We start from the raw sequence: 72,089 nt of genomic DNA, 5'->3' as shown, positions 1-72,089 counted from the left end.
CTTTTCACAATAAGTACCAACAAGTCATATTATTTTTAAATTGTTGTTGTTGTTTATCTTTAAGTGCCCACTGGGGTTTTCAAGGATTGAAGAAAGTTTACATGGTCCTCGTACTCTGAAAAACCCAGGGAATTCTGCATGTCTTCTGTGTGCCAGGCACTGTGCTTGCTCCTCGACATAAATTACCCCAGTTATCCCATACAACATACCTGTGATGTAGAGTATTAGCAACTGCATTTACTAAATGAGGTCTTGGGTAACAGTCACTGAATGAAAAGATTGATATTGTAACCCAGGTCCTAATGATGTTATAGTCAATGTTATTGCCTTTAACATCAGAGCTGTTTTTGAAAAGAACCCCTGAAGTAAGATCAATAAAAATATGAAAATTGACTCCATAAGTTCTATGTCCTATAAGCTTAAATGTCTACTATGGCACTATATTAATAGAGGAAGATCTATGGAGACACAGTGTTTTATAAATTATAAGGGTTCCACAAATGAGAAATATAGTTTGAATATGTGTTGAAAAAACAGTTGGAAAAAAAAGGTTGAGTGTATTGGCTATGTTTTTATGATCCTGGTGCTCTTAGGTGGATCACACACTCGTCTTGGGATCAGTGTCTTGATCAACGACAACTTCATTGCATAGGTTTATGTTCTCATGGGAATGGAGCCTATATGGAAGAGCAGTCCTGGTTTGCATTTTAAATTCTAGTGTTGGTGAGGAAGGACAGAAATGTATCTCATTACTTCATTGCTACTGGAATGGAGAAACAGGCCTCAGTTGAAAGAAGGAAGACATCATATATAATCTAGGAGGGAAGCTGGCAGCTCTTAAGGCAATGGACACATGTTGTTCAATGGGGAATTGTGTGGACTCTCACTGGATTCAATGCTAAACTGGATTCCATTTTTGTAGCAAAATGATAAATAATAACTTTAATTCAGGGTACGTTAAAGCACTTTCACATCTTTTTCATAAAGCTGGAACCTCCTACCCAGGGCTACTGAACTCAAGGCCTCTGCTCTTGTTAGTAATTGACCCCCATCTGTCTGTTGATGCCACCATGCTTTAATATCATGAGCCAGAAGGCAATTAATTAAAATAATTCATCTAATCTTCACATTCTTCTCCTGCATTTTCCTGGATGTTTGAGAAGCATGGCAGGTGAAATTCAAGCTGATAGGTGAGGTAAAGAAGAGAGGTGAAGGGATTTATGCAAGGTTATTATAGAATTACTGGGTTAAATCTGGTACCAGGACCCAGAGAGGTCTCCTGAATTTACTACAGTGGCCTCTCTAGCAACCAAACTACTGGCTTTATTCCTTGCTAAGTGGTATCTCATCTTTCAAGGAATCAATTCAAGGAATCAATTTCTCTCTCTCTCTCTCTCCCCCCGTATGTGTGTGTGGAGAGACAGACAGATGGACATACATATCACATTGTTTTCAAGATTCAGTGGTTATAGGATGAAGAAAAAAATAATAGCTTTATCATTTTCCTTTATGTTCATGTATTTTCTTAACTCTTGATTTTATTGTATAGTATGATTTAAGAGAAAATTTCCCAATGAGCCCCAAAATGAAAAGATGGTACAGAGGGACAGAGCATAATAGTGGTACTGCTAGACAGAGAAATAAATTCAGGAGACCCATCCTATTGGGCCCATGCATAACTTACATCCTTTCCATTAATGGTTACTCCCTCAAGTGACCATTTTGCTGGCACTATAATAATGGGAACTGATTGAGGTCAATTGGCTGGATTGTTCTGTCTACCTGATTGTTTAGTACCTTTTTCCATGCTCTCTACTGGGCGTTAACATGCATACGAAGGTGTTCACTTTTTGCCTACTCCCAAGAGTCCATCCACATGCCTCCTCACAGACATTTTTGTACTGGATTTTCTCATCTTTCACCTTTCAGGACCCTGAACAAACTGACAAGCCATTTTCCACTGCCTGTGAATTCATATATATCCTCACCTTGGGCCAGTTTTCTTTGAACCAAGGTGAATGAACAGATGCTATGCACACTGGGAAGCTTTACCCTCAAAATGGGTGTCTTTCAGCCATGGACAGACATTTCTCCAAACAAGACATACAGGTGGCCAACAGACACATAAAAAGATGCTCACCGTCACTTATCATCAGGGAAATGCAAATCAAAACTACAATGAGATATTACACCTGTCATAATGGCTGAAATTAACAACAGAAGAAACAACAGGTGTTGGTGAGAATGTGGAGAAAAAGGAACACTCGTGCACTGTTGGTGGAAATGTGAACTGGTGTAGCCACTCTGGAAAACAGTATGGAGGTTCCTCAAAAAGTTAAAAATAGAACCACCTTATGATCTAGTAATTGCACTACTGGGTAGTTACCCAAAGAGTGCAAGATGGACTCGTGAGCCCTGATGTTTATAGCAGCATTACTTACAATAGCCAAATTATGGAAACAGCCCAAGTGTCCACTGATTGATGAATGGGTAAAGATGTGGTTTATATATACAATGGAATATTATTCAGCCATAAAAAAGAAGGAAATCTTGCCCTTTGAAACATGGATGGAGCTAGAGAGCATAATGCTAAGTGAAATAAGTCAGAGAAGGACAAATACCATATGATTTCACTCATATGTGGAATTTAGGAAACAAAACAAACAAGCAAAGGGAAAAAATGAGAGACAAACCAAGAAAGAGACTCTTAATTATAGAGAACAATCTGATGATTACCAGAGGAGAGGAGAGAGGGGAATGGGTTAAGTAGGTGATGGGGATTAAGGAGTGCACTTGTCCAGATGAGCACTGGGTGTTGTATAGAAGTGCTGAATCACTGTATTGTACACCTGAAACTAATATAACAGTATATGTTAAATAACAAATTAAAATAGATTTTTTTTTAAAAAAAAGCATTCTTCTGGCTCTTTGTTGAGACTACACTGAAAGAAGGCAAGTATAAAAGTAGGTAAATTATATAAAGCTATCGGAATAATATAGACAAAAGACTTAGGTCTCTCATGTCAGCATGGTAGCATTAGAGGCCATGATAAATGAATGAATTCTGAACAACTTAACAAGTCGCAATTCATTTAAACAGATTTAAATCATACAAAGACCTTTCTCTGACCACAGTGTAATTAAATTAGAAATCAATAACAAAAAGATAACTGAAAACTCTCCAAATATTTGGAAACTCAGTAACAAATTTAAAAATAACCCATAGACTGAAGAAGAAATAAAAAAGTGAAACTATAAAGATTTTAGGATGGAATTAAAATAAAAATAAAACATACCAAACATGTGGCATGCAGCTAAAGCAGTAAAGGGGGGGGGGGAGAAGGAAAACAGAAACAGACTCATAAATACAGACAAGAAACTGGTGGTAGTTGGAGGGCAAAGGATTAGAAGGATGGGAAAACTAAAGGAATAGGATTAAGAGGTAAAAACTTCCAGTTATAAAATAAGTAAGTATTAAGGATGAAAATTATAGCACAAAGAATACAGTTCATGATATTTTAATATTGTTTATAGTGACAGATGTTAACTACATTTATCATGGTGAACAATGAGTAATGAACTGTTCAATCACTAATCTTGTACACCTAAAGCTAACACTGTATGTCAACTATAATGCAATAATAAAACTTAAAAAAATATAGCAATAGATGCTTATGTTAAAGATTTTATTTATTTATTTGGCAGAGAGAGACACAGCGAGAGAGGGAACACAAGAAAGGGTAGTAGGAGAGGGAGAAGCAGACTTGCCACTGAGCAGAGAGCCTGATGTGGGCTGGATCCCAGGACCCTGGGATCATAACCTGAGCCAAAGGCAAACGCTTAACGACTGAGCCACCCAGGCACCGATCCTTATGTTAAAGAAAAAGAATGACCTCAGGGGATGGGTGAGTAAGTGGAGATTAAGAAAAAAAAATGGATATCTTTCAGGGCTACCTCTGAATGAGGCTTATTGCAGCAGCATTCCATTTTCAACTTGCACCCACATACTGGGCCAACCCATCCACGAATGAGGCTCAGGCCATTTCTTTTTCAATCAGCTGCTCATAAGGGATCTCTCATGGCCATAAATGTGAGTTGAGACCTGACTGTGATGTAAAAGATTTTTTTTTCTTTTTTAAGGATTTTATTTATTTGTCAGAGAGAGAGAGAGGAAGAAAGAAAGAGAGAGCATGTGAGTGTACAAGCAGGGGGAGCTGCAGGCAGAGGGAGAAGCAGGCTTCCCACTGAGCAAGGAGCCCGATGTGGAACTTGATCCCAGGACCCTGGGATCATGACCTGAGCTGATGGCAGACGCTTAACCAACTGAGCCACCCAGGCGCCCCTAAAAGTTTTGATAATTGGGCTACCCACTCCAATAGTTTAATTGTGCTTTCTGGACATGCCCATGCCAAAACTCAGCCATGTTGCTTCTTATTTAGTTAGTTATTTAGTTATTTATTTTTATTATGTTCTTCTAATTTACAATGAATTGTTGCTGGGTCCAATCAAACTCATGATTTTGTGGGTCTGACAGTATCCAGCTCATGATGGGAAACTCTGGCTATATGTTCGCTTGGTGTTGAAGGATCAGGTTCTCTGTCTCTGTCAAGGCCCAATAACATGCCAGGGGCTCTTTTTTGAATGGTGTCTAATTCTTCATTTTAAATGGTATGGCCTTCTTCCAGAATATCAGAGAGTATGTTGTAAATCTCCTATTGATGCTTGCTATTAATTCTACATTTAATCTATTCTTCTACATGTACCTCTGATACCATAAGATCTGTTAGGTCATATGGCCCAAGCGGAGGGCTGCTTATATCCCACTGGACCTGCTGCAGGGCATTTTCCTACTCAGGCCACACTCAAAGTTGTTACCTTTGCATACCACTTGGTAAATGGGTCAAAACAGTATTCCCAAGTATTCCCAGTATTCCCAATTTGGAATATGCTGCCTCCACAGTCTGTCAGATTTGTCATCTACCCCACCTGATGGAAGGATGAAAATGCTGTAATGTGTCCTGTGTTTTCATAAGGTTGTCTCACTATGCCCAAGCCACTAGACCCCTAAAAACTTCACTGATATGAATTTGTAATGGTTTTATCTCCCACTCTGGAGCATATATGTTTTACTAAAGACTTGAATGTACTTTGAGTTCTTTCTCATCTGATCCAATTAACATCATGCCATCTATATAGCAAACCAAAAGGATGTTCTGCAGAATGTCCACATGTTCCACATCTCTTGAGACTATATTGTAACAGAATTTGAGTATTAACATATCCCTGGGACAAAGCCACAAATTAATATGTTGTTTAAATCATGGGAATGTAAACTGCACCTGGACATTCTTCATGTTAGGATGGAAAAGAACATATTTGTTAGATTAGTGGCCACATAGCATGTACTTGAAGCCATGTTAATTTGCTCTAGCAAAGATATCACTTTCAACACAGCAGATGCAATTGGAGCTAATACTTGTTTGAGTTTGTGATAATTTACTCTCTTCTTTCATAATCCCTCTGGTCCAGACTGATGAATTAAATGGGAAAATGATGGGCATCATTATTTAAGTCCTGCATCCGTTAAGTCTTTAAGGGTGGCAACAAATTTCTACCAATCCCCAGCGGATTTCATATTCTTTCTTTTTTTTTAGTGTCTTGACTAAAGTGTAGAGCTTCAGAGGATTCCACTTGGATTTCCCCAGAATGATAATGTTTTCCTCACAGGCTAAGGAACCAATGTGGAGGTTCTGCCGCCTATCATGTATATCCATTCTAATTATATATTTGTGGATCAGGGAGATGACAAGCAGATGATTTCATGGACTCATTAGAACAACAATCAGCCAGACATGGACAAATTCATTAGAATCACAGTGAGTCAGCCTGGGCTAATTCATATGCTCCCTCTCCAACAGAAGACCATGAATATGTTTCAGGTCTTCAGGCATCAATGTCAACAAGAGTCCTATGTCCAAGAACAAAAAATGCTCCCAGTGTACAATTAGCTAAGGACATGTCCAAAGGTCCCTTTGGAAAAAGACTAAGAACCATTAATATATAAACTTGCTATAGAATTGCAACATCCTTCTTTCTGTGTACCTGATAACTGTGTTGTCCCTTTATGCTGACAAGACAATATATTCAGGGGAGTAGGTCTGTTGGATTAAGTGCTAAAGTGAGAGTCAGCAGGCATGTGTCCCATAATCTGACCCATCAGTCTTTGTAGCATATGAGGTAGACCATATCCTCTCTCACCATGTTCAGTGCCTAGTAAGTGCCAACTCTTATTTTATAATGAACTAAATGTCCTGTGGTGCTTTTGAGTAATTTTGGAATACAAGGTCCTACAAAAATATTCAGACCCACATCCAAACATTCTAGAATGGAGTTTTTTATTTTATTTTTTACAAAAATGTTTATTTCTTTTAATTTTAATGCCAATATAGCTGACAAACAGTATATTAGTTTCAGGTGTACAATACAATGATTCAACAATTCAATGCATGACCCGGTGCTTATCACAACAAGTGCACTCCTTAATCCCCATCACCTAGTTAACCCATCCCTCCATGCACTTCCCCTCTGGTAAACATCAGTTTGTTTTCTATAGTCAAGAGTACATTTCTGGGTTTGTCTTTCTCTCTCTCTTTTTTTTCCTTTGCTCATTTGTTATGTGTCTTAAATTCCACATATGAACAAAATTTTGTGGTATTTGTTTCTCTGTGACCGACTTATTTCACTTAGCATTATACTCTCTAGCTCCATGTATGTTGTTGCAAATGGCTAGATTTCATTCTTTTTATGGCTGAAAAATTTTCCATTATATAGACATAGATGATATATAGATATAGAGATATAGATAAGTATAGATATAGATTATAGATAGATGATAGATAGATAGATAGAGATCTGTCTATTGCCTTTTCTTTATCTATTCATCTATCAATAGACACATGGGCTGTTTCCATAATTTGGCTGTTATAGATAATGCTGCTATAAACATCTGGATTCATGTATCCCCTTGAATTACTATCTTTGTATTTTTTGCATAAATATCTACTAGTGCAATTGCTGGATCATAGGGTAGTTCTATTTTTAAATTTTGAGGAACCCCTATACTGTTTTCCACAGTGGCTGCACCAGTTTGCATTCCCACCAACAGTGCATGAGGGTTTCTTTTCCTCCGTATCCTTGACAACACTTGTTGTTTCTTGTGTTTTTGGTTTTAGCCATTCTTAGGTAGTATCTCGTAGTTTTGGTTTGCATTTCCCTGATGCTGAGGGTTGTTGACCACTTTTAATGTTTCTGTTGAACATCTGGATGTCTTCTTTTGAGAAATGTCCATTCAAGCCTTCTGCCCATTTTTAACTGGATTGTTTTTTGGGTGTTGAGTTGTATACATTTTTTTTATATTTTGAATACTAACCCTTTATTGATATGTCATTGCAAATATCTTCACCCATTCTGTAGGTTGCCTTTTAGTTTTGTTGATTGTTTCCTTTGATGTGCAGAGCTTTTTATTTTGATGTAGTCTCAATAGTTTATTTTTGCTTTTATTTCCCTTGCCTCAAGAGATATATGTAGAAAAATGATGCTACAGACAATATAAGAGACATTACTGCCTGTGCTCTCTTCTAGGATTTTTATGGTTTCAGGTCTCACATTTAGGTTTTTCTTCCATTTTGAATTTATTTTTGTGGATGGTATAAGAAACTGATTTTTTTTCATTCTTTTGCATGTAGCTGACCAGTTTCCCCAACACCATTTGTTAAAGAGGCTGTCTTTTTCCCATTGGATTTTCTTTCCTGCTTTGCCAAAGATTAATTGGCCATGTAATTGTGAGTTTATTTTTGAGTTTTCTATTCTGTTCCATTGATCTGTGTGTCTATTTTTATGCCAGTACTTCACTGTTTTGATTACTATAACTTTGTAATAAAACTTGAAGTCTGGAGTTGTGATAACTCCAACTTTGTTTTTCTTTCTTTCTTTTTTTTTTTTTACTCCCAGGCTTTATTTTATTTACTTTTGCATTTAAATGGGGGTTTTTTTTAGTTTTTTATTGTTATGTTAATCACCATACATTACATCATTAGTTTTAGATGTAGTGTTCCATGATTCATTATTTGCATATAACACCCAGTGCTCCATGCAGAACATGCCCTCTTTAATACCCATCACCAGACTAACCCATCCTCCCACCCCCCTCCCCTCTAGAACCGTCAGTTTGTTTTTCAGAGTCCATCATCTCTCATGGTTCGTCTCCCCCTCTGATTTCCCCCACTTCATTCTTCCCCTCCTGCTATCTTCTTCTTCTTTTTTTTTTCTTAACATATATTGCATTATTTGTTTCAGAGGTACAGATCTGAGATTCAACAGTCTTGCACAATTCACAGTGCTTACCAGAGCACATACCCTCCCCAGTGTCTATCACCCAGTCACCCCATCCCTCCCACCTCATGCCCCACTCCAGCAACCCTCAGCTTGTTTCCTGAGATTAAGAATTCTTCATATCAGTGAGGTCATATGATACATGTCTTTCTCTGACTTATTTCGCTCAGCATAATACCCTCCAGTTCCATCCACGTCGTTGCAAAGGGCAAGATCTCATTCCTTTTGATGGCTGCATATATATATATATATATATATATATATATATATATATATATATATATATATATATCACATCTTCTTTATCCATTCATCTGTCAATGGACATCTTGGCTCTTTCCACAGTTTGGCTATTGTGGACATTGCTGCTATAAACATCGGGGTGCACATATCCCTTTGGATCCCCACATTTGTATCTTTGGGATAAATACCCAGCAGTGCAATTGCTGGATCATATGGTAGCTCTATTTTCAACTTTTTGAGGAACCTCCATACTGTTTTCCAGAGTGGCTGCACCAACTTGCATTCCCACCAACAGTGTAGGAGGGTTCCCCTTTCTCCACATCCCCGCCAACATCTGTCATTTCCTGACTTGTTAATTTTAGCCATTCTAGCTGGTGTGAGGTGGTATCTCATTGAGGTTTGATTTGGATTTCTCTGATACTGAGCGATGTTGAGCACTTTTTCATGTGTCTGTTGGCCATTTGGATGTCTTCTTTGGAAAAGTGTCTGTTCATGTCTTCTGCCCATTTCTTGATTGGATTCTTTGTTCTTTGGGTGTTGAGTTTAAGAAGTTCTTTATAGATTTTGGATACTAGCCCTTTATCTGATATGTCTTTGCAAATATCTTCTCCCATTCTGTCGGTTGTCTTTTGGTTTTGTTGACTGTTTCCTTTGCTGTGCAAAAGCTTTTTATCTTAATGAAGTTGCAATAGTTCATTTTTGCCCTTGCTTCCCTTGCCTTTGGCAATGTTTCTAGGAAGAAGTTGCTGCGGCTGAGGTCGAAGAGGTTGCTGCCTGTGTTCTCCTTTAGGATTTTGATGGACTCCTGTCTCACATTGAGGTCTTTCAACCATTTGGAGTCTATTTGTGTGTGTGGTATAAGGAAATGGTCCAGTTTCATTCTTCTGCATGTGGCTGTCCAATTTTCCCAACACCATTTGTTGAAGAGACTGTCTTTTTTTCCATTAGACATTCTTTCCTGCTTTGTCAAAGATGAGTTAACCATAGAGTTGAGGGTCCATTTCTGGGCTCTCTATTCTGTTCCATTGATCTCTGTGTCTGTTTTTGTGCCAGTACCATACTGTCTTGATGATGACAGCTTTGTAATAGAGCTGGAAGTCCAGAATTGTGATGCTGCCAGCTTTGCTTTTTTTTTTTTCAACATCCCTCTGGCTATTCAGGGTCTTTTCTGGTTCCATACAAATTTTAGGATTATTTGTTCCATTTCTTTGAAAAAAGTGGATGGTATTTTGATGGGGATTGCATTGAATGTGTAGATTGCTCTAGGTAGCTTTGACATCTTCACAATATTTGTTCTTCCAATCCATGAGCATGGAACGTTTTTCCATTTCTTTGTGTCTTCCTCAATTTCTTTCATGAGTATTTTATAGTTTTCTGAGTACAGATTCTTTGCCTCTTTGGTTAGATTTATTCCTAGGTATCTTATGGTTTGGGGTGCAATTGTCAATAGGATCGACTCCTTAATTTCTCTTTCTTCTGTCTTGTTGGTGTATAGGAATGCCACTGATTTCTGTGCATTGATTTTATATCCTGCCACTTTACTGAATTCCTGTATGAGTTCTAGCAGTTTTGGGGTGGAGACTTTTGGGTTTTCCACATAAAGTATCATATCATCTGTAAACAGTGAGAGTTTGACTTCTTCTTTGCCAATTTGGATGCCTTTGATTTCTTTTTGTTGTCTGATTGCTGTGGCTAGGACTTCTAATACTATGTTGAATATCAGCAATGATAGTGGATATCCCTGCCGCGTTCCTGACCTTAGGGGGAAAGTTCTCAGTTTTTCCCAATTGAGAATGATACTTGCTGTAGGTTTTTCATAGATGGCTTTTATGATATTGAGGTATGTACCCTCTATGCCTATACTCTGAAGAGTTTTGGTCAAGAAAGGATGCTGTACTTTGTCAAATGCTTTTTCTGCATCTATTGAGAGGATCATGGATACAAAAATTCTCACCAAAATACTAGCCAATAGGATCCAACAGAACATTAAAAGGATTATTCACCATGACCAGGTGGGATTTATCCCTGGGCTGCAAGGTTGGTTCAACATCCGCAAATCAATCAACGTGATACAATGCATTAACAAAAGAAAGAACAAGAATCATATGATCCTCTCAATAGATGTTTTCCTTTTTCAACATTGCATTGGGTATTCAGTCTTTTGTGCTCCCATACAAATTTGAGAATTGTTTGCTTTATATGTGTGAAAAATGCTGTTGGTATTTTGATAGGGATTACATTGAAGGTGGAGATTGCTTTGGGTGGTATAGATATTTTAACACTATTTGTTCTTCCAATCCATGAGCATGGTTGTCTTTCCATTTCTTTGTGTCATTTTCAATCTCTTTCATAAGCATTCTATACTTTTCACAGTACAGGTCTTTGGTTAAGTTTATTCCTAGGTACCTTATTATTTTTGATGCAATTACAAATAGGATTGTTTTCTTAATTTCTCTTTCTACTGCTTCATTTTTAATGTATAGAAATGCAACAGATTTCTGCACATTTATTTTGTGTCCTATGACTTTGCTGAATTCATTTATCAGTTCTGGTAGTTTTTTGGTGGAATCTCTCAGGTTTTCTATATATAGTATCATGTCATCTGAAAATAGTGAGAGTTTGACTTTTTCCTTATCATTGGGGATGACTTTTATTCCTTTTTGTTGTCTGCTTGCTGTAGGTAAGACTTCTGGTACTATGTTGAATAAAAGAGGTGAGAGTGAACATCCTTGTCTTGTTCTGACCTTGGATGGAAAGCTCTGTTTTTCCTCATTGAATATGACATTCACTGTGGGTTTTTCATATATGGCCTTTATTATGTTGAGGTATGTTCCCTCTAAACCTACTTTCTTGAGGGTTTTTATCATGAATGGATGCTGTACTTTTTCCAATACTTTTTCTGCATCTATTGAAATGATCGTATGTTTTTTGTCCTTTCTCTTATTGATGTGATGTATCACGTTGATTGATTTGTGAATACTGAACCACCCTTGCATACTGGGAGTAAATCCTACTTGAGCATGGTGAATGTTTTTTTAAATGTAATGTTCAATTCAGTTTGCTAATATTCTGTTGAGAATTTTTGCATCTATGTTCATCAGAGATACTGGCCTGTAGTTCTCTTTTCTTGTGACATCTTTATCTGCTTTTGGTATCAGGTTAACACCAGCCTCATAGAAGGAATTTGAAAGTTTTCCTTATTCTTCAATTTTTTGGAATAGTTTGAGAAGATTAACTATTAACTCTCCTTTAAGTGTTTGGTAGAATTCCCCTTTGAAGCTGACTGGTCTTGGACCTTTGCTTATTGGGATTTTTTTGATTACTGATTCAATCTCTTTGCTGATAATGAATCTGTTCAAATTTTCTATTTCTTCCTGCTTCAGTTTTGGTAGGTTATATGTTTCTAGAAATTTATCCATTTCTTCTAGGTTGTCTAATTTGTTGGCATATAGTTTTTCATATTTCTGTGGTGATGATTACTATTTCTCCTCTTTCATTTGTGATTTTATTATTTGAGTCCTTTCTCTTTTTTTGAGGACTCTGGTTAGAGTTTTATCAATTTTGTTGATCTTTTCAAAGAAACCACTCCTGGTTTCATTGATCTGTTCTACTGGTTTTTTAGTTTCTATATCATTTATTTCTGCTCTAATCTTTATTATTTCCTTCCTTCTGCTTGTTTTGGTTTTTTTGCTCTTTTCCTAGCTCCTTTAGGTATATGTTTATGTAATTTACTTGAAATTTTTCTTGCTTCTTGAAGTAGGCCTGTACTGCTATAAACTTCCCTCTTAAAACCACTTTTGCCTCATCCCAAAGGTTTTGGACTGTTGTGTTTTCATTTTTGCTTGTTTTTGTGTACCTCTTGATTTCTTCTTTGATTTCTTGGTTGACCCATTCATTGTTTAGTAGCATGTGTTTTAACCCCCATGTATTTGTGGCCTTTCCAGATTTTTTCTTGTGGTTGATTTCTAGTTTCATAGCATTGTAGTCACAAAAGATGCATGGTATTGGTATGTATTCATTCTTTTTTAATTTGTTGAGGTTTGTTTTGTGGCCTCATGTGTGAACTACTCTGGAGTATGTTCCATGTGCACATGATAATAATGTGTATTCTGCTGTTTTAGAATGGAATGTTTTGAATATATCAGTTAAATCCATCTTATCCAGTGTACTGTATAAAGCCACTGTTTCCTCGTTGATTTTCTCTTTGCATGATCTGTCCATTAACATAAGTGGGGTGTTAATGTCCCCTACTATTATTGTATTACTATTGATTAGATCCCTTATCTTTGTTATTTTTTTAATTTATTTAATTTTATTATGTTATGTTAGTCACCATACATCATTAGTTTTTGATGTAGTGATCCACGATTCATTGTTTTCATATAACACCCAGTGCTCCATGCAGTACGTGCCCTCCTTAATAACGATCACCAGGCTAATCGATCCCCCACCCCCCTCCCCTCTAAAACCCTCAGTTTGTTCCTCAGAGTACATAGTCTCTCATGGTTTGTCTCTCCCTCCGATTTCCCCCTCCTTCATTTTTCCCTTCCTTCTCCTAATGTCCTCTATGCTATTCCTTATGTTCCACAAATAAGTGAAACCATATAATTGACTTTCTCTGCTTGACTTATTTCGCTTAGCATAATCTCCTCCAGTCCCATCCATGTTGATGTAAAAGTTGGGTATTCATCCTTTCTGATGGCTGAAACATCTTCCATTGTATATATGGACCACATCTTCTTTATCTATTCATCTGTTGAAGGCCATCTTGGCTCTTTCCACAGTTTGGGTATTGTGGACACTGCTACTCTGAACATTGGGGTGCATATGGCCCTTCTTTTCACTACGTCTGTGTCTTTGGGGTAAATACCCAGGAATGCAATTGCTGGGTCATAGGGTAGCTCTATTTATAACTTTTTGAGGCACCTCCACACTGTTTTCCAAAGTGGCTGTACCAACTTGCATTCCCACCAACAGTGTAAGAGGGTTCCCCTTTCTCCACAACCTCTCCAACATTTATTCTTTTTTGCCTTGTCAATTTTTGCCATTCTAACTGGTATAAGGTGGTATCTCAGTGTGGTTTTGATTTGAATTTCCCTGATGGTTAATGATGATGAACATTTTTTCATGTGTCTGTTAGCCATTTGTATGTCTTCTTTGGAGAAGTGTCTGTTCATGTCTTCTAACACATTTTTTGACTTGATTATTTGTTTTTTGGGTGTTGAGTTTGAGAAGTTCTTTATAGATCTTGGAAATCAGCACTTTGTCTGTAGTGTCATTTGCAAATATCTTCTCCCATTCTGTGGGTTGCTTCTTTGTTTTGTTGACTGTTTCCTTTGCTGTGCAGAAGCTTTTTATCTTGATGAATTCCCAAAAGTTCATTTTTGCTTTTGTTTCACTAGCCTTTGGAAATGTATGTTGAAAGACATTGCTGTGGCCGATGTTGAAGAGGTTACTGCCTATGTTCTCCTCTAGGATTTTGATGGATTCCTGTCTCACATTGAGGTCTTTCATCCATTTTGAGCTTATCTTTGTGTATGCTGTTAGAGAATGGTCGAGTTTCATTCTTCTGTATATAGCTGTCCAATTTTCCCAGCATCATTTATCGAAGAGACTGTCTTTTTTCCATTGCATATTTTTTCCTGCTTTGTCAAAGATTATTTGACCATAGTGTGGAGGGTTCATATCTGGGCTCTCCATTCTGTTCCATTGGTCTATATGTCTGTTTTTGTGCCAGTACCATGCTGTCTTGGTGATCACTGCTTTGTAATATAGCTTGAAATCTGGCAAAGTGATGCCCCCAGCTTTGTTTTTCTTTTTCAACATTCCTTTGGTGATTTGGGGTCTTTTCTGATTCCAAACAAATTTTAGGATTGTTTGTTTCAGCACTTTGAAAAATGTCATTGGAACTTTGATCAGGATGGCATTGAAGGTATAGATTGCTCTGGGTAGCATAGACATTTAAACAGTGTTTGTTCTTCGGATCCATGAGCATGGAATGTTTTTCCATCTTTTTTGTCATCTTCAATTTCTTTCATGAGTGTTCTGTAGTTCCTAGAGTATAGATCCTTTACCTCTTTGGTTAGGTTTATTCCGAGGTATCTTATGGTTTTTGGTGCTATTGTAAATGGAATCGTTTCTCTGATTTCTCTTTCTACAGTTGCGTTGTTAGTGTATAAGAAAGCAACTGATTTCTGTGCATTGATTTTGTATCCTGCCACATTACTGAATTGCTATATGAGTTCTAGTAATTTGGGGGTGGAGTCTTTTGGATTTTCCACATAAAGTATCATGTCATCTGCGAAGAGAGAGAGTTTGACTTCTTCTTTGCCAATTTGAATACGTTTTATTTCTTTTTGTTGTCTGGTTGCTATTGCCAGGATTTCTAGTACTATGTTGAACAACAGTGGTGAGAGTGGGCATCCTTGTCATATTCCTGATCTTAAGGGAAAGGCTCTCAGCTTTCCCCCATTGAGGATGATATTTGCTGTGGGTTTTTCAATAGATGGATTTTATGAACTTGAGGATTGTTCCTTCTATCCCTATACTCCGAAGAGTTTTAATCAAGAAAGGATGTTGTATTTTGTCAAATGCTTTTTCTGCATCAATTGAGAGGACCATATGGTTCTTCTCTCTCCTCTTATTAATGTGTTCTATCACATTGATTGATTTGCGAGTGTTGAACCATCCTTGCATTCCGGGGATAAATCCCACTTGGTCGTGGTGGATGATCCTTTTAATGTATTGTTGGATCCTATTAGCTAGGATTTTGTTGAGGATTTTGGAATCCATATTCATCAGGGATATCGGTCTGAAATTCTCCTTTTTGATGGGGTCTTTGCCTGGTTTGGGGATTAAGGTAATCCTGGCCTCATAGAATGAGTCTGGAAACTTTCCTTCTCTTTCTATTTTTAAGAAACAGCTTCAGGGGGCGCCTGGGTGCCTCAGTTGGTTAAACGACTGCCTTCGGCTCAGGTCATGATCCTGGAGTCCTGGAATCGAGTCCCACATGGGGCTCCCTGCTCAGCGGGGGGTCTGCTTCTCCTTCTGACCCTCTTCCCTCTCGTGCTCTCTGTCTCTCATTAAAAAAAAAAAAAGAAAGAAAGAAACAGCTTCAGGAGAATAGGTATTATTACTTCTTTGAATGTTTGGTAGAATTCCCCGGGGAATCCATCAGGCCTTGGACTCTTGTTTTTTGGGAGGTTTTTGATCACTGCTTCAATCTCATTACTGGTTATTAGCCTATTCAAGTTGTCAATTTCTTCCTGTTTCAGTCTTGGGAGTTTATAGGTTTCCCGGAAGGCATCCATTTCTTCCAGGTTGTTTAATTTATTGGCATATAGTTGTTGATAATAATTTCTAATAATTGTTTCTATTTCCTAAGTGTTAGTCATGATCTCTCCCCTTTCATTCATAATTTTATTAATTTGGGTCCTTTCTCTTTTCTTTTGGATAAGTTGGCCAGTGGTTTATCAATCTTATTAATTCTTTCAAAGAACCAGCTTCTAGTTTTGTTGATCTGATCTACCATGTTTCTGGTTTCTAATTCATTGATCTCTGCTCTAATCTTAATTATTTCTCTTCTAATGCATGCCTTAGGCATCATTTGTTGCTTTTTGTCTAGTACTTTAAGGTGTAAAGTTAGTTGGTGAATTCGGGATTTTTCTATTTTTTTGAGTGAGGCTTGGATGGCTATGTATTTCCCCCTTAGGACTGCCTATACAGTATCCCATAGGTTTTGGACTGATGTGTTTTCGTTCTCATTGGTTTCCATCAATTGTTTAAGTTCTTCTTTCCTGGTTGACCCAAACATTCTTGAGCAGAGTGGTCTTTAGCTTCCAAGTGTTTGAATTTCTGCTAAATTTTTTCTTGTGATTGAGTTCCAGTTTTAAAGCATTATGGTCTGAGAATGTGCAGGGAATAATTTCAGTCTTTTGGTATCAGTTGAGAACTGATTTGTGACCCAGTATGTGGTCTATTCTGGAGAAAGTTCCATGTGTGCTTGAGAAGAATGAGTATTCTGTTGTTTTAGGGTGGAATGTTCTGTATATATCTATGAGGTCCATCTGGACCAGTGTGTCATACAAAGCTCTTGTTTCTTTGTTGATTTTCTGCTTAGATGATCTGTCTATTGTTGAGAGTGGAGTATTGAGGTCTCCTACAATTAATGTATTGTTATCAATATGACTCTTTATTTTGGTTAACAGTTGGCTTATGTAGATGGCTGCTCCCATGCTGGGGGCATAGATATTTACAATTGTTAGATCTTCTTGTTGGATAGACCCTTTAAGAATGATATAGTGTCCTTCTGTGTCTCTAACTACAGTCTTTAGCTTAAAATCTAATTTGTGTGATATAAGAATTGCTACCCCAGCTTTCTTTTGAGTCAGCTGGCGTGGAAGATGGATCTCCATCCCTTCCCTCTCAGTCTGGATGTATCTTCAGGTTCAAAATGAGTCTCTTGTAAACAGCATATGGATGGGGCCTGTCTTTTTATCCAATCTGCAACCCTGTGCCGTTTTATGGGAGCACTTAAGCCATTCATGTTGAGAGTGATTATTGAAAGATATGAATTTATTTTCATCATGTTGCCTGTGAAGACCCTGTTTCTATAGATTGTCTATGTAAATTTCTGTCCTATATCACTCTTGGGGTCTTTCTCCTTTTATAGAACCCCCCTTCATATTTCTTGCAGGGCCGGCTTAGTGGTCACATATTCTTTCAGTTTCTGTCAGTCCTGGAAACTCTGCATCTCTCCATCCATTCTAAATGACAGCCTTGCCAGATAAAGTATCCTTGGCTGCATGTTCTTCTAGTTTATTACCCTGAATATGTCTTGCCAGCCCTTTCTGGCTTGCCAGGTCTCTGTGGATAGGTCTTACATTATTCTGATGTTCCTCCCTCTGTATGTAAGGAATCTCTGTATAATCTCCTTTTCACACATATATATATATCATGTCAATAAAATATATTTTTATTGACAACTTTTCATGTCAATAAAAATATACTTCCAAAACATCAGTTGCCAGTCAGATACATCCTATGCTATCATACTTTTATCTATAACTATTACTGCTTAAATAATGGAGAAATATATAAATCATCTTATATTTTCATCATAACCCTGATTTGCCATATGCTCTCTACTCTTAGTATTTTTTAATAAATTCTCCAGATATATTTTATGTGTGTTTGAATATAATTTAAATGCTATATATTCATATGTAAATATGTTTATTTAAAACTAAGTAACATTAGGGGCACCTGGGTGGCTCAGTCAGTTAAGCATCCAACTCCCCTTTTTTTGGCTCAGGTCATGATCTCAGGGTCATGAGCTTGAGCCCTGCATCAGGCTCCAGACTCCATGGGGAGTCTGCTTCTCTTTCTCTCTCTCTCCCTCTCCCTCTGCCCCTCCTGCCACTCGTGCTTTCTCTCTAATAAATAAATAAATCCTTTAAAAAATAAATAAAACTAAGTAACATTATATATACTACTTTATGCATTTCTTATTTGTATATCACAATCTATTTGCTTTTCTTTAACTTCATTGTTGTTGAACAACTTTGGATGTTTGATTGCCATTGTTTTTCACCTTTGATTTATTTGTTAATAAAATTGAACATCACTGTTCTACTTAGATTCGTTTTTATGTCAGTTATATTACTTATATGCCACTAAATTATGTTTTAATTATTTCTTTCATTTTCTGATGGCTTTAAGTGTATTGTGTTTGGTGATATTAAAATTTTAATTTCCCCATATTATTCCAAACAAAGTACATCATATTTCACTGTAAAAATAGTGAAAGGAGCACTGGTATACCTTTTTTTTTTTTTACTGCTTTCTCAAATATGCAGATATATTCCTTCATTTCTTTTTGGTATCTCTGACCTCCACCTTAACCTTTTACACATGCCCTTACCTGCATTTTCTTTCTATGATTTGGCGAGTTCGTAATTAAAGCTTAGTTGAGGCAATACAGTGTCCTCCCTGTAGCCCAGTGATGTAAACAGATTATTTCAATCACTAAATTAAAATCCAGGGAATAGTTAGTGACATCAACAAGGTTCAGTTTACATTCTTTAAATGGGATTAATGAGCCCGATATAACATCACTGTTGTGAGAAGACAAAAATTATGGAAAACGTCTAGCCCATGGCAGGGTTTTGTCAATTGTTACTTTCTGTCACATCCCACTTCCTCTCTCCTGTGAAAGAAATTACTTTGGCATTCACTTAGTAGCATTACTGTCATAGAAGCAATGATAAGTGGAAAAGGAAGAAAGGAAAGTATGTGCTCATTATCATAATGTATGACTGAGATTTGGTGGCATTTTTTTGTGTTATGACACATCACCAAATGGAGCTGTGGAATGCAGAGAAAATTAACTACTTTCTTTTATTTCATGCATTATCCTCTTCCCCTTTTTACTGTTTGATTGAACAGCAGGCACATAATTTTCCATGGAGCTTAAGAGGGCAGAATTAATTCCATAATTTAACAAATATTTGTTGGTGCACTGTTGGGGAGAATGCAAACTGGTGCAGACACTGTGGAAAACAGTATGAAGGTTCCCCAGAAAGTTAAAAATAGAACTACCTTATGATCCAGCAATCGCACTACTGGGTATTTACCCAAAGAATACAAGAATACTAATTTAAAGGGATACATGCACCCTTATATTTATAGCAGCATTATTTACAATATCCAAATATGGAAGGACCCCCAAGTGTCCACTGATGGAGGAATGGATAGAGAATATGTAGCATATATACAATGGAATACTTGGCCATAAAAAAATAATGAAATCTTGCCATCTGCAATGACATGGATAGAGCTAGAGAGTATAATGCTAAGCAAAATAAGTCCTTCAGAGAAAGACAAATACCATATGAATTCACTCATATGTGGAATTTAAGACACAAAACAAAACAAGCAAAGGGAAAAAAATAAGAAAGAGAGAGAGAGGCAAATCAAGAAAAAGACTCTTAACTATATAGAAGAAACTGATGATTACCAAAGGGGAGGTGGGTGGGGAGATGGGTTAAATAGGTGATGGGAATTAAGGAGTACACTTGTTGTGATGAGCACAGAAAGTGTTAAATCACTATATTGTACATCTAAAACTAATATAACACTGTATGATAAGTAACTAGAATAACAATAAAAACTTAATATTTATTGAATGCTATAGTCCAAAGACAGGAAATTATAACTACCACACAGAGGTCAGGGGACTGCAGAAAACTATTGTTAATCTTATATGTCCTCCAGAGCCTTTGGGTATAAGACTTGTGGAAGAATGCTAAAGTCACCACAAAAATTCATGTTTTATATCTTTTGGAATCCATATAAAGAATGGCTTTTATCCCCATTCTATTTTAAAATGTCATACAAATGTATATCATCAGTAGGACCTAAACCATATTCAGAATCCTGCTGGCCAAGAAATCTGAGAAATGTAATTCATAGGCTTCCAGCTTCTGCAATACAGGGGAGTGCATAGAAGGGGTACAAAGGCTTCCCAGTGCTGGCTGACAATATCTGAAAAAGTCCTCTGAGTTTTATTCCTCTAACATTTCTGATGATTTTTTAACATACCAGATTTCCTATATTAAATATTTTCTGTTTAAAATACCTAGTGCAACTGGGTATTTACCCCAAAGATACAAATGTAGGGATCCGAAGGGGTACATGCACCCCGATGTTTATAGCAGCAATGTCCACAATAGCCAAACTGTGGAAAGAGCCAAGATGTCCATCGACAGATGAATGGATAAAGAAGATGTGGTATATATATATGTATATGTGTGTGTGTGTGTATATATATATATATATATATAGGAATATTATGCAGCCATCAAAAAGAATGAGATCTTGCCATTTGCAACGACGTGGATGGAACAGGGGGGTGTTATGCCAAGCGAAATAAGTCAATCAGAGAAAGACATGTATCATATGACCTCACTGATATGAGGAATTCTTAATCTCAGGAAACAAACTGATGGTTGCTGGAGTGGTGGGAGGTGGGAGGGATGGGGTGGCTGGGTAATAGAGATTGGGGAGGGTATGTGCTATGGTGAGCACTGTGAATTGTGCAAGACTGTTGAAACAAATAATACATTATATGAAACAAATAATACATTATATGTTAAAAAAAGAAGAAGATAGCAAAAGGGGAAGAATGAAAGGGGGGAAATCGGAGGGGGAGACGAACCATGAGAGACGATGGACTCTGAAAAACCAACTGAGGGTTCTAGAGGGGAGGGGGGGGAGGATGGGTTAGGCTGGTGATGGGTATTAAAGAGGGCACGTTCTGCATGGAGCACTAGGTGTTACATGCAAATAATGAATCATGGAACACTACATCAAAAAAGTAATGATGTAATGTATGGTGATTAACATAACATAATAAAAAAATATAAATAAATAAAAAATAAAATAAAATACCTAGTGCAGTTTCTCTTCTGTTGACTAAACCCTGAGTGATGTACACTCCCCAAAGATTTTGATTGAATAGTTTTTATACAAGAGGATGGTGATTCATATTTTGAGAAGCATTGTTTTTGAGGGATTTCCTCCCCCCTACACACAATATTGGAAGGGATAAAATTACATTCCCTCTTTAGGCTTACCTTGTCCTATTGGCTATTTCAGTGGAATATTTCTTGTGTGTGATCTATCCAGTAATTTCTTTGATGAGTAAACATTGCACTAATTTCCAGAAGGACAGGATAGAAAATTAGAGAAACCATTCAACACCTCAGGTAATCTTGGGTAAATTACTGAACCACAAAACGGAAAAGACATGTTCCTGAGAGTCCAGCATTCCAAGTCTTCAGATTTGGTAGTCAGAAATGCACAGCCAATATTGCCAAATTTTCAGTGCTTTTAAGAAACTTTTTCTTGGCATGAAATGACCCTTTCAAATATTGACAAGGAAGTAATAAACAATTTTACTGTTAATCAAAACATATCTGTGTGCCAGACCTAGGGACTTAGGGACCTAGCCCTAGGAACCACTGGTTCATGACCTTGGCTCTAGGACTTTACTGTGCTGGAGCAGAAGGATTCAAGAATAAAACAAATTGTCTTTTGTATCAAAATGTTCCCAGGCTATGGAGAAGAAAGGCACACAATACTAATATGCACAGGATATAGGGGCAGCACAGAGGAGGGTGGAATTAAGTCTAAGTAGGACAAAACAGGTTACTGGAGGAAGTGATGTATTATCTGGGTTTCAAGGGGTGTATAAGGGCTCATTAGACATGTGCCTAATGTGGGGAAAAGGGCATTTCAGGAAGAGGGAACAATATATACAACATTGCATAATGAAATGACGGTCTTCATAGGAATCTGTCATTAATTTAATATTGCTGAATCATAAAATAAGAGTGGTGATGTGGGGGCAGTGGAAGGGATTCAGATCAGAGGAAAGGAGACCAGTAAGAAGCCATAGTTCTGACAAGAGATGATGACTTGAAATAGGGTAATGGAAATGAGACTGGAAAGGAGAGCATACCCAAGAGAAACTTTTGCACAGAAGCACCAGGACACATATCCATCAACAGGGAAATGAATGGGGTATTATATACAGCATTAAAAGTGAATGAACTACAACTACATGGATGAATCTTAGAAACAAAATGTTTAGCAGAAGAAAAACGTCCCAAAATGCTACCTAGAAAAAGATACAAAATGTTGCAAAATTTAAAACAAAAGTAAAAAACATTGTTTAGGCATCATGTATGTGATAAGAATATACGTAACAAGAGCATGGAAATAATAAATATAAATCAGGATATTGGTTTCTTTAGGAGGGCAGTTGGGGGAAAATGCTGAGAAGTTTTAAATTATCAGTAATATTCTAGTTCTTTGGTTGGGTACCAGATTCAAAGGTTTTTACTGTAATTTAAATAGGTAGATGTATATATAAGTAGTCGTTTATGGCCCCATGACGAAAGTCATGACCGAGTATTCTGTTTATTTCTGTTCTCTGTACAAGAAAGAGATATTTTGGGGGTGAAATCAGTTGGTTTCCACACATTTTTTTTAACCTTAAATTGGTTTTAGATCAGCTCCTCCAAAGGAAGAGGCCTCACTGTGTGAGGCCCACGTGCTTTTGCATCCCGCGCTTTTTGCCCTTTGCCCTTGGCCATCATCGCTTCCCCTCCAAAGGGAAACGGGTGACGCCAAGCAGTGGGGGAGGGGGGAAGGGCAGCCCGCGGGTCTAAAGCGTTCCTATTGGTGGGGAGAAGGAGCGAGAACGAAGCTCAAGCTGAGGCGTGGAAAAGAGGGGCGAGGGGGGCGGGGCTAAGCGGGGGGCGGGGCTAAAACGGCTTAACGGGAGCGAGGCGCAAGTGCAATTGTCCGCGCCTCGCTGCGATGGCGGCGGCGCCGAGCACAGTCGCACCGCTGGCGGCGGAGTCTTCCCCTCAGGAAGCTACCGTCTCTGCCGCCTCCTCCTCCTACACCGCCTGCGCGGCGGCGGCGGTGGCGGCGGCAGTGATTGTGCCTGCCTCCTCCGCCACCTCCACCCCTGCCAGCCCGCCTGCCGGTGGCTGTGGCGACGGCGGCGGCGGCTTTGGCGGCTCTACTATGGCGGCGGCGGGGAGGGGGGGCAGTAGTTTTAAAGTAGACACCCGCCCTTGCCTCAGAGAAGGTGAGTTCCCGTCCCGGGGTGTGGGGGCGGCCCCATCTCCTTCGCTGCCTCTCTTCAGCCCGTCCGGGATCGGACTGGGCGCGGTTCGCCACCGCCCCACCCCCCACCTGCTGTGGCGCAGTAAAGGCCAAGCTCGCCCCGCCCCGCCCTGCCGTAGTAGCCCCGAGTGTGCAAGATGGACCGAAGCAGAGAGGGGCTTCCCTACTTCTACCCCCCCAAAAGGATGGGGGGGTCCCCAGGAAAAGAAGCTGCAGGTATTCACAAGGCAGGAGTTTAAAGGGAAGAAGAATACCACATAGTTTTTCTCTCAGCTAGGGTGCCTCAGGATGGTCTACGAAGCTGAGGTGTGAGTTGGTAAAAAGAGAGGGGGCAAGGTAGAAGTGCTGTGGAGCTGGAGGGTCAGGGAAAGGGAAGGGGGACTGATGGAGAAAGGGGGCAGAGATAAAGAAAAGGCCGAAGAAACAAGTAAGAGGGAGGAAACCCCGTTTGGTGAAATTCAGCATCCTGCAGTGTAGAAACTTGCAGTAGGATATTTAAAGAGAGAGGAGGTTAGGAATTTGGGGAGGTTAGAATGTATACTTGAGCTTTAAAGTAGGAGCTGTTAGATTTTAGGATCATAGGGTCTGGTGGAGGGGGTTGTACAAAGAAAAGAATAAAGGAAGAGAGTGTGGTAGAAGCACAGATTTCAGAAATCACTTTGGAGAGTTTTCTTTGGCTATTTGAGGGTGTGATCTTGTAGAGCAAGGTTTAGGGGCCCATCTTTGAGATGGCTTTGATTTTAATAAGTGCTGTTGTACCTACCAACACATACTACTCCTAACATAAAAAAGATATTTCTTGACGATTTCAGTAATAAGTGGTTTCTAGTTCACACAAAATACTATATACTAGTAAACAGCCTACTAATAGCAAACTGTAAAATTTGCCATTGAAATGTGTTTTAAAGCAGTGTTTGGAAATGCTTCTTAGATTGTTGAGACTGATTCCACTACAGAAGAGCTCAGTAAAGCATTTTGCCATCGTCAATTTCGTAATTAATTTCCAGTATTTGTGTGTTACCTTATATTGTTAACTTGCCTCCAAAGTGAAAGACGTGGCCACCAAAGTGGAGTAGAATAATTTAAGTTCCTTTTTCTTAGGAGGACACCCCATTAAAATTACCTCATAAAAAAATGATTTTCTCTTCACATTTTTAAATGGTACATCCCTCTGTGGTATTTCATAACTTGTCACACCTTTCACTTTGGAGGAATGGCAAAGCAGTAAAAAAAAAAAAAAAAATCCTTTACAATATTGGTCATAGGCACATTACATAAATGCCACTTACTAAATATGGAAGTTAGAAATACACTGTGATATGGTGATGTCTTTTTATTTATTAACTCTCTTACTGAAGGCAACCTTTGAAAGACTGTAGTGTCTTTAGTCAGCCTGGATTTGTACAGTTGTTTCAGGATGAAAATATGAAATCTGGATTTTTTTGTTATTATACCAAACTATGTATAACTAGAAAGAAGGAGAGAACAGTTTTTAGAGGTGGTCGAGATCACAGTTCAATCTCGCTGTCATGGCCTTTCCACCATAAGCTTTAGGACCAGTATCTCATGGGTATCTCATGGAGCAAATGGCTTTTTGCCTGTCTCTGTGACTGGCTTGGTTATAGTATCTTTGAATTTATGTAGGTATTGAAGGCTTTAAGAGAGAGAAATTCATAAAGTAGTAGCAATACCCTGTATATACTATTACTAGCTGGCAAAATGAGGAGAGCTCTAGCATAGGAGTCTGGTGCAGTGAACTTAGGTTCTGTTGTTTATCTACTAGATTTTGTGACCCTGAACAGATCACAAACTTCCTGGATTTGGGTTTTGACATTTCTGAAATAGAGGTATTGGACCAGCCATGCTCCAAGGTTGATTTCAGATCTGAAAGTATGAACCATGATTTTGCAGTTCTGCAGTGATACTCTCGATGGCATTTCCATGGCTGTGCATTAGGACAGTAATTCATAAGCCATGAGAAACTTTGACCATAGTTATCATTTGACATTCAGTGAGTGATGAAATCTGTGTTGTTAGTGTTGAGACCATTTACTAGGATATGAAACCAAATATAATTGCTACCTAAAAATTATCTCTTACCATTTCATTTTAGGTAAATATCCTTCATTAACTGTTCACTCCAAACCAAAACTCTCTTCTTACCTTTCCACTTAACAAAAGATAAATATGTGATATAGTACACTGTCCAAAACATTATTAGGTCACAAAAATATTTTTGTTTAAATATTTATAAAGACTATAAATGGTTGCCAGTTGTATGATAGTAGATAAAGGAGAAGAGAGAAAAATGTTGCTTGATGGTGTGCCAGTATCTTTTGCTTGTTTGTTTTTTAAGCCCTGGTTAGAAAATCGGTCTAAATAGTGACAAAGAATTGTCAAGATTCCAGTTATTACAAGTCCACTCCAGATAGGACCATTAAAAGTGGTTTGATCAAGTATTTGCTGAACTATTTTCAACTATAGCCAACATCTTTCTTGGGGTTGGTAATGAGCAGATGTCAGTGGAGATTAGAAATTGCCAAGCAGGGGAGATTAGAAGCTTTTGAGGTTACAAATGGCAAATTGGGTAATAAAAACAAAACAACAAACAAAAGAAATGCCAAATAAATGGACATATGACAAAACACATACCTACCCAGAATTCTTGGAAAGGAGAGTCATGAGATTTTGTAGGACACTTCATATTTCATTCAGTAACATTTTCAAAAATGTTTAATGGCTCAAAAATGAATTTTCACCCAGTATTAATGTTCCAGTGTAATCATAGTAAAAATCAAAACAAAAACAAATCCCTTTTATTTACCTCTTCTTTTTAAGAAAAAATAAATTAAGTGGATTCTGTTTTAGACTGGAGGATTGCTGGCTTTTTATTTAGTTAATTATCCATTTGCATAGCAATTACCTAACAATTACCTTTGTCTCCATATTATTCGGTAAAGTTTCAAGTCCACCATAAGAAAACCTAGTTAATGGCCTTTCCTTCATTTACTCAGGAATCATTTATTGAACACCTGTATGTGTGTGTGCCAGGCACTATGCTCAGTGATGAGGATATAGATGAATTAGACACAGCTATATTTAAGAGCTCAATAGTAGTGCTTGGTAGTAAAATTATAAAATGAACAAATAGGAAAAATACGATTTTAAATATCACTTGTCGAACTCTTAAACTATCAGGACTGCCCCATTGTTTATTATAAACCTGTATTCTACCCATGGTGTCTTATATACTACAGGCACACTAAAACACATTATTATAAATATGGTATCTAGGAAGGAATAATTAGCAAACTGTTAGAATTAATTTTTAATTCTTTACATTTGGCAGGGTGGGGATGTCTGGAGAGAGGTTAATGACCACTGGTTAGTTTCTGACCCTCTGTCTTTAATTAGGTGTCAATATGTGATAATATTGACTAAGCATGCCCCTTCCTATATTCATCACGTATCTGTTAGGGTAGGAACTTTGATTCTTTTCCACCTGAAACCAGTCTTGTAGATCCATTCACATTTACTAACCTGTTGGAATGAATGGCATGGTGGCTTTCTGACACCAAGTAGGTATGGGATCAAGTAAATTAATGGATATACACAGTACTTGAATTCATTTTATAACTTCACAAGCAGACAGGACTCCAGAGCTAACTAGCCACAGAGTGCTTATATTATGAAGGTCAGGGACTTAGTTTAAATAAAGACAAGGTAAATATTAAACATATAACTAGTATTCCCAGTTATTTTATTAATTACATTGTATTTTGTAACTGTTAATATGCTATAGGAAAGCCTTCATTATTTTTTTTTGTAAGAATCTGTGTAAAATAGCCAAAACTTGCCAAATTTATAGGTCAGGTACTAATTTTATAAACTGAGAAAGTAAGGATACTAGATAGCATTATAACTGAGTGTTCATATCGTTCACGGGTACAAATCTGCATTTCTGGCACAAATAATATTTCTGAAAATTCCTTAAATGGGTTGTGACATTTAGGGGGAAAAAAGAGTTAAAACACCTTGGCAAGGTTAACATGATCCATTTTCCACTATAACTTAGTGTTGAGCTCTGTTTATCTTTCCTTTATATGATGGCATTAAAAAATTGCAAAGGTCAAGTCAGCTATTAAAAAATCCTTTTAAATCAAAATGTTTGAGGGAGGCTATCTCAAAAGGTGTAATCATGGAGAATACAGCACATATGCTCTTTGCAGAATTAAGATGATGATTTTTCTGGTTTATTAACTTGACTTTATATTAACCTGACTTTATATCTGTGACTGGTTTATTAACTTGACTTTATAACAACCTGACTTTAAATCTGTGACTAAGAGTGAGATTTATGTTTATATGATTGCAGCCAACTCTTCTAAGGTTTGCTCCATTCTTGTCACTTCATTAAAATAGGATGCAGAGTTTTTTTAGAATGCTATTTTTTTTTTGCAACAGGATCAGTTGGACTGTGAAATTCCCACTTCAACAAAGCATTAAGACAACTAATAGCTAGTTATTGCTATAAACATCTGATGGGTTGTCTTGAGGAAGAAATTTGGTCTTTTGTACAACTAAATCTAATTGTCATGCAACAAATGGAAGTAAGATTCATTTTGTTAATTATAGCCATTTATATATAGAATCATCTACTTTGAATAAGCTTAAACTTCTTATCAAGATAACCGAAAAACATTTAATTGGAGTGAACAGAGAAAGTTCTCATACTTAGAACTGAAGGGATGTTACAATCTTCCTTTCCTCAGAGATCCTGTATGGTTGTTTTTTGGGGGTTTGTTTGTTTGTTTTTGAAAGAGAGAGAGCCCGTGCATGCATGGTGCCTGGGGAGGGGGATAGAGGCAGAGTGAGGGAGAGAATCTTAAGGAGGCAACCCCACCCAGTGCAGAGCCCAACACAGGGTTCGATCTCAGGACCCTGAGATCATGACCTGAGCCAAAATCAAGAGTCAGACACTTAACCAACTGAGCCATGCAGGCACCCCAGATCCTGTATGGTTTTTAATTTCATTAGTGAGAGTGGACCAAATTGTAGGCATAGATTCATTATTTTTTTTCTGACTCATGCCATAAATGTTTTTCTTTTATCACAAAAATCTATTTTATCCTAAATTGTCTGGTGTTATCTAGTAGTATTAGAAGAAAGTTTCAAATAGGATAATTTGGATTTCACACTCAATTGCATTTTTGGATACAGAAGTTAATGGTATTTTACTTTAGCATATTGCAGCTATTTGGAGTAGGTACAATCCAACAAGGGTCTCTAAAAACGAGTTTCTGAGAAGTGAATCCTCTTTGCTTTTTATATCATCAAAGGCAGATGCTCAAACAAGCTGAATTGAATATTTTTATATCAACATAAGGGATTCTAATCCACAGAATGTTAATTATTTGTACTCACATTTGTATTTCACTTACTTAAGAACATCCCTCAGCTATTACTAATGCCTCTCCTCAGACTTCGGAACTTTTTCATAGTCCAAATCCACCTGAATCTGGAATGATATATTTTAACTTCCCCACTCTTTTGTTTCCTATGACCTCTTTGGACTTTAGCTTCCTTATTTTGAAATGAGAACATTAGACTAAATCAGTTATAAACTAGAATCAGTTTTGCCCCACAAGGGACATGTGTCAATGTTTGGAGATATTTTTGTCACAACTGGGGAGTGCCGCCAACTTCTAGCTGGTAGAGTGCTGCTAAATGTCTTACCATGCATAGAATATCCCCTCACAACAATGAATTATCTGGCCCAAAGTGATAATAGTGCTAAGATTCAGAAACATTGGACTAAATGATCTCTAAAATTACTCTGATCTGATAAAAAGTTATTATATATAATATTAAGTAAAACTTTCAGCTACTGAATTAGTAAACAAGCACACTTTATCAAGCGATTATGTGTGTTAAACATTTTTTTTAAATTTTGTTTCATTTAATAGTCAGCATGTTCTGGGAGAGACACTGTGTTTCTGTACTTTTTAGATAAAAAAACTGGCTCAGAGTGGTTAAATACTTTGCTCAAGGGTATAATAGAGGTAGAGAGAGGATTTGAATCTGTTTGACCAACTCAAAAGCTTATTCTTTTTTCCTACTACCCAGTGCTGTAGGTCATAATTTTTCCCCCATTCCAAATTATTATGAAAGCTTTGCTTTCTCAAGTCATGTAAACACTCCTGTAGGAAAGAAATAAAAAGACTAAACACTTGGGACACCTGGGTGGTTCAGTCAGTGAAGCTTCCGCCTTCGGTCAGGTCATGATCCTAGGGTCCTGGGATCGAGTCCCGCATCGGGCTCCTTGCTCAGTGGGGAGCCTGCTTCTCCCTCTGCCTGTTGCTCCCCCCTGCTTGTGCTCTCTCTCTCTTTCTCTCTCTCTGACTAGTAAATAAATAAAATTTTTAAAAAGACTAAACACTCTCATTAATAGAAAATTAATTGATTCTTTCTCTCACCAACGGCTAACGCCACACAAAAATATAATCAAATTGTAGGAGCACCAACTACATGATCTTTCTTATCAGATCCCATTTATGGTTTGTCACAAAACCACTCTTTCATTTAAAATAACCCTTATGAAAATTAACCCTTATAATTGTTATTCAAGAGAGGATCACTTATGTGATAATAGCAAAACAAAGGTTTATTACTTGCTCATGCATTTTCCTCTAAGTGATAAGTTGACTGCAGGGGAACTGCCTGCCCTTCATGCTGTGGTTGAGGGAGAAGAAGGTGCTTTTGTCTTTTATTTTAACTTTTTTCAGTATTTTATTACATTTCTTATTGTGGCCAAATATACACAACATAAAACTGTCATTTTAAGCATTTTTAAGTGTGCAACTCAGTGGCATTAAGTACATCCACGTTGTTAGGCAACCTTCACCACTATCCATCTCCAGAAATTTTTCATTTTCCCAAACTGGAACTCTGTACCTGTAGGTCATAGTTTTGTTATATGACCATATTTCTCCAATCTAAAGAACTTTCTGATGTGTCTAATATCTGGAAAATAAAATATTTAAAAGTTATGCTTAATTTGTTAACAGTTGGCACTAAAAGTGTACTGTTTATTGTGACCACAGAGGACAGCCTTGCAAAGCAGTTTTACTCTTTTAATACTCTGAATGTAAACAGGACCATGCATGAAACATGGTTTTATTTCATCTGTTCCATTTCCTTTAAGCTGTAACTCCATTATCAGCCTTAGGTCTCTGACAATTTGAATCTAGTTTTTGATAGTGCTTTCTTATTTCCCATTGCTTTTTTTAGGTTAAAATGCAAAGAAATGTTATCAACGTGAGAAACTCCTGTATGTTTCAAAGACAGTAGTGTATCCCAGTCTTTATTTGAGAGGACACCATTGTATCACTAAGATCTCGCTATCAAGCTACACTAAGATGGGCTTTGATTCTGAGTATAAAATCTTGCTCCCCTATCCATATCTCTTTTCCAAGTTTATGATGGCATATAAAATTCAAATATGTCAGAGAATGAAGAACAGTTGAGAAGTACTATGCTACTATGCTAGGAATATTAAAGCAACATGTCTTAAGATCGACTGGGAGATATTTACCTTCCCATGTTCAAAGAACTTTATTTGCTGCAGGTGAGGGATGAAGTCACACTTATTTTTATTTATTTATTTATCATTATTTTGTCATTTGATATTCTAATATATAATCTACTTATATTTTTAACCCTAGCTCTCCTAACTTCTAACTAAATTAGATTGGAAGATGCAGGACCATCTGCCATGAATTTGGTGTCTTCATTGGTGGAAAAGAAAACTCAGCCACTTTTACCTAAATTATAACTAAATTATAGGGTATAAAATAATACCCTAATTTGCTAAAAAAAAAAAAAAAATGTTGACACCAGCTATAATGACCAAAACATTATATTTAGTAATTGAAATGCTGTGTATGTTTTTGCAAAGAAATAACTTGGAGAGAACCAATTTTAGGGTTAGGACACAGATAAGGAAATGCAGATAATGGAGGAGTAGGGGAAGAAATATTGGGACCTTTTGAATTTTTAGGCCCTAAAGTCTGTGCGACTGTATAGCTGCTTAAAACTTCAAACCATCTTTTGTGTTTCCTGATAGACTTATTATTTGGAAGGAGCTAAGATATTTGGATCCTTCTATAAGTACTCCACCAAAATTTTGCTTCTCTATGTATTTCTATCTAAAATACAACCTTTTCTTATTGATAACTATCAACCCCTATATGGTCAAGTACAAAGAAACTTTAGAAATGGAAATATGAAAGATTGTGTTATGTTCTTAGTCATATAGCTAGTTAATAGCAGGGTAAAGGTTAATGCAGTCTCTCATTCTAGTGCTTTTTACAACTCTTAACTCCTTTTGGAATTAAGAATCATTGTGAGCCCATATTAACAACCAACCAATAAAAATACATTTGTTTCAAATTCTAACCAGTTTATAAAGAGAAAAGATGTGAAGAGAGTATAAAGAAGAAAAGGAAAAAGAGGAAGAAACAAATTGCCAAGTTTCTTCAGCTATTCATTCCTACCAGAACCAGTTCCAAAGCCCCAGTTCTTTGTGAGCACACTTATTTTCGTTCCTGGCATATAGTGAGTCCACAATAAACATTAGTTCCTGTTCCAGCCATCTTCCTCACAGCCAACATCATTTACTCACATGACCCCTAATTTAACGTCTATTCCCTGAAGTTGGTCTGCCCTCTAGGTCTTCCCCCTGAGACAGGCTGGAAAACACACTATATATCACTAATTTTCTCTCCCACTTTTAGAATTGGCAATAGGCCATTTACTTCTGGGAGTCCAAAAATTATGTCTCAAATAGTGGGGATAGGGGTATAGTAGGGTCTAAGGGAACATTTTTTAGCATCTCTTGTGAATCAGGCATGTATTTCTTATATATGCCAAACCTAGAGAGGAAGTTTCTCATTCAAGACTTTGGCCTTTTTAAGAACCAGCTCTCGGAAATCTTGGGCAGACTTAGGCACTTACTAACTATGTAACTTTAGACAAATTGCTTGACCTTTCCAAGCCTCAGGTATAACCTTTAGAAAGTAGCAATCATTACATTCAGGTCAAATTTAGGGGAAATGCAGTTTGAAGAAAATTTGGCAGTGTGGGGTGCCCTCTGAAAAACAGTACTCCATCATGTATGATTGTTCTCAGTAAAAAGCCAGCTTCCACAAGCCTCCTGTCTACAGATTCAGGATCTAAAAAATCTTGAAAGGCCAGAATTATTGGTAGAATCTAACAAAGGAGAACTTACATGAGACAAATACAAGTGTATATTGGGTCTTTATGAGAGCCATAAATATTTCTATCTATATAACTATGTCCTGGAGCGCAGACTTTGGCTCCAGGTGAAAAAGAAGGTTGTATTTTAGTCAAAAGTTAGCCTAGCATGAGTCAATAGTATGATGTGCCCACCAAAAAAATAGTGAAGCTATCTTGGGCTATATTAATAGGAGAGAAATATTCAAAACAAAGAGGTGAATGTACTTAACACTACTGAACTGTACATTTAAAAATGGTTAGGGACGGGGCGCCTGGGTGGCTCAGTTGGTTAAGCGACTGCCTTCAGCTCAGGTCATGATCCTGGAGTCCCTGGATCAAGTCCCGCATAGGGCTCCCTGCTCGGCAGGGAGTCTGCTTCTCCCTCTGACCCTCCCCCCTCTCATGTGCTCTCTCTCATTCTCTCTGTCTCAAATAAATAAGATCTTTTTAAAAAAATAAAATAAAAATGGTTAGGGTGGTAAATTTTATATTATACATTTTTACTACAATAAAAAAATGAGTTGATGATCTCATTTTACTAGCTTGTTGTTATTGTGACCCCATTAGGGTGATTGTGCTTATGTTACACTTTATGAATGGCAGGGATTTAGGTAAACTAGTGAGAGGACTAGAAATCGTACTGCATGACAGAACTGGGATCAGTTCACAAAAAGGCTAGGGTGGGAGGGGCAATAAAGATGTAACGATTCTCTTAAAATATTTGAGGATTGCCATTTTAGGAGAGGGATTATATTCACAATGACTTTGAGGAATAGAACTAGGACCAGTGGAAGCCCTGAGACACTATAAAACTGAACAGTGATGCATCAGCATCACCAGGGAACTTGTAAAAAATTGTACGTTCTTGGTCCGCCACCCCAGAACTACTGAATAAGAAGTTCTGGGAATGGGACCCAATAATTAATTTTTAACAAGTTTCCAGGTTATTCTGATGCACACGAAAGTTTGCGACCCCCCTACTCCAGGAAAACATTTTCAGTTCAACAGATTCAGCAACAGATCACCTGGAAAGCTTTTAAAAACAAGATAAACAAACAAGAAACTATGGTGGGGACCTACTCCCGAGATTCTGGTTAATTGGTCTGGGGTGGAGTCTAGGTATTGGTATGTTTTAAAAATAACCTAGTGACTTCAGTGTGCAGCCAGGGTTGAGAACTATCTTTGCGAAAGGTTGAACTAGCATCACTAGGTAGGCTGTTTAAGAGATTACTTGGGGACCCTATTTAACAACACAGATTCTTGGGCTTCAACTCTGGAGATTTATATAGATTTGAGGTAGTGTCAAGGAATACTTTTTTTCTTTCTCTTTTTTCCTTTCTTTTTTTCAAAAATCATTTCAGGTTATACTAAAGCACAGTTAGCTTGATAAGTATCGTAGATGACAAAACCTGTATATCAATCAGCTTAGTCACCAAATAGATATTGGACAGCCGTTATGTGTAAGGATCTGCGCCTGACCTGTAGGGCAATGATTCCCAACATGGTTGATTATCAGAATCACTTGTGGTTGGATTGGACCACCCACAGAGATTTTTAGTTCAGCATGTCTGATTTTGAAAAACTGTGCATGTGAATTTGATGTGATACCTAATTGAGAATAATATTTACATGAACTTTTTTATCTGAAATTTTGAACGTAGATTTAATCATATTTGAATTGATTAGGAAAGCATGCTATTTAAAGAAAATTAGGGTCAATCCTCCTAAGTACATTTTAATGTGCATCATCATTCCAGTATCTTTTTTTTTTTTTTTTAAAGATTTTATTTATTTATTTGACAGAGAGATAGCGAGAGCAGGAACACAAGCAGGGGGAGTGGGAGAGGGAGAAGCGGGCTTCCTGCCGAGCAGGGAGCCCGATGTGGGACTCGATCCCAGGACCCTGGGATCATGACCTGGGCCAAAGGCAGATGCTTAACGACTGAGCCACCCAGGCGCCCCCAGTATCTTTTTTAATTACAGATTTTTGTATATTTTAATTTTTTATTCACTGAAGTCAAAACATGAGCACATTCATTATATTAGAATCACAAAGAATATCCCATTGACAAGTAATTGTAAGTGAATTTATTTGATCTAAGGTCAAAGTTCCACTTTTTGCATCAGGAATAACATTGTGTAAGCTTAAATGTGATAGATCTAAAAGCTTATCATATTCGTAGCAAATTCTAAGCTCCGGATTTAATGCCCCCTGGTTTTGATAGTTACATCTCTTATATCCATTCCTTCTTTTCTGTGCCTGCTGCCCCTCCTTTGGTTCAAGCCTCAGTGACCTCCTGCCTGCAATTGATTCCTAACTCCTATCCCCATTTTGAGCTACTTCTTTTCCCTTTTTGAATGCAGAATTCAATCCAAATGCCCTAGTGAAGACAGCTATGATTTGGCCTCATTCCAACCTTTCAATTATTGTCCTTCATATACTTGCCTCTCCCCAAATATGTTTATTCCACTTTTTTATCTGAATTTTACACATCTTTTAAATCTTAGTTCAAAACCTGTTCTCTAGAAAGATTTTCTCAAACTCCTCAGCAGGAACACATTGTACCTCGTGTCTTTTATCACTTATGACATTTGATTTTGGGATCATCGTTTTTTCTATACACTTACTAAAATTACTAAATTGTAAATTCCTTGAGATTAGGAATTCATCGTTTCTAACATGTGGGACAGTAATGTATATAATGGAAAAAGTAGAGATAAAGCAAAGTTTTAGCTCCACCAAATAACACATGTGACAAGTAATTTTGATTGTACCGAATCCCTATTTTCTAATCTTCAGAATATGTGAAATGCCACTTACCTTGCATATTTGTTTTAAGGACTAAAGGGGTAAGCTGTTGTTTTGTTTGACACATAGAAGGCCTTCAATAGATGCTCATTCTTTTTCCTTATCTCTTTCCAAAATGTCTACCATAGTACTTTGAAACTAACTTCAATAAATATCATAAAGCTAAATGATGCCTAAAGGCACTGATGGCCTGAACTAGAGTGGTGTTATGGGAAGTGAAAAGGAAGAGATGGATATGAAATGACATTATAAGCTAGAATTGACGTGAAATAGTGATTTTCTGGGGAGAAGAATGGCTGAGACTTTGAGCCTGAAATATTGTGCCATTTAATAAAGAAAAAAGACCAAGAGCTTGTTTGAGGAAATGAGTCAAAGGCAGTAAGTCTAGGCAATACCATTCTAAAGAAAAAGTTACAGGGGTGCCAGTAACTTCATGGGCTTCCTGGAAATGATGTGGGGTACCGGTAATGAAAGGCTGGGTTAAAATACTCATCCTTTTTTTTTTTTTCAATGTAGCACTGGGTGTTATATGCAAATAATGAATCATGGAACACTACATCAAAAACTAATGATGTAATGTATGGTGATGAACATAACATAATAATTTAAAAAATTGAAAATAAATAAATAAATAAATAAATAAATAAATAAATAAATAAAATACTCGTCCTTGGTATTTCCCAACTTGAGTTGGGAAACATTGAGTTTCAAACATTGAGTATTTAGACCTGGGGAAATCTGGAATTAAAGATTGATTTAAGAGAGAAATGAGTGTTATATTTTAGGAATTTTTGAACTTCTAAATTAGTAGTTCCTTTTGTCTTCTTAAAGGAAGCTTTCCTTTGGTAATAAGATATATTGCTAACAAATTATAATATTTACTATTTAAAGGTTTTAAAGGGAAATTCAAAATCTTACCAGTATGCTCAAATTGCATATAATAGTTAATTCTGAAACAAGGGAAGTCCTGAAATACATTTTAACCTCTTTACCTTGCTGATTTTAGAGTCAAAGATAAATCATATATTCTAAAACAATCTAAAAAATAATTCAGAGGGGATACTATCGATATATTATAGGGATAAATTTTTAAGTGTTTGTCAAGGCATTTCTGACATGTTCCTAATTACAGTTATTCTTTCTTTTTATTAAACTATAATTAACATAAAGTATTATATTAGTTGCATTAGTAATTAGTTACATTACTAAATGTAATGATTCAACAATTCTGTTTTTCAGTGCTCATCAAGATAAGTGTACTCTTTGTTTTGTTTTGTTTTGTTGGCTTTTTTTATTGTTACGTTAATCACCATACATTACATCATTAGTTTTTGATGTAGTTTTCCATGATTCATGGTTTGCGTATAACACCCAGTGCTCCATTCAGTACATGCCCTCTTTAATACCCATCACCAGGCTAATCCATCCCCCCATCCCCCTCCCTTCTAGAACCCTCTGTTTGTTTCTCAGAGTCCATAGTCTCTCAAGATAAGTGTGCTCTTAATGCTTTTATCTATTTCACCACTTCACCCACCCACCTCCCCTCTGGAAACCACCAGGTTTTGATCTGTATTTAAGAATCTGCTTTTTGGGTTTGCCTCTTTTTTACTTTGTTCATTTGTTTTGTTTCTTAAATTCCATATATGAGTAAAATGGTATGGTATTTGTCTTTTCTCTGACTGACTTGTTAGCATTCTACCCTCTAGATCCATCCATGTTGTAGCAAATGGCAAGATTTCATTTTTTATGGCTGAGTAGTATTCCATTGTGTGTGTGTGTGTGTGTGTGTGTGTACACACATCACATCTTCTTTATCCATTTGTCCATGGATAGACACTTGAGTTGCTTCTACATCTTGGCTATTGTAAATAACACTGCAATAAACATAGGGGTGCAATAAACACAGTGTTTTCATTTTCTTTGGGTAAATACCCAGTAGTGGAATTACTAGATCATATGATAATTCTATTTTTAAGTTTTGAGGAAGCTCCATACTGTTTTCCACAGTGGCTGCACCAATGTTGCATTCTCAACGGTGTATGAGGGTTCCTTTTTCTCCACATCTTCACCAACACTTTTAATTTTTGTGGTTTTGATTTTAGCCGTTCTCACAGGTGTAAAGTGATACCTCATTGTGGTTTTAATTTGCATTGCCCTGATGATTAGTGATGTTAATTATAGTTATTCTTATCTTGGACAGGCAATTTTTTAAGAAAGCCTTTTTAGTGCATACAGTGATACTGAAAATTAAGCTTAGTTGAAGATATCTGACATAACTTTTAAAATGAGTATCTTTAGGTGTGCCTGGGTGGTGCAGTCAGTTAAGTGGCTGGCTCATGATTTTGGCTCAGGTCATGATCTCAGGGTCCTGGGATTGAGCCCCCTCCATTGGGCTCCACACTCAGTGGGGAGTCTGCTTGAGGATTCTTTCTGTCTCTCCCTCTCCCTGTGCCCCTCCCCCTGCTCATACACACTCTCTCTCTAAAATAAATAAATCTTAATAAAATAAATATCTTTAAAGGTTTTTAAATAGAAAGTTTTACATGTGTTTTGCAAAAATTAAAACAAGGTAACTATAAAGAATAAAATGTTAAAGTTTCTCCCTTTGTTCCTTTTCTAGCCCCATTTCCCAGAGTTAACCACTTTTAAATTTAACTTATTTCTTTCCATATTTTTTCTATGTGGTGTATAATTAATTTTTGTTAGTGTTGGGAACTGGATTTGTTATATTTTTTCTTCTACAACAGAAACTTAACTTAGGTAATAAGTTATATTGCCAACAAACTATAATATTTACTAAAGATTTTAAAGGGAAATTCAAAATCTTACCAGTATGCTCAGTTTATTAATTTAATGTATCATTGGCATTGCTCCATAAATATGTGGTATCAACTTATTCATTTAAATAGCCAAGTAGTGAGCAAAATTTTGATGTTTTGTGATTTGAAACTTATAGATAAACTAATAAACTTTGGCAGAATACATTGCACCTGTTAAGAATCTTAGGTAGAAGTGTGGACCTCAAGTGTAAATGCAGAAAGTTTCAGTATGTGTTATTACTACAGTGAGAAACACTATAGCATAATTTCTAGATGTCATTACATGAACATAACTTTATAGCTTTGAGGGGCTTGTGTGAGACATGTTTTGCCAGATGGGTATGCTAGTCTTTTTACAATAATGGAGGATGTTTGCCCACCATGACCAAAGTTTCTTTGTGGTTCCAAATGATTTTTAGATAACATTATAGCCATAGCTCTAGATAAGTGACAGTCTTAAAACAATGCTTTTCTTAGGATTATCTCTTGTAAAACAAAATTCCAAGGCTGGGTTTTTTAATCCTGCCTTTCATTATTGGTGCCCTAGATCATCCCATGAAGCTCATGAAGTTACTGATAACCCCATAACTTTTCCTTTGGAATGATATGGCCTAGACTTATCGTACTAAATAAGTAATTCTTACTATATCAGACATTAGAAGCATACTTAATATACCCATATTAAGTTGCAACCTCAATAAGCAAAAAGTTATTATGTAGCCTCACAGGCACTCAGATTTGAGGTGACATATGAAGTAATAGATAGTTGAAGAATGAAAATGATACTTCTAAATATTCATTAATGTGATATACAGTCTCACCTTCCTTTATTTTATTCATAGATATGACTTGGAGTGAAGAGGAGAAGACTGAACTTTATACAGATAACTTTTGTAATATTTGTGGAGTGGTGCTACAGTTTGAATCACAAAGGATTTCACATTATGAGGTAGGTTAAAAATAATGGGAACAGAGTCTATAGGAAGTTTTTATTTTATTTCATTTTTTATGATTTAATGTATACATATATTTATTTATATATTTGTTTATCCTCCAAACTCATTTAAAGGTTTTTAAATGTAGCAGATAAACTTCATATTTTATCATTTTTGATTCTTATGAAAATCCTGTGAAAGAGGTGATAGTATTTCCCTTTGATGGATGAGGAGACTGGCTCAGAGAGGGACAGCAACTTACTAGCTTAAGTTTGGGGAATTTGGGTTTAAAATCGGTCTTTTTGACTCCAAAGCTTCTTTCCTTTTCTTCACACCATTCTGCCTCCCTTTGTATTCATCAAGCCACTATATCCTTCATGTCCTCATAGTAAATATAAGGGAGGCATTATAAAGCTTGAGTACGAAACTTAATGTGAGTAAAGGGATATTATAGAACTCCAGAGTCTTCCTTTATAGCAAATGAAGACTGTAAAAACAAAATAAACCAGTCTTGCACTTGACTTAGCCAACATCTTTTTAATCACAGAACCATAGAATTCTAAAGCTAGGAGAGAGAATGTTTAATGTTCTTACACCTTTGGTTTATTGATTTAAAAACTGAGACCCAGAGGGATCATGATTATTCATAGCATCATTGGCATGACTAAACTTAAAAATGATTTCTTCTGATTTCATGTCCAGTGTTCTTTTCTTTCATTTGGTGTTGCCCCTCCCCATTTCTATATCATATGATTAGCTATTGATTTCTTTCATATCTAGTGTTTAGGTTACCAAAAGTACTAGATAAATTCGCTTTAAAAAATACAATGCCAACTTTACTTTTTTAAACACACCTCGTTTTGCCCATTGCTAATGTTATTGGCAGCTATATTTCAGTTCTTATGTTGACTGGGATTCAGTTACTATAATTACAGATAGGGAAATTTTGTTGGCTTTGGATTGAGAAGACCTGCATTCAAGCTTTAACTCCATCATTGTTGTGTAACCCTAGGCAAGTCACTTTACTTCTCTGAGCATGTTTCTTGAACCTGCAAAATAGGGATGGTAAAATCTCCCTTACTGAGCTCATGAGAATTAAGTGAAATCAAATATGTGACAGTGCCGAGTACATCCTCAGACCCCATAGTTCAAAGATTTAGAGTTAGTAAAGAGAGACACACAATCAGGGGGCTCTGTGATAACTGTGGTTCGAACCATTTGAATTTAAATTTGAGAAAATAGCTTTTTGTGGGCTTATGAAGTACTATTCAGTGTAGAAAATATACAAAAATAAGAGAAAATCACATTCAGTTATAATGCTGTCACTTGTAGGTAACCATCATTTAACTTCTCTTTTGCTGATATGATTCCAGTATGCTTTCTGCATGTGCATGTGCACACACACACACTTTAACAAAAGATAATTGTATATGTTGCTTTTTACTTCTTTTTCATATAAGAGCATATTCTGGACGCCTGTCCTATCATTACATCTTTTTATTTTTCTGTAATATTTTAATGGCAATAATATTTTAATGGCAACAAAGCATTATGTAATGTTATAGCATTTTTTATTAACAAATACTTACTGAAAACTTACAATACTTCAGAACTTCGATAGTTATAAGGATTGAATTATAAATAATACAGTGTCCTTATCTTCACAGAACTCTGCAAATAATGCAGGCAATAAAAATACATTGCAAAAAAAATTCATGATATTAAAAAGCAAACAGATAAGTTTACACATTGTGTAATTACAAAATGTTTGCTACTAGCCTACAATTAAAAAATTGGCACTTTATAAAATGAAATTGATATTTACAGCATTGTCAACTCTAGTACTTTGAAAGGTTATACGTTTTCAGAAAGACTGGGTTTTAAAAATGTTTTATAGAATTCTGAACCTTTGAAAAGCTATTCTGCTCTGGGAAAATTTGGGGAGAGCAAAGCTAGATTTCCTAAGAGTCAGGTTTGCTGTTCACTGTATTATGAAATAAGTACTTTTAAACTGAATTGTTTGAATTCCAAAATACATTTTTGAAAAGCAATATGGTTTTAATAAGAACAGAAAATGGGCTGTACCTGTCTCTTAAAATTCCATTTCTTATCGATTTTATTATAGATTTTATAGGTTACCATTTTTTTTCTCTTATTCAAATTTTTATTTAATTCCAGTTAGTTAACATACAGTGCAATATTAGTTTTAGGTGAACAATATAGTGATTCAACACTTACATACGACACCTGATGCTCATCACAAGTGCATTCCTCAGTCCCCATTACCTATTTAACCCACCCCCCACCTACCTCCCCTCTGGTAACCATCACTTTGTTTTCTGTAGTTGATTCTATTTTTTGGTTTGCCTCTCTCTCTCTCTCTCTTTTTTCCACTTTGCTCGTTTGTTTTGTTTCTTAAATTTCACATGTGAGTGAAATTATATGGTATCTGTCTTTCTCTGATTGACTTATTTCACTTAGCATTATACTCTCTAGCTCCATCCATGTCATTGCAGATGGCAAGATTTCATTCTTTTCTATGGCTGAGTAATATTCCATTGTTTATATATACAACATCTTTATCCATTCATCAGTTGATGGACATTTGGGCTCCTTCCATAATTTGGCTATTGTTGATAATGTAGCATATTTTTAAATTTAAATTTCAGTGCCATCTGGAAGTTTGGTGCTTATGGTTATTAAATCATCAAATCAAAACTTATATATAACTTTCCATATATTTGAAAGCATTTCCATACAAATACTGTACTTGAAAAGGTGATTTTTTTTCCTCTTTAGTATACAGCTTGGTTAATACTATCAGACGATCTCAGTATATAGAATTTATTGCACATGTCAAATAGAACAGTACTGTAGAAGTTTTGAATGTTTCTTAAGTTATTTAAGTTCTTAACAGTTAATATACAGTGTAATATTAGTTTCAGGTGTACAATATAGTGATTCAACACTTCCATACAACACCCAATGCTCATCACAACAAGTGCATTCCTTAATCCCCATCACCTATTTAACCCATCTCCCCACTCACCTCCCCTCTGGTAAACATCAGTTTTTTCTCTATAGTTAAGAGTCTTTTTCTTGGTTTGCCTCACTCTCTTTTTTCCCTTTGTTCATTTGTTTTCTTAAATTCCACATATGAGTAAAATCATATGGTATTAATCTTTTTCTGACTTATTTTCCTTAGCATTATACTCTCCCTCTCCTGCTCCATCCATGTCATTGCAAATGGCAAGATTTCATTCTTTTTTTTAAAGATTTTATTTATTTGTCGGGGGGGGGAGGGAGAGGGCAAGCACAAGCAGGAGGAGCGGCAGGCAGAACAGGCAGAGGGAGAAGCAGACTCCCCACTGAGCAGGGAGCCCGACGTGGGACTCGATCCTAGGACCCTGGGATCATGACCTGAGCCGAAAGCAGACACTTAACCAGCTGAGCCACCCAGGCATCCCAGATTTCATTCGTTTTGATGGCTGAGTAATATTCCATGGGGTGTGTGTGTGTGTGTGAGAGAGAGAGAGAGAGAGAGAGAGAGAGACACACACACACACACACCTTTATCCATTCATCAGTCAATGGACACTTGGGCTGTTTCCATGATTTGGCTATTGAGATAATGCTGCTATAAGCATAGGTGTTCATGCATCCCTTTGAATTAGTATTTTTGTATTCTTTGGGTAAATACCTAGTAGTGCAATTGCTGGATCATAGGGTAGTTTTACTTTCAACTTTCTGAGAAACTTCCATACTGTTTTCCAGCATGGTTGAACCAGTTTGCATTCCCACCATCAGTGCAAGAGTGTTTCCCTTTCTCCACATCCTTGCCAATACCTATTGTTTCTTGTCTTGTTGATTTTAGCCATTCTGACAGGTGTAAGGTGATATCACATTGTAGTTTCAATTTGTATTTCCCTGATGATGAGTAACATTGAGCATCTTTTCATGTGTCTGTTAGCCATCTGGATGTCTTCTTTGGAACAATGTCTATTCATGTCTTCTGCCCATTTTTTAACTGAATTATTCATTTTTTGGGTGTTGAGTTTGAGAAGTTCTTTATATATTTTGGATACTAACACTTTATCAGGTATGTCATTTGCAGATATCTTCTCCCATTCTGTAGGTTGCCTTTTTGTTGTGTTGTCTGTTTCCTTCACTGTGCAGAAGCTTTTTATTTTGATGAAGTCTCAATAGTGTATTTTTCCTTTTGTTTCCCTTGCCTTAGGAGACCTACCTAGAAAGAATTTGCTACAGCTGGTGTCAAAGAGGAGGTTATTGCCTGTGTTCTCCTCTAGAATTTTTATGGTTTCAGTTCTCACATTTAGGTCTTTAATCCATTTTGAATTTATTTTTGTGCGTGGTGTAAGAAAGTAGTCCAGTTTCATTCTTTTCCACGTTGCTGTCTAGTTTTCCCAAACAACTCCAACAAAAAGCTACTAGAACTGATAAATGAATTCAGTAAAGTCTCAGGATACATAATCCACGTACAGAAATCTGTTACATTTCTATACACCGGTAATGAAGCAGCAGAAAGAGAGGTTTAAGGAATCAATCCCATTTACAACTGCACCAAAACCAATAAGATACCTAGGAATAAACCTAACCAAAGAGGGGAAAGACCTATACTCTGAAAACTATAAAACACTGATGAAAGGAATTAAAGAGGACACAAAGAAATGGAAAGACATTCCATGCTCCTGGATTGGAAGAACAAATATTGTTAATATGTGTATACTACCCAAAGCAATCCACACATTTAATGCAATCCTTATCAAAATACCACCAGCATTTTTCACAGAGCTAGAACAAACAATCCTAAAATTTATATGGAACCACAGAACACCTGGAATAGCGAAAGCAACCTTGAAACAGAAAAGCAAAGCTGGAGGCATCACAATTCTGGACTTCAAGCTCTATTACAAAGCTGTAGTGATAAAACAGTATGCCACTGGCACTTAGATCAATGGAACAGAATAGAAAATCCAAAAATGAACCCACAACTATAGGGTCAATTAATCTTTGACAAAGAAGTTTTGAGTTTTAAGGGTGTTGCACTTATTAATATTTCCCTTTGTGTTTATACTTATATGTTTAAGCAACCATTTTTTGCACTTTTGTCATATAGATATTTCCCTCTATTTTCTAAAAGTTCTGTTTCTCATATTAATGTATTTACTCCATTTCGTATTGAATTTTGCATATGGAGGAGGGTGTTTTATGACTTTTTTTCATACAGATAGCCAGGTGTCCCAGCACTTATATTTCACAGTCCATTCTTGCTACATGGATTTGTAGTGGCACTTCTGTCATATACTAAATTTCATATATATGTTTTGAGGCTATTATTCTGTATTATTATATTGCTTTGTTTGCCTTTCTGTGCAGTAGTTTCACCTCATTGCTATAGCTTTAAAATAAAGATATGTGGTGGCGAAATTTTACATTTAAAAAATCATCATTAAGTTAAAAGACAAACCACATATTGAGTGGTATTTATAACAAGAGATAGGACATATATATAAAACTTTACCTCTTTTAAAAAAGATCTGAAAGAAAGATAGCAAAATGTTAACATCTGTTAAAACTGGGTGGTGGATATGGGCTTCAGCTATATTATTTCCTGTACTTTTCTGTAAGATGGATATATTTCATAATTTAAAATTCTATAGATAATGATTGTATCATAGCATGTGCTCAGAAATGTGAGTTTCCCTTCTACCTACACGAATATTTTTGTTATTATTTATTTTGTACACATTTTTTAGATATTTTTCTAATATGCTTAACCTGGAAGGGTTAAAATCTTCACATAAAAGAATTTGAGAGGTAGGCAGTGCAGGGCTGGTATGACAGTTCCATGACATCATCAGGAACCTAGGCGTCTTCTGTCTTTCTGTTCTGCTGAGCTAGCTTTTGTCCTCAAGATCCCCTATAGTCCAAGATGACTGTTAGAACTGTGACCTTTCCATCTTAATTCCAGAAACAGAAGGGAAGAAGGTTAGAAGGGCTCATCCCTCGGCCTGTTAAAGAGATTTCGCAGAAGTTCCACCCAATAGTTCAGATTATATCTTATTGGCCAGGATCTAGTCACATGATTACATTTTGCTGAAAGGGAAGCTGAAACATGCAGTCTTTTAGCTGGGTATATTGCCCAAGACATGTAACTTAGAAGAAGAAATTTGATATTGGGAAGCAACCAGGAGTCTCTGTCAAAAACAAGAAAATAAAAGTTATTGACCTCTAAATTATAGCATTTCATTTTAACTGAGAGTTAGAGATTTGAAAAAGCATGTGAAGCTCTTTCATAAACTTGGTACACACCACATATATTACAACTCACAAGTGCTGTCCTCAACTTCAAAGAGGTGTAAACTCAGAGTGCCTCTGTTGTTGCATAAACAAAATCATATTATATCTTTTTTCAGAGTGAAAAACATGCTCAAAATGTTAGGTTTTATTTTCAAATGCATGGGGAACAAAATGAAGTGCCTGGTAAGAAAATGAAGATGGATGTTAGGAATTTTCAGGTAAGTGGCCTATATTGATGTTGTAATTCTAGACTTTGAGTTATCAAATCATTCTAACAAGATTGTGCTTATTTCAGGTCCACAGGAGTGAAGTAGCGGACAGAAACAAATTTTGTGATCTCTGCAACATGATATTTAGCTCCCCAGTTGTTGCTCAGTCTCACTATGTGGGAAAAGTCCATGCTAAAAAACTGAAGCAATTAATGGAGGAGAATGATCAGGTATCTCCATCAGGATTTCAGCCAGAGATGGGTAAGATTACATTCACCTCTTTAGCTTCAATACAGGGTCTCCTTACCATTTTTTGTCCAACTTTGCTATCCATTTTTTTATTGGAGAGACTTTCATTCTGGAGTAATAACTTGATTATTCTTCTTCTGCCCAGTTAATCTCTTTGTGTATCTTTGTCGTTTAATATAGAGATTATAATTGCTAGCTAAATTTTAAGAAATGTTATGACCTTTCCTTTTTAATTTATTAAATACAAATGAAAACAGGTGATTTGCTATGCTGCTATAAAGAAACAACAAAAAGCAGCCTGAGCTCTCCATTTTCTAATCAAATCATAAAATCTTACTTAGCTCCTTCTTCTTTCCCTTGCCATCTATCTCATTTTTTCTTCTTTAGTACTTTCTAGAACATTATCTCACATGTGTGTTCACACCAGTATTTTTACCATAATATAGTTATGGTGTAGCATTTTCTGACTATAACTACAAGCAAAAAAAAATAGTAAGTTACAGAATCTTCTTCTACCCTGATAGTTCATTTCTTTCTTCTAATAAAGTACCACCAACATCATCAATCAGTAATGGGTACTTATTTTATGCTAGATCCCAAAGATACAGAGAACCGTAAAACATTGCCTCTTTCCTCCTTCCAGTGATGTTGAGTCACCAGCACATGAGAAATCTAGCCTGAAGATCTCACTTCTGGCCTAAGATGGCAGAGTACACCCTGGAAAATCAAACTTGTATTTTGAAAAATTTGTGTGCCAGAAGAAAAAACAAGATGATTAATCCTCTGGAATAAATAATTTACCACATTCTCACTAGCTTCAACACTTTAGGAATAAGGCATGACTAGTATGGAAAATTTACCAACATTAATTTCCAATCCATACTGTAGGCCTCATCCAAACTTAAAATATACTATTTTCTTAATAATGATGAGCACTGGGTGTTATACGCCACTAATGAATCATTGAACACTACATCAAAAACTAATGATGTACTATACAGTGGCTAACTGAACATAATAAATAAATAAATAAAAGAATACTATGAATAATAGTACTGTGAACAATAATAAAAAATTAAACCAGAATTATTTTTAAACTTATTCTAGTCTCTCTAATTTTTGTATATTTGTTTTTCTTCCTGTCATCTAAGGAGGGTTAGAATCCATATGCCCTACAATAGAAAGCATCTTGTAAAGTCTTATTTTCAGTCCCCCAAATTCATCAATTTGAGCTCAGGTAGGATACTAAATGTAAGAGCTCTGAAATAACTATAATTGTGGAAACATATAACTTTATAGCCTTAAACAACTGCATAAATTTTATTTTGATACAAACACCACAAATCTGGACTGGATAGACTTACTGGGGTACTCAAGAAAGACACCAGCTTAGAAGTTGGTACCATCTGTTTTACCCTCACTGATTTTAAGAACCATCCTAAGCTCTCGTGCTTTCATCGATTTTTCCAGTGAATATAATTAGCCAATGCCTGATGCTGAATATTCTTCCCTGTACCTTTGTTGAAGAAACTTGGTGACAGACTTGTATTCAAATTTCTATTCTCACAGAAGGAAATTCTTTTTAACCTGAGTACCTTTATCCAACAGCCCTGTGTGGAAAAAAGTCCAAAGATAGCAGTTTTCAAAGAATTCTGAATTCCCCTAGTACTTTGTAATGAATGCAGCTCTAATAGCTGAATATATGTTGATCACTTCTCATTACAACTATTTCAGCAGATGTGCCTCTTACTACTTCTGCAGAATCAACTTTTCTGAAGCCCCTTGCCGTCAAGCCTCCTCCAGGTGGGATTAAAGACAAGACTATGCCTTCCTCTTCCAGCAGTGCTTTGGATTTGAATAATCCAAACAAGTATTGCAAGCTCTGTCCTGCTTCCTTTAATAGTCCATTAATGGCCCAACAGCATTATGTTGGGAAAAAACACAAAAGAAATGAAGCTAGGAAGAAGTTTGTAGACAACATAAGAGAGAAACCTCTTCCAGCAAAATCAGATGCAAATGGTAAACAGTAAAAATATCCCAAAATTCTTTCATAGGAAGTTGATATTTTATAAAACATACTGGTTTATGTATATATCAATTTGCTGTAGTTTGATAGCAGTAATGGGATTATACAATTTTAGATGAGTAAGGACTTCAGAGTCCATCTAGTTCTGTCTGTTGGTTTTCTAGAAAATGAGATTCAGAAAGTTTAGATGACCTTTATGAATTATAAAATCAAATATAGGTATTCCCGTGGTTCCATGTTATATCATAGGTACATAAGGAAGTATTTTTAACTAGTGTCATGTGGTTACATTATTCAGTCACTAAGTATGGCTTAAGTGTCTCTAAGGTGCTAGGCTAGTCATTGTTGGGAATACAAATGAGGATATACCATTTTCCCTGAAGGAGCAAGTGTCTAAACTAGTTGGGTTAATAACACTTCATTGCAAGAGGCTACAGACATGAATTTTTATGTACATATTTTTGGTAACTAGAGGAGTGAAACATCATGGTTCAGAAAACCTTCATAGAGGATGTATATGATTTAAATTGGTGGAAGTGGGAAGGAGAGAGAATTAACAAAGGAGCTAGAAAGACTGGCAAGAATTCAGGCACAATAAAGATTCTGATCCTGACTGGAATAATCCACTTGCTCTTCTAACCATTTTTTTTTTCATTTTTCCCCCACAGGCACCTTCTCACTACTAGTGTATTTTATTCCTTTTTCATATTCTCTCTTCTTCCCACTTCTTTTCCTCCACTCACTGTTATTTTTCAATTCTTTTCTTACTAGACCTTTCTGCTTCATGTGAAAATGTTCATTACTCCCACCTTGAAGCCCTCTTCTTTGTCATATGTAACTCCTTATGCTCTGGTTCTTCTTCTGTGTTTCTGTTTCTTTTCTGTTTTCTTTGGGGGCTCTTTTTTAATTCATTACCTAAATGTAGGTGTTCCTGTGGCTCCATTCTTGGCCTTACTCTACAAACATGATCTAAGCTGTTCCCCGGATTTCATCTCTTACCTGTATGCTTATAACCTTTCTGTCAAGCTTTGGACTCATATCCAACTGGCAGCTACTGCTTTACCTGGATACCTCATATCCATTTCAATTCCACTCAGTTATTCAGAGTAGAAACCTGTAGTTAACTGTGAATCCCCCAACACTACCTTCTTCACTTTTTATATCTAATGAAACACCAAGCCATGACTGTTTTACCTGGTCCCTTATCTGCAGCTCTACTCTTCCCATACTAGGTCAGGCCCTCAACATCTTTCCTAGAGCTTTGGTACTCAAAGTGTGGTTTGTGGCCAGCATCATCAGCATCATTTGGAGCTTGTTAGAAAAAAAGAATCTCAAGCCTCACTGCAGACCTGCTGGAACGGAAACTGCATTTTGACAAGATCCCTAGGGATTTGTACTCACATTAAATTTTGAGAAGCATTGTTCTAGAATATTGCCACAGCCTCCTAACTACTATCCCTGCCATCAGTTTTGTCTCTCCAAATCTACCCTCAATTTAACCACTAGAGTGTTTCACCTAAAGTGCACATCCTTCCAGGTCATTCCCTACTTTAAAATCCTCACTTGTTTCTCCTTTTTCTGAGGATAAAAATCTAAGCTTCATAGCTCTTTACCATCATTCCCTGCCTATGTTCTCCAGGCTTATCCCCTCTTACTTCCTGCCATGATCTGTATAGGTCAGAACCTGCAAACTGCTTATGGTTTCCAGAAACCATTACCCTATTTCTTGTCTCTCTGCCCTTTTTCATGCTGCCATTTTGGAACATCTCCATGTTCCTCTTCTTTATCTAATTCCTAACTCATTCTTTAACATACTACTTCCGGGAAGCCTTTTCACTCCCTTCAAGACTTATCTTCTGTGTTTCCTTAGCCTGCATGTCTAATTTTCTCTCTGTGCGTCTTTATCTCCCACTAGAATGTATAAGATCTTTGAGGGAAGGGATTTCACCTAACTCATCTGTATTTCCGGTGCTAGAGATAGAAACTGGCACAGAGTAGGCCTACCTCAATAGCGATTAGTTTAATATAGAATCAGTGAACTGCTAATCTTGATATATTGAGTGCTAACCCTGCATTGGTACTATTTAAGTTTCCTAATTAATGTGATTCAACATATCTCAAAAAGTTACATAGAGATCTGTGTTTTTATCTAGGAATTTGAAGAATGTTGATTTAGGCAAGTGTAGAAATAAAAGTGGTAGGGCTTCTGAAAGTAGTAGATGTTTGGAGAAATGACAAACTTTAACTTGTTAGGATATTTTTCCTATTGCTGGGGTGAGGATATCTGAAATAAGTACCTTCTAGTTTAATGGACAGCATTAGGTAAAATTGGAACTGAGTCAACTATGAGAAGTGTACATACTCTGGTCACTTCTAAAGGGAGAGTCATGTTAGCATTCTGAAGTTTCAAGGTTATTAGAATAAGAGAAGGAGAATTTTGGTGAAATTTTCATCTGGCCAGGGAGGGAGTGCTGACCATTAGCATAATAGAGCTCAAAGAACAAATTTTCAGCCCTGCTTTTAACTGTCCCATTTTAAGAACAGTAAACATTTGAGGATTAAAAAATAGCTGGAGAATTTAAATTAGCTAATGAGAATTTCAAAGAACAGAACAGCAGAAGCCCATATTATAAGCGAGCAAGTGGTAAGACAGAAACCATTTGATACATGACACCTTAACTATTTCATTCATCACCCCATTTTCTCCCTTCTTTCTGTCTCTGCCTTTTTTCCATCTGTTTTGTTTATATATGTTCCTACTATACCTAATCTCTCTTTCTTCATCATTCTCACTGCTTTCTTCATGTCCCTCATCCGGGCCAGATCTTATTAGCACAGGAATGGCTACCATAACGATATGGAACTAAAGTATGTATGTATTTTTTTATTTATTGTATTTGTTTTGTTTATCTTACTAATTTCTAGCCTCATTATTGCACTTAGATATTTCACCTTCACCTGTGACTCAACATACCTAAAATTGAATTAATAATCTTCTCTAAAACCAACTTGAATTTCCCAAGATTCCTGTCTTTGCCAATTGTACCATTTATTAGTCACCTACATTTGAATCTTTGAGGGCATCTTCAACTACTCAATTTTCCTATATCCTGTCCATCAGCAAGTCTTATCAAGTCTTATTAGAACTATTTTTCCTTTCCATTACATTTCCACTACCATCATTTCACACTTCAATGTTGTAACAACCTTCTGGAAGGCTTTACATATACCTCATTGTTATTCTCTCACTCCTTAGTAGCAAGATTTCAACCCTGAATAAATTCCACAGTCCACCTTTTCTACTTTTACATTCAGGATACTGGGTGACGCTATGGAAAATTATGTAAAGCTAGAGATTGGGTACCTCAACAGAGTCTTGGGATCCAATCTCTGTGGACTTGTAGTCCTATTTAATCCTTTACCTTTTCCTTCACTTTCCTCTCAGCCGTGATTTTAAAACCCACACCACTCTCCAGGACTCTCTTCCACTCTTCTACACTTCCCTTCTCACACCCTTCAGGTAAACTTATCTCCCACATTCAATCAGTTACCAAGTTTTTCCAGTTTTTATTTTTTTTTTAGTTTTGCCAGTTTTAATGGTATATTTCACCAGTCTCCTTGCTCTTCTCTATCCCTACTGTGTTCTAGCTCATGCCCTCCTTATCTCTTGCCTCATCTAGTTATTTACATACATGTGGTCTCCTTACTTTGAGGCTTGTTGCTCTCAAATTTATCCTCCATATTGCAGCTAGAGGAGAGACTTCTCTCAAACACACAGCTGACCATGTCACTTACTACTTAAAACAGTTCAAGGTTTCCCAATACACAGGATAAAAAGTCTAGGCTCTGTAGCATAACCTATACATCTCTGATCTGACATCTTTTTGCTTCTTCCATCTTGTCCTGTTATATTTTATTCCACAACAATTCCAAATTTTAAGAAGTTCTTATAAACACTTCTATGCTTCTATCATGCTAGTCCCTCTCCGTACAGTACTCTTCTCAACTCTTTTCGTCAAGTTAACTGTTGTTCATCCTTCCAAGTTGAAGGCATCATCTCTTCCAGTAGCCTTCTTCAGACCCCCATACTCTGCTTCTTTGAGCTTCCATACCCCTTAAGCACACCTCTTACCTTTTACCAAATGAGATTGAAATTCTTTGTTTATATATGTTTCTCACTTGGATTTGTGAGCAACCTGCCCATTTTATTCATCTTGTAACCCTAGAATCTAGCATAATGCTAGATTAGCTAACGCTAAGGTGCTTAGCGTTTGTTGAACAGATTATTTGAAGTCAACACATCATGCTCATTTCTGTCTCTCCCATATCTGATACTGTTTTCATCCCCTGGAATGCCCTTATCTGCCTTCCTTACAATTCAAATCCTTCTTGTTCTCCAAGATCCATCATAACTTCCCTCACTGCTCTAGCTGCTGGTATTCTCCCCCTCCTCTGATTCCTCATAGACTTCACTTTTTCGTTGACAATTGCATTAATTTTAGCCCCTTAACTGAATTAGCCTCCTTGAGACAAGGGATTATATTTTATTCTGCAATATCCATCTCAGCACTTTATATGGTAATAAGTACATAGTTTTTCTCAGTATTTGCTAATTGTTTATTGAGAGGCGGTGTCATGTAGAAGAATAAACATAGATTGGGAGATATGTTTCAAGTCACTTACCCGGTTGTACCTCAGATTCCTCAGGTGTAAAGTAAAAATAAGGCTACTTCACAGTATTGTCAAAGGATGAAATGAAGCAGTACAGTATCCATCACAGAATAGGTCCTTAACAAATGTTACTTTTTTTAAAATGTTTTTTTTTCTCCTGTCGTAACTTAAAAACAGGTAAATTAGACTTTTTCTACTTTACTTCATAAAGTAAATCCCACATTAAGTTGCATTTTTGCTTATATGTAGCTCTCAATTGATTATTTTCCATTTAAGCTATTAGACCGGTGGTTCTCACCTTGACTACATGTTAGAAACATACAGGGAGCTTTTAAAAATCTCAATGCTCAGGCCATTCCTCAAATCAATTAAATTAGAATCCATAGGACCTACACATTAGTGTTTTGTTTTCTCTTTTTTAACTCCCCAATTGATTAGGATATAGAGCTAAGATTGAGGACCACAACGTTAGACTATAAAGACATGTACTTCCCCAATCTGTGCTTTGAAAACAAAGATCTTAGTCTGGGGAGTTATAAGATAGAGCTGTGATTAGGAGAAAAATGGGCACCACAAGTGTTAGGTTATAGAAGATTCTGAAAGCTATGAGATGCAAAGAAGCTTGAGTTTCTGGATGAAGTGTAAGAAGCATAGTGGATTAAAGAGATTTAGAGTATACTTATCTTGGTGAGCACTAAATAATGTATAAAATTGTTGAATCATTATATTGTACACCTGGAACTAATGTAACACTATTAATTATATTTCAATTAAAAAAGGAAAAGAAAAAGAAACATAGTGGAGGCAGGTTACAGAAGGATTAGACCAGGAATTCTGAACTTGGAGCCAATATCTTCACAGAAATTGTTTACACCATTTTTATATATTATTTTCTGAGATGTCTATATCTAGAAAAAGATAAAGAATATCAGGGTATGAAAAAGACAAGGGCTAAGGTAATAGTAATCAGACCAGAGTTCCAGAACTGCCTCTGGACCTTTTATATGTGACCTGCAGCTTCTCTAAACCCCTATATTACCTATATTACAATCTTCCAATATAACTTGTAAAGAAACAAAGGAGGAACTGGGGAGAATATTATGTATACTATATACTTTATAAGCACTAAACAAATATGTAAAACCCCTGAAATATAATCTGAGTTTATAATCATAATGAAGATCATTGGCTTGATATTAGGGCAGTGGTGCTCAACAATGGCTGTATAAAAAAAAAAAAATCATCTAAAAACGCTCTCAAAAAGTAAGAAAGCCTGGTTCAATTCCTAGAGATTCTGATTTAAATGGGCTGACGTGGACCTGTAACATGAATATTTTTAAAGTTTTCCACATGGTTCTAATGTGTAGCTAGCATTGAGAACCACTAACCTAGAGGAAACCAGGTGTCCTGCTTATCTTGCATAACTTGGGTGCTCTCAAAATGTATGGTGTTGGCCAAGCAAATCTGAGTTTTAATTTGCGCACTTGTTAGATAATGATATTAATTTTTTGAAAAGGTTTGTTGTGAGCATGCATAGTCCTGGATTTAGTCCTTAGCTTTGCAGGAAGTCCAGAATCTTCACAGTAGATCAGCCTCAAATCAGGGACTGACCAGACCACAAACAAACTTGGCAAACACTTATAAATAATCAAGGAACTAGAAAGGTATTCCCTTAGTGTATTTCCCACATGTTCTCTAAGAATAATTACCTGTGGTATTGTTAAAATACAAATTCCCTCTCCTAGAGACAGCGGATCATGTTCTCCAAGGGAGGAGCTTGGGGATCTATATTTAAGTAATGCTCCAAGTAACTCTTATCAGAGAAGTCTGGAAACATTGTAATTTAAGTTAATACATTGTCATTCTGATATTGATTTATGGTAGGAGAAGATATATATATTTTCAGTTCTCAGGGTTTTTAAAACTTGGATCTATCATCCAGGGTATCCCTTTTTTGGGATCAAAGAATATGGGAAACCAAATTATAATCAGAAAGTGACTTGATGAGCATGAAATCAGAGCACTGGGAGAGAGGATAGTTATGAGGAATCATTCATTCAGTCTTTGGCATAACCTGCTGAGCTCTCCTGGGCCCACTAGAGTATCTGTCAATAGTAAGCAGAGGCCTCATGTTCTTCCAAGTTAGCATCTTTCTTTCCCCTTGACAATATTCTCTTGTTTCTATGAATAATCTTTGCTTGGACAAGACCCATACACTTGATAATGATTAATTTAGCATCCTTTGAATGATTAAGGTGCTGTTTGATTCAAAAGATGACCTCGCTTGACCCTAAAATTACTGCAGCCACCAATTTATTGCCCCTTCTTTAGGGTGGGGTTTTTTATATTTGGCTTATGAAATTTATTAATTTGCTACTTCTGACCAAAGAGAAAATGGAAGAATAATGAGGTTAAGAAAATAAAGATTAATTTATCCCCTGCTTTCAATTCTACCTAAGAAGCAGAATAGAGAGGTAGCTGGTATGCCTATTCTATAGTTCTTGACTCTTTTGAAGTGGTAACTAGTAGTTTTTAGAATTTTGCTTTCAGCTTTTATCCTGAGAGTGGGGCTCACTGAACCTCTCTCCTTTCTAAAATCTGTCTGTGGAAATTACTTTTGGTAAACTAATGCACTACAGTGATTTCAGGTAAGAGAGTAAAAATTTGCTTTTGTTTGATCTTTTGGGAACTTTCAGGTTTTTACTGGGTGGAAAGAGAATTAGGAGCAAGCAAAAAGGTTGGTTAAGGGATTAAGAGGCAATCGTTGGTTGGATGTACTAAATTTGAAGTGCCTGCTACACTTTCATGTAGAAACAATAGGCAGGCAGATAGCAGTTTCTTAGGAAAGGCCAAGCCTAGAGAAGCAGTGTGGTGTAGTGTAAAGAATTCTGGGCTCTAAATTAAGAAGTATGGGCGCTGAGAGGTTATCTCTATTACTAACTGGCTCTTTGACTTTGACCAAATCATTTGACCTCTCTGGGCCTTATCTTTAAATTGGGAAATTTCAGTAGATGATCTCAGTAAATTCCTGTCCAGCTTTGTGATTCTAAGTGTGTCCGTATTGACCTCCTTAACTTGGACTCTCTATTTTTTCAGCATTTACTATGAGAACCTACGTTTGCCATATTTGTAATATCACCTTTACATCTTTAGAAATGTTCCGATCCCATATGCAAGGAAGTGAACACCAAATTAAGTAAGTATATTTTTTTACCAAAATCCTCCTGTGACACCAAAGAGCAGGGCTTCTGTCAAATACCCTTGCATGTACTTTACAAACTTTCTAGGCATTCATTTCCCTATGAGTTGATACTGCTATAGGTGATGGTATTTGTAGGTGATGGTATTTGAATCCCCTAGGGACTTTTCTAGCCATGATAGTATACTGGCAGAGCTGGCTAATTGGCACCCCTCCTGACCAGACAGCATTATCCTTCTCTGGGGAGATGCTAAAGGATCATTCTCATTGAGCCATACAAACTCAATTAAGTCCTGGAAGGTTCTTAGTTCCAGGAGATAAAGTGATCTGGTCATCATCCTTCCAGCGAGGTACAGTAGTTAAGAAAAAAGGTCTTGCTGTTGGACAGACCTGGATTGGAATATCAGATCTGTCTTTCTAATAAGTGTATAACTTTGGACAGCTCCAATATGAAGTTGTTATAATGAAATATTAAAAATTTGTGTAAGGTGCCTGGCCTGGCATATAATAGGAGCTCGATAAATATTCCATTCTATCTTATTGTTTTAAGGAGGAGAGGATTAAGTGGACAATTAAGGACTGGATAAGTCAGGTAGCAGGACAGAGGGGCACTTAACTATTGTATTTTTGGTTTGTTGCTTTAAAAATCAAAGCATAGTGTTTCTGTTACATTATTTTATTCTGGTAGAAAATATATCTACTTTGAGTCTGAATACTTAGGAGCTAAATTGATTCACCAAATTAATCTTCAGACTCTTTTTTTTTTAATCTCAGAGTTCCAGAATAAATAGCCATTATATTTATAGATCTATACAAGGAACTAATTAAAACTTTTAAAACAATGTGACATTCAGATCAGACCATCTTTGGGGCATTAAATATTATTGGTCCTTTCCCGCATATCCCAACATGCCTTACATTTTAAGTACTAAGACAGTAGCAGCTATGTCTGCATCTTCCCTTTTTATCTCAGCCCTGAACATTTTTTGTGTGTAAAAAATTGTGAGGTACATGGGAAATATCTGACTATCCCTGCTGCTGCTTTTTGGCATAAAAAGTGATGATTTATAGCTTTTATATTGCAGTAGGTTTTTTAAATTTGTTTGGGCTTTTGTTGTTTTTGTTTTTCCAAGCTAATCTTTTTTTTTTAATTTTTTTATTCTTATATTATCCCCATACATTGCATCATTAGTTTTAGATGTAGTGTTCCATGATTCATTGTTTGTGCATAACACCCAGTGCTCCATGCAGAATGTGCCCTCCTCAATACCCATCACCAGGCTAACCCATCCTAAGCTAATCTTTTTGAAAGCAAAGAAAATATTCAGAATAAAATAACCTAAGAACTTTCTACTGTCTTCTTTGCAGAGAATCCATTGTTATCAACCTAGTGAAGAATTCAAAGAAGACACAAGACTCTTATCAAGATGAATGTGCAGATTACATCAAAGTGCAGAAAGCCAGAGGATCAGAGTCCAAGACTTGTTTCAGAAAGATGGAAGAGGATTCTCTGGAAACCCGTGGGTACAGGGAAGTAGTTGATTCCAGGTCCAGACATAGAATGTTTGAACAAAGACTCCCATGTGAGTCTTTCCGGACATACCCAGGATCATACAATATTTCACAAACAGGAGAAAACCAATTACCTCATTGCTCACCAGCTCATTCAAAGAGGACCTATGACTCTTTCCAAGATGAACTGGAAGATTACATCAAAGTGCAGAAAGCCAGAGGACTAGATCCAAAGATTTGTTTCAGAAAGATAAGAGAGAACTCTATGGAAACCCGTTGGTACAGAGAAGTTGATTCTCGACCCAGACAAAGAATATTTGAGCAAAGATGTTCACTTGAGACTTCCCAGACCTACCAACAACCATATAATATTTCACCAGTGGAAAGCCAATTACATCACCGGTTACCAGCTCATTCAAAGAGGACTTATGATTCTTTCCAAGATGAACTTGAAGATTACATCAAAGTGCAGAAAGCCAGAGGACTAGAGCCAAAGACTTGTTTTAGAAAGATTAATGATAGCTCTACGGAAACCCATAAGTACAAAGAAATGGTTGATTCCAGACCCAAACATAGAATATTTGAGCAAAAACTCCCATTTGAGACTTCCCAGACCTATACAGGATCATACAGTATTTCACAAGCAGTAGAAAACCAGTTACCTCATTGCTTACCAACTAATGACAGCAAACAGAGACTAGACTCCATGACCTCTTGTCAACCCATCAGAGACTATTTCCCAGAAAAACCAGTACCCCTGAGCCTTAGTCAGCAAGAAAATAACTCTGGCCCATACAGTGTAGAATCTGAAGTTTACAAGCACCTCTCCTCAGAAAACAGTACCAGTGACCATCAAGCAGATCATAAACGGAAACATCAGAAAAGAAGAAGACACCTGGAGGAAAGTGAAGAAAGGCCAGAGAAAGAAGAGCAGTCCAAGCATAAAAGGAAAAAGAGTTATGAGGATACTGATCTAGATAAGGACAAGAGCATCCGACAAAGGAAAAGAGAGGGAGATAAAGTCAGTGTCAGTTCAGGAAAGCTTAAACATCGAAAAAAGAAAAAAAGCCATGGTGTACCCACTGAGAAAGAAGAACGTAAGCACAAGAAAGAGAAAAAGAAATCTGTTGAAGAAAAGACAGAAGAGGAAATGCTTTGGGATGAATCTATTCTTGGATTTTGAGCTTTTAGTTTTGTTTACCCAAGGATGAATTGAAGAAATCAGTTAAGAACATGGATTTAGACAAACAGAACATCTAGTGAAGAAAAGGAGCAGTGATACAGTCAATGTCAGTTCAGGAAAGCTTAGTTTTTGTGTGTATAAATTGAAATTGAATTGAAAGAAGAAACAAACAAGCTTAGACCTACCCTCTGAGAAAGAATGTAAGAAAAACATAAAAACACAACAAGAACATAAGAGAAAAGGAAACCTGTTGAAGAAAAGATGAGAGTCAATGTTTTGGGAGGAATCTGTTCTAGGAATTTGAACATTTCATTTTGTTTACCTAAGGATGAATTGAAGAAATCAGTTTAGAAAATGGATTTAGACAAAAACCAAAAACATCCAATGAAGAAGAGAAGAGGTGAATATGGTTATTGTCAATTCAGGAAAGCTTAGTTTTTTGGGGGGGTATAAAAATTGAAAATGAATTGAAAGAAGAAACAAGCATAAACCTAGCCTCTGAGAAAGAAGAACATAAGAACACAAGAATAGAAAAGAAAAGTAAACCTGTTGAAGAAAGATAATGCTTTGGGATGAGTCTACTCTTGGATTTTGAACTTTTTAGTTTTGTTCCCTTACGGTTGAATTGAAGAAATAAGTTGAAGAGTTTGGTTTCATGAAATTGTTGTTATTTGAATTTTCCTAAGTGAACAGTTAACTTTAACCTCTAACAAAAGCCAAGTGAAGTAAAAGTATTCAATATGCCTTTTCCTTAAGTTACTTTTCTTCATTTTCTTAAAAAAAAAGAAAAAGTACGTTTCTTACATATAATGTAATTTTGCTTAATGAGGTTGTCTCTACTTCTATTCCTCAAATTGCTGTGGTGGTGAATTATTTACCCATGGGAGATAATTTATTTTAAATGAGAGAATTACCAGGCATTAGAGAATCCATTCCTTGTTTGGGTTTGTGATAGTGTTGGTATTTTATTATTGTTGTTGTGTGTTTGTTTCTTGGTTTTCTCCCAAGAAAAATGTATGAAGCGATTTAGACTGATTTTTTTGTTTGTTAAATCTAATTTGCAGTGTATTTTTATATTTTCTAGTTCTGAAAGTGAAAATGAAACAGTCTATAATAAATTTAGATGATATATAGTTTTAAAAAGCTCTCAAAATGTACTGATACAAAATCAGTCTATATTCTGGAAATGTTTATATTATATTAAAGTGTTTTAATTTCTATACATTGTTTTGTGTAACCAATCATTTCCCAGCCAAAGATGATTTTATTTTGGGAATGAGAGGGGAAACAATTATACAGTTTGCACCTCTTGGGAGATCATAATGTAAGGTTGTAATAATTTCATTTATTTCACATCTTGCTTAGTAGAAGAAGCAGACTTGAGTTCACTTTTAAGTTAAAAAAATTGACCAACTAAATAACTTGAAACTGGAGAAGGAAGAATTTTCTAAGTGGGAGAGGGCTGTGAGAGTACATTACCTTTATTTTTTTTATAATAAAAAATTCTTTTGAGTTTTTATTTTTTTTTCCATGCAGAACGTGCCCTCTTTAATACCCATCACCAGGCCAACCCATCTTCCCACCTCCCTCCTCTCTAGAACCCTCAGTTTGTTTTTCAGAGTCCATCATCTCTCATGGTTCGTCTCCCCCTCCGATTTCCCCCCCTTCATTCTTCCCCTCCTGCTATCTTTTCTTTTTTTTAACATATTTTGTATTATTTGTTTCAGAGGTACAGATCTGCAATTCAACAGTCCTGCACAATTCACAGCGCTCACCATAGCACATACCCTCCCCAATCTCTGTCACCCAGCCACCCCATCCCTCCCACCCTCCACCACTCCAGCAACCCTCAGTTTGTTTCCTGAGATTAAGAATTCCTCATATCAGTGAGGTCATATGACACGTCTTTCTCTGATTGACTTATTTCGCTCAGCATAACACCCTCCTGTTCCATCCACGTTGTTGCAAATGGCAAGATTTCATTCCTTTTGATGGCTGCATAATATTCCATTGTGGAATATGGAATATTATATATATATATATATATCACATCTTTATTCATCTGTGGATGGACATCTTGACTCTTTCCACAGTTTGGCTATTGTGGACATTGCTGCTATAAACAGTGGGGTGCACGTACCCCTTCGGATCCCTACATTTGTATCTTTGGGGTAAATACCCAGTAGTGCAATTGCTGGATCGTATGGTAGCTCTATTTTCAACTTTCTGAGGAACCTCCATACTGTTTTCCAGAGTGGCTGCACCAGCCTGCATTCCCAGAGTACATTACCTTTAAATTGTCACATATTGATTATTTTTTTACACTGGTGCTCCCCTTTTTAATGATTAGCACCTCCTGTAAGTATTTGAACATCACCATGGTACCGTAGAAAATCCTGGGAATCCAAATCCCAGGATTCTGGTCTTAGTTGTACCATCAAGTTGCCATGTGACCGTGTGGGAATATTATCAGAATCCAACCTGGAATCATCAGGAATAGGAAAAATAGGCTATAGTATTCCCTTGATGTGTTAAACTTATCAAAAAGGTAAATAAATTTATGGGGCACCTGGGTAGCTCAGTTGGTTAAGCGTCTGCCTTCGGCTCAGGTCATGATCCCAGGGTCCTGGGATCTAGCCCCGTGTGGGGCTCCCTGCTCCGCGGAGAGCCTGCATCTCCCTCTCCCTCTGCCTGCTGCTCTGCCTACTTGTGCTCTCTCTCTATCTTTCTGTCAAAATCTTTTTTAAAAAGGTAAATAAATTTAGATGGTGATGTATCTGCATGTAGGCAACACATTTAACAGTGGTTTTTCCTTGAGATTTTGTTGAAATGGTAAATAAGAGATGAAGCATAATATGATTGGGTTTATACCGGGTTTAATGAATAGTCTGAAAGGGAGTTACATAGTTCCCAAATTAACTTTTCTTCCACAAGACTGTTAGTATAAGATTATTTGGTACTACAATACTACTTCTCTTCTTTTTAACACATCTGGTATATTGGTGAAAGGAGGGGGAAAAGAACCAGAACAGAGCAAATAGACTGTGAATTACCCACACAAATGGCAAAATCTCTTTTCTGAACTTGGCAAAAAATGCAGCTTTTTTCCACAGAAAGTGCAAGACAAGATTATTGAATTGTAAGCATTTTTAGAATTGATAAATACTTTTGCAGAAGTCCATTTTTTGTTGAAAGGTGGAGGGTAGGAATTCAAAAGTATACATCATCAGAATATTCACTAAGACACCAAATTGTTACGATCTTTTCCAAATAACTTAAATAGATCAATGATTTATTAAAATTAGCAGCACACAATTTCATCAATATTGTGTAAATCATACAAAATTTTAACCTTAAAATCATCTAAATTAGGTGGGGTGGCAAGTTGGGGGAGGGATAAGGGTGTGCTATTGACTACATTCTTGGGGAAGTTACCAGTGACTTGCTCTAAAAAGTGGTTTTGAAAATTTCTATGACAAAAACTTTTGACAAAAAATAAACTTTATGTTAACCCTATCATAAAATTAATTTTCTATTAACCAGAAAGTATTTTCTGGTTGAAGCCGGGGACAAGAACCTGGAGTCTGACTTTGGCACATTTGCCCCGCTCCCAACTTCTGCCTCTGAGCACTAGGAGGTTGCAGTAAAAGTCAAGATATTTAAATATATATGCAAGATTCAAAGTTATCTCTACTTCTGGAGTTGAGGCTGAATCTAGTAAGATGAAATTTAGTAGTATAACCATTAAATCCTGCATTTGGCTATAGAAGACAATACAAAAATATATTTGAGGAGGCATAGTTTTAAGATATTGCATGTGAAAACAGCATTGAGATTTTTATTACACGCTTAGTTTGAAAGACTAATATGCTCATTCAGACATAAGATCACATATGATCTAAGACAAATGGTATTCAGACAAGTAAATTAATAGCACCTAGCTTCATAGATATATACTCAATATATATTGGGTATTATTATGGGGGGGCAAATTTTGGCTGAATTTGGAAAATAATTTTCAACAATTGTAGCTATAGGGAAAAAATGGGATTGACTGCCTTGTCATATGCATGCCTTAAACAAATAATAAGAGCTGACTGTCAGCATTGAGCCAGGAAGGAACCTGAGGGAAAAAATGAAGAGCATAGGTTCTCTTCCACAAACAGCTCACATTCAACAGAGTAAATGGACCAATAAATAGGAAATTGCAATATAAATTTGATAAAGGCTACAATAGGAGTGCTGAAGGTGCTGTGGATAGAAGGGTAACAAGCTTAATGGAATGGGAAGTGGGCATTCAGGAAAGGCTTCCCAAAGGAAGTGACATCTAAGCAGACCTTTTCCTCTCAAAGACATTTCTTTGATACACCCACTTGGCTATCTAATAGGTACCTCAAACAATATAGCTAGCTACATAGAGTGCCTGCTTCTGCCATTACCAACCATTTCACCTCCCAGTTTCCCCCATTTCTGTAAAACTGTCCAATTGCTCAAGCCAAAAACCATTTTTGAGAACCTCTTCACTTTACATTAGTCCATAAGCAATTCTCCTTGATAGTATCACCAAGATATCTCTCTTAATGTTCACTTCTCTTCATCCTCACTGCCACCACTATAAACTGAGATACCATTTCTTGATCGAACTAGAAAAATAAATTTGAGAGCAACTGAAACATTCATAGAAGCCATCAGAGGTTCTGAATTACAGTGAGTGGAAAAAAACTACACAGAATCAGCAAGAGATTAAAGAGTGCTGTGGTGAAGTAGGCCCTTGAGGATTTCAGAACTATCCAGCATAGTGTTTCCTACAGAACAAACCCACATACAAAAAGAAAACTGCTAGTTTCAGAAATCAAATTGAACAGGACAGAAACACTGTGGATAAGGGGAAAGGAAAGTTCAGATAGTAGTGGATAGGGGAAGATTCCAGAGAAAGCAGATCCCAGGAAGTATTATGACAGCAAAATAAACTTCTGAAAGTGAGAATAGCACTTTGGAAGGCCAGACCTAGTAGAATATGAACACACCAGAGAAATGCAGCAGACACAAAGTAAATGAAAACTAACCTAACCCAGTATTTTAAAATGACCTGAAAGAAAGAACATGTAAGAGCTTTGATACACAGCAAAAATTCAGAAAGAGAACCCAGAAATAGACAACAGAAAGATGTAAAACAAAAAGTGACAGAACTAAGTAAATAAATGTAAAAAACAGTGGAGATTAAACTGCCAGGAATACAAGAGAGAAGAGACACTATGTTAAAGACAGGGAAATAAAGAATAGAAAAAAGGAAAATAAAGACAAATTTCTGAAATTATATAGATTGATAGAACAAATAAAAGACAGCCAGTGGGAGATAAATTTGTTGTAATGGAACTGTGTTTGTGCTGCCCAGAACCACCCCTGCCCCAACATCTCAGGACAAAGGCACTCATTTCTCCAACTTTTGGGGGAATTGGCCTTGTCTGAAGAGAACTGTGTCTTGTAAGATCATGCCCTCTCCTGGGGGCAACCTGTATCCTTTGGTGGGATAATGTAGGTATATACAAATGCCAAGGTCTCCTTTTGGGCACTTCTAAAAGGCCATCTTAGTTCCAGAGCTCCCTATGGGATCAATCGAGATCTTTGCTGTAACTGTACCACGGTTCAATTTCTCTGCTAATCCTGCTTCCCTTACTACCTCACAGTGTTGTTCTTCTGAACATGCCCCTATAAACTACCTACAAAGAAATCTCCATTTCATCATTATTTTCCCCCAGAACCCTACCTAAGACCGGTGGTATCAGGAGTAGTCCTAGGAAACAGACTCCAAAAATGGGATTTGGGAAGCAGGAAGTGAGGATCCTGTCAATCATGGTAGTGGGTAAAATACTGGTAATAAGTAGTCCATGGTGTGCTATAACAGTACAATTGTTAAAACTTTCACCAGTGATACTAGTGAAAAGAAATGCATGTGCAAATACAGTATCTCAAGCAGTTGAGAGGATTGGGGGAAACAGCAATTATATAGAATCCGCTGACTCTTGCTGAGTGCCATTCATGTACCAGAGAGAGCAAATGAAAGGTTTAGAGAATTAATTACCAATTTAAAGCAAAATATGAAAGCCAGCAGGCATCTTTGGTAGCATATAAAGGGATTTCCAGCTCTTTCTTGAAATCTCATCTCCCATGAGCCCTCTATCTTGAAAAAGTGGACCAATTCTAGGATTGCCAGAAAAATATACAGAATGCCCAGTTAAATTTGAAGTTCAGAAAAAGAGCTATTTTTGAGTAGAACTATGTCCAATGCAGTATTTGGGACACAATTACACTAAAACAAAATTTCATCGTTTATCTGAACTTCAAATTTAACTGGATTTTTTGTATTTATTTTTTTGTTAAATCTGACAATCCTACCTATTTCTCCCAATTGGTTGTTAGCATTGAAGATGATATTTAGCCCTCTGCCTTGCCAAACTTGTCCCCTCCTCTAGCATCTATCCCCATGACTCCTGCTGGCCACCAGACCAATAACTATAATCAAATCACAACTTAACCTGGCTTGAGAAGTGTTGGTCTGATCAGGGTAAAAAGGATCTATGTGCACTCTAAAGGAAGGAAAGTCCTAGGAGGAGGCTTTCTGGGACTGAGCTCAGAGGCCAGAAAATGTATGGCCAGACTGTAAGAGGGCTAGGTGTTTCCAGGAAGAGCCCCATAATGCAGGGAGGTTAGAGATAAAGATGGAGAAAGCAGCCCACTTGAGGGTATGTAAGAGAGAATATGCACAGGGAGAGTAGGGTAGACCTGAAAGGCCTTCACAGAGAGGGTTATAGTCTTTGCCTGTTAAGTAACAGGGGTCATTGAGGATTTCTAAGCAGAAAATGAGAAGGAGTTGGACTGGATGGTCTTAAATGAGTCTAATGTGTTCATTCAAAAAAGAGTGTTAGTGTGAAGTTGGAAGGGTAGACAGGGAAGAAGACAGACACAGAATCTGTATAGTAATCCAAATGTGATATCAGGGACTAGGGTGATGTCAGAGAAAACTGGAATTAAGAGACAGAAAAAAGACTATGAATTTCTCTTGTAAAGACTCTGAAAGAGTAGGACTGGGTCATAGATGTCCGAGAGAAAACTTAATTTCAGACAGGCTAATTTCACAATGACTGATACCAAGAAAGTCAATCTAATGTCATGATGCCATGAAAGGAAAGAGATAGCCTTCAGGTTGAAAGAAGCCTAATAATATAACTACAGGCTCAAGTTTCTTGGGACTTTTTAATCAAGTCCAGGGAGGATTAAAAACTTTAAGTATGTAAAAATTGACCCATGGGACTTGTGAGTGTAACTTCACTATGTACCTCAATTTAAGATAAGCACTCAGAAAACAAATGTTTGGGAGTAGCAATAATTAATCATATTCTGGAAAGTTAGAAAAGGATTTTCCACAGGTCTGCTATTCTAAAAACAAAATAAAACTATTAGTATAACCTTGCTAAATATTTGACTATTCATGTCTCCTTCCTTTTGTTTTTATATAATTTTTAGGTATATTATAACAAGATTGAAGAGGGAGAATTCATGAAATCTTTAATTGGCTCACTGAGGATAGAACAGTGTGTCAGGGAAATCTAACTGTGTAATTCTTTTCAAAAGATTAGCTGTACATCTATCTTACTGCACCTGTAATATATACAGGTCAAGGAGATTTCTTAGAAAAAGGAAGTGTATTTGGTACTCCCCAAGGAGATAGAAAAACAGGAAGTATGCAAATACTCTTTCCCTTTAGTTTAAGAAATGCTCTAAGCAAGAGGTTTATTTGGTTCTTGGAATTTTCAACCACCATAAAATGGGTAAATCTATAAATTCTATAAAGGGACATTTATGGGGAGAAGTGAAAGCCATGGCTTATCAAGCTCTCATTTATCCCGAAATACTACATGAAGTAGCCAAGAAAGTAATCCGCATTATGGTTTTCTTTTCCATAGCTGATAGCACCTTTAAGAGGTTAGGTGGAGCTGGGCTCATTCCCATCCCAGAAAAGAAGAAAATTCTGGCTTTATAGATTTCTTCAATGCACATCCAGTGAAGTCAGGAGGTGATTCCTTATGTTTTCTCTGAATTCACTTCAGTGTAATATCTGTTATTCAATAACTGGCAGAAACCTATCAAATGCACAGGTAGCTTTTAGTGCAGTAGGAGAAGAAAAAATCCTATACATTAGGGTGAAATGACATGGAGTATTGCGGGCATTGTATTCAGATTCAGAAGACCTGGGTTTGATAGACCACTCGCCACACTCATTTGCTTTAAGGTAACTGGAAGGAGGTCATTTAGCCTCTTGCAACCTTACTTTTCCTCATCTATAAAATGGAGATTTTAAAGAAACTCATCTCACAAGGTTATCTGAGGATGAAATTGAAATAAGATAATGTGTCAGCGCAGTTTTGACAGATACTGAACTCTCAATACATATTGATTAAATTAGAATATCACGTAGAGAGTAACAGTTGGGAGACAATTACTAAATGCTACATTACAAGGTGGTGACCCCAAGAAGAAGTCTTTTCCAATGGTCATAACTGTCCAAAGGCAAACTGGCTTATCTCAAGAGGCAATGAATACTGGCAGTGGTCAAAGGCAGACTAATTATTAGACTAGGTTATGTGGGGAGCTCTGAAGCATTACCTGTAGGGTTCAATATCAAACTTACTCTCATTATCCCTCATAACTTCATTCTTATTTTTTCTACCTAACTTTATCTACAATTTCATTTAAAAAAAATCCTGTCATCAAGTCTCTATCTTTGTAAGCTGCCTTGACAATATTTTGAAAAAAAGCTTGACATAAACAAATAAGCAAACAAATTTCACAGCAATCATAAGTGGAATTGAATCTAGGAATTAACATTTTTTGTGGTTTCATTTTTCGTACTAGGAGTGATTTTGTAGGGAAAGTGTGCCTTCAGGGAAAGTGAGAATTAACTATGAATCACAAATTCCTTCTATTGTCATAGTTTTTAGGTAATTGCTTTGTGGGTAGGCATTTTGCCATCAGCTATGACTTTATAATAGTGGATTTATAAATTAATAATTACACTGCCACCCATTGGTTAAGTTCAAGTTTTTATTTTATTTTTAAAAATTTTTTGATTAACATATAATTTATTATTTGTTTCAGGGGTACAGGTCTGTGATTTATCAGTCTTACACAATTCACAGCACTCACCATAGTACCTACCCTCCCCAGTGGCCATCACCCAGCCACTCCATCCCTCTCACCACCCTCCACTCCAGCAACCCTCAGTTTGTTTCCTGAGATTAAGAGTCTCTTATGGTTTGTCTCCCTCTCTGGTTTTGTCTTATTTCATTTTTCCGTCCCTTCCCCTATGATCCTCTGTCTTGTTTCTCAAATTCCGCATATCAGTGAGATCATATGATTCTTGTTTTTCTCTGATTGACTTATTACGCTTAGCATAATGCCCTCTAGTTCCATCCACATTGTTGCAAATGGCAAGATCTCATTTTTTATGGCTGCATAATATTCCACTGTGCACATACCACATCTTCTTTATCCATTCATCTGTTGATGGACATCTAGGCTCTTTCCATAGTTTGGCTGTTGTGGACATTGCTGCTATAAACATTGGGGTGCATATGCCCCTTCGGATCACTACATTTGTATCTTTGGGGTAAATACCCAGTAGTGCAATTGCTGGGTCATAGGGTAGCTCTATTTTCAACTTTTTGAGGAACCTCCATACTGTTTTCCAGAGTGGCTGCACCAGCTTGCATTCCCACCAACAGTGTAGGAGGGTTCCCCTTTCTCCGCATCCCCTCCAACATCTGTCGTTTCCTGACTTGTTAACTTTAGCCATTCTGACTGGTGTGAGGTGGGATCTCATTGAGGTTTCGATTTGGATTTCCCTGATGCTGAGTAATGTTGAGCACTTTTTCATGTGTCTGTTGGCCATTTGGATGTCTTCTTTGCTGAAATGTCTGTTCATGTCTTCTGCCCATTTCTTGATTGGTTTATTTGTTCTCTGGGTGTTGAGTTTGATAAGTTCCTTATAGATTTTGTATACTACCCCTTAATCTGATATGTCATTTGCCAATATCTTCTCCCATTCTGTCGGTTGTCTTTTGCTTTTTTTGACTGTTCTTTTGTTGTGCAAAAGCGTTTTATCTTGGTGAAGTGCCAATAGTTCATTTTGCCCTTGCTTCCCTTGCATCTGGCAATGTTTCTAGGAAGAAGTTGCTGCAGCTGAGATCGAAGAGGTTACTGCCTGTGTTCTCCTCTAAGATTTTAATGGATTCCTGTCTCACATTTAGGTCTTTCATCCATTTGGAGTCTATTTTTGTGTGTGGTGTAAGGAAATGGTCCAGTTTCATTCTTCTGCATGTAGACACCGACTTTTACAAGCAAACTTCACATTTTTATCAAGTAAACGTCCATAAATATTGTAGTATTTACACAAGTAATTATTTAACAGGTCTGAAACAACACTACCATTTTTATTAGGTTCCTGTTTTAGTTTTAATGAATCAGTATTCAAAAATCTCCCAACAAAGCCCAGGTCTAGATGCCTTCGCTGTTGAATTCTCTCAAACATTTAAAGAATTAGTACCAATCCTTCTCAAACGCTTCCAAAAAGTAGAAGAGGAGGGAACACTTCCTAACTCCTCCTATGAGGTTAGCGTTACCCACATACCAGTGCCAGACTGACAGTACAAGAAAACTATACACCAATATCTCTTATATATATATATATATATATAGAGAGAGAGAGAGAGAGAGAGAGAGATGCAAAAATCCTCAACAAAGTACTAACAAACTGAATCCAACAGCATATTAAGAAGACTATACGTCATGACCAGTTGGGATTTATGCACAAAGATGGTTCAACATTAGAAAATCAATGTATTAAGGAGGGCACGGGATGTGATGAGCACTGGGTGTGATATGCAACTGATGAATTACTGAACTCTACCTCTGAAACTAATGATGTACTAGATGTTGGCTAATTGAATTTAAATAAAAAATTATAAAAAACTGAAAACAAATTTTATTCTGTAGGCAAATAAATCAATTTATTTTATTCTTTAGGCAAAAAAAAAAAGAAAGGAAGAAAATCAATGTAATACACCATAGTACCAAAATGAAAAACATCTTTCCATCCTTGGAATAAACCCTACTTGGTCATGGTGTATAATTTTTTCTATATTGCTGAATACTATTTGCTAATATGTTGTTAAGGATTTTTGCATCAGTACTCATGGGGGATATGTACGGTGTTTTTTTTTTCTTTTCTTCCATCTTTCTTCCTTATTTCCTCCCTTTCTTTCCTTCCTTATTTCTTCCCTTTCTTTCTTTCTTACTTTCTTTCTTCATTCCCTCTTTCCTTCCTTCTTTCCTTCCTTCCTTCCTTCCTTCCTTTGGTTTGGGTATTAGGTTATTACTAGTTTCATAAAATGAATTGAGAAATATTCCCTTCTCTTTTATTTTCTGGGTGGAGATTTTGTAGAATTGATCTTAATTCTCCCCTTACCATTGGATTCTCCAGTAGTAGCATATGGGCCTGGATTTTTGGGAGAGTTGTTGAATTACAACCTCAATTCTTTTAACAGATGACTTTTCAAATGATCTATTTCATATAGGGTGAGTTATAGTAGATTGTATTTTGTAAGGAATTGGTCACTTTTATCTAGGCTGTCAAACTGATGTGTGTAGAGTTACCCATAGTATAATATACTCTGATTATATTTGTTATGTCTGCAGAATCTGTAGTGACATCCTCTTTAAACCATGATTTTGGTCATTTATCCTTTTTCTCTCTTTTTTAGTGGTCTTGCTGGAGGTTTGGCAATTTTAGTGATCTTTTCAAAGAAGCAGGTGCTCATTTCATTCATTTCCTCTGTGATTTTTCTCTTAAATTTCTTCAATTTCTACTCTTTATTACTGTCTACCTTATTCTGGTCTTGGTTCCTTTTGCTGTTCTTTTTCTATATTCTTGAAGTAGAAGCTTGGATTATTGATTTGAAACATTTTTGTTTTTTCTAATGTATGCATTTAGTGGTATAAATTCGCTCTCAGTGCTGCTGAATCCCACAAATTTTGATACTGAATTTTCATTTCCATTCAGTTTAAATTTTTTAAATTTCCCTTGAGACTTCTACTTTGACCCATGAGTGAGTGAGTGAGCTCTTTATTTATTTATTTACAGGAGAAATCAAATTTAATAGATGTACATATGAGGAATCCATAGTCTTGTAAATCTCAAAGGCAATCAGGCAGAATGAGATATATATGTCATTCTGAACCAAGGAGAACGGAGTAGCGGTCTGGGATGTCGGAGGAAAGGAATGCACTTCACATGGTGGTAACAGGAGCAGATGTTTGGCAATAAGAGGTTTGACCTACCATATAGATGCATCACTCAGATAAAATTTACCTCTGTTAGTAACTCTTATTCTGGGAAAGACCCCCAATTTAGATTTTTCTGTGTGCTTAAAGGAGGGACAAAACTTTCTCTTGAGTCTGCAGGTTCTCTAGTGCCTTCAGCTCAAAATAATCCACATGTCAAAGTGGCCATATTCTGAGGTGGGGGCTGTCCTGAACCCCTTCAGGTCCCCCCACGAATACTTCCTTGGGAGTGTCACATATTAAATATGGAGCAGGTGGATTGTTTCATCTTGTTGGTCCCGTCTCTTAGTCCCAGCAATAGGTCGGTTTAGTCAAACTAATTTCAGGAGGCAGGATTGCAGGTATTATTCTCAAAGTTACACATATGTTTCAAGTAATCAGGTATTAAATAAAAGGCATTTCTATGGAAACAAAAGAAAAACAAAGGTTCACGTTTGGATCAAACGTTAAGCCAGTTTCTGAGCTCTGAGGGTAGCCGGTTGATGAGACGTCTAGATGTCCGACTTAAAGCTTCTTTAGATGGAGTGAGGGCAGGTAGTGGCAATCTAACAGATCTTTCTGGTTTGCAGTTCGAATGTCTTTGGTGCTCTTTTTGAGTGGCCCATAGAGCAGTAAGCACAAAGAGTGTCTGTTTTGTTTTTTTTTAAAGATTTTATTTATTTATTTGAGACAGAGAGAATGAGAGAGAGAGAGCACATGAGAGGGGGGAGGGTCAGAGGGAGAAGCAGGCTCCCTGCCGAGCAGGGAGCCCGATAGGGGACTCGATCCAGGGACTCCAGGATCATGACCTGAGCCGAAGGCAGTCGCTTAGCCAACTGAGCCACCCAGGCGCCCCAAGAGTGTCTATTAATGAGCTATTATGGGGATTTCTTTACATCAAGTCATTTATATGTAGCTTGCAGGACTTCAGGAAAAGGGAAGTTTTCATTCATAAATGATTCCAAGTCAGAAAGGTGGGAGAAAAATCAGAATGGTGGTTTGGAGGGTTGTAGCCTGGCACTGGAAGACCCTAGGAGGAACCAGGACCTAGTCCAGTTTACAGCAAATAGTGTTAAAATCTAACATCTACAAAGATGTGTTATTGAAACATATTTTGTCTCTATAATCACCCTAAATTTTACCAAAT

At 36.7% G+C, this 72,089-nt stretch overlaps 1 protein-coding gene across 10 annotated transcripts; it reads left to right on the top strand.

Moving 5' to 3' along the window:
* Window positions 1-22,973: 22,973 nt before the first annotated feature.
* ZMAT1 (zinc finger matrin-type 1) lies at window positions 22,974-59,784 on the top strand. 10 transcript variants are annotated; one of them, XM_064574397.1, is made up of 7 exons: window positions 22,974-23,296; window positions 39,102-39,208; window positions 45,632-45,733; window positions 45,811-45,985; window positions 47,735-47,992; window positions 55,767-55,866; window positions 57,238-59,784. In XM_064574397.1, the coding sequence occupies exons 1-7, from the start codon at window positions 23,020-23,022 to the stop codon at window positions 58,562-58,564; spliced, it is 2,346 nt and encodes a 781-aa protein (XP_064430467.1). In that variant the 5' UTR covers window positions 22,974-23,019; the 3' UTR covers window positions 58,565-59,784. The 10 variants fall into 10 exon arrangements, with proteins under 10 accessions (XP_064430467.1, XP_064430466.1, XP_045736746.1 ...); XM_064574396.1 differs by having other exon boundaries at window positions 47,711-47,992; XM_045880790.3 differs by having other exon boundaries at window positions 47,708-47,992.
* The last annotated feature ends 12,305 nt before the right edge of the window (window positions 59,785-72,089 follow it).

The sequence above is a fragment of the Mirounga angustirostris genome, unplaced genomic scaffold (genome assembly GCF_029215605.1).
Source record: "Mirounga angustirostris isolate CCGP_5_RB_7025 unplaced genomic scaffold, mMirAng1.0.hap1 SCAF_11, whole genome shotgun sequence".
NCBI classification, from domain to species: domain Eukaryota; kingdom Metazoa; phylum Chordata; class Mammalia; order Carnivora; family Phocidae; genus Mirounga; species Mirounga angustirostris.
This window is presented reverse-complemented; position numbering and strand designations above follow the sequence as displayed.

Excerpts from the sequence above, each read along its gene's own strand:
- ZMAT1 (XM_045880790.3), top strand. The coding sequence starts at position 23,020 with ATGGCGGCGGCGCCGAGCACAGTCGCACCGCTGGCGGCGGAGTCTTCC. Across the intron at positions 39,209-45,631 it reads AAAGGATTTCACATTATGAG|AGTGAAAAACATGCTCAAAA; the intron begins GTAGGTTAAAAA and ends ATCTTTTTTCAG. Across the intron at positions 45,734-45,810 it reads TGGATGTTAGGAATTTTCAG|GTCCACAGGAGTGAAGTAGC; the intron begins GTAAGTGGCCTA and ends TGCTTATTTCAG.